The sequence below is a fragment of the Sardina pilchardus genome, chromosome 8, assembly GCF_963854185.1.
Source record: "Sardina pilchardus chromosome 8, fSarPil1.1, whole genome shotgun sequence".
In the NCBI taxonomy this organism is placed as follows: Eukaryota; Metazoa; Chordata; class Actinopteri; order Clupeiformes; family Clupeidae; genus Sardina; species Sardina pilchardus.
In genome coordinates, this window is record NC_085001.1 from 35345809 (window position 1) to 35417897 (window position 72089).

At 40.3% G+C, this 72089-nt stretch overlaps 4 protein-coding genes across 4 annotated transcripts; 1 reads left to right on the forward strand and 3 right to left on the reverse strand.

Annotated features, from left to right (window-relative positions):
• Positions 1–4912: 4912 nt before the first annotated feature.
• ppiaa (peptidylprolyl isomerase Aa (cyclophilin A)) lies at positions 4913–12708 on the reverse strand. Its single transcript, XM_062543773.1, has 5 exons — positions 12524–12708; positions 8834–8864; positions 7602–7690; positions 5569–5741; positions 4913–5332 (listed from the first exon to the last, which is right to left on the reverse strand). Exons 1-5 carry the CDS (start codon positions 12590–12592, stop codon positions 5200–5202), a joined length of 495 nt encoding a protein of 164 aa, XP_062399757.1. The 5' UTR covers positions 12593–12708; the 3' UTR covers positions 4913–5199.
• A 6050-nt stretch (positions 12709–18758) lies between these two features.
• Positions 18759–29050, forward strand: LOC134089333 (interleukin-6 receptor subunit beta). Its single transcript, XM_062543775.1, has 17 exons — positions 18759–19638; positions 19769–19804; positions 20131–20169; positions 20925–21038; positions 21279–21396; positions 21677–21810; positions 21937–22073; positions 22213–22375; positions 23551–23639; positions 23832–24048; positions 24441–24617; positions 24872–24973; positions 25962–26102; positions 26333–26485; positions 26641–26719; positions 26848–26926; positions 27152–29050. The coding sequence occupies exons 1-17, from the start codon at positions 19581–19583 to the stop codon at positions 28004–28006; spliced, it is 2691 nt and encodes an 896-aa protein (XP_062399759.1). The 5' UTR covers positions 18759–19580; the 3' UTR covers positions 28007–29050.
• nudt12 (nudix (nucleoside diphosphate linked moiety X)-type motif 12) lies at positions 28436–45835 on the reverse strand. The gene is made up of 7 exons (XM_062543776.1): positions 45679–45835; positions 44934–45148; positions 31449–32029; positions 31166–31333; positions 30640–30753; positions 30209–30408; positions 28436–29396 (listed from the first exon to the last, which is right to left on the reverse strand). The coding sequence occupies exons 2-7, from the start codon at positions 45131–45133 to the stop codon at positions 29286–29288; spliced, it is 1374 nt and encodes a 457-aa protein (XP_062399760.1). The 5' UTR covers positions 45134–45148; positions 45679–45835; the 3' UTR covers positions 28436–29285.
• Positions 45836–46019: 184 nt separating this feature from the next.
• Positions 46020–60026, reverse strand: LOC134089335 (solute carrier family 12 member 2-like). Its single transcript, XM_062543777.1, has 26 exons — positions 59383–60026; positions 57481–57603; positions 57113–57188; positions 56735–56830; positions 56455–56594; positions 56133–56243; positions 55920–56028; positions 55605–55732; positions 55411–55495; positions 55062–55213; positions 53767–53874; positions 52901–53024; positions 52708–52809; positions 51970–52125; positions 51340–51439; positions 51147–51258; positions 50877–51017; positions 50565–50671; positions 50339–50418; positions 50099–50242; positions 49856–49978; positions 49510–49621; positions 49277–49363; positions 49008–49143; positions 48475–48542; positions 46020–48356 (listed from the first exon to the last, which is right to left on the reverse strand). The coding sequence occupies exons 1-26, from the start codon at positions 59848–59850 to the stop codon at positions 48221–48223; spliced, it is 3324 nt and encodes a 1107-aa protein (XP_062399761.1). The 5' UTR covers positions 59851–60026; the 3' UTR covers positions 46020–48220.
• Between the last annotated feature and the right edge of the window lie 12063 nt (positions 60027–72089).

The window sequence follows — 72089 nt, forward strand, 5'->3', positions numbered from 1 at the left end:
GGCGTTGCTCCATTGAAAATAATGGAATTCTATTTTTTTTCGTGGCGTGGCGCGTACGCTTCTGGTGGGCGTTGCCCTTTAGAAGAATAACTAGAAATGCAATTTCAAGGAATTACCAGTGCATGAAAATGCAAAAATGTATAGATAGATAATGTACAGTAGATATGGTTACTAAGGTGTAGCATGGTGGTTGCATAGTTTAAAGAGAGTTGATAGTGTGAAGGTAGACAGTTTAAAGCTTAAACATTCCAGTTCCAGGTAGCCTACGTAGACATTGTGGGGTGGTACTTCGCCTACAAAGGGTGTGGTTAACCGCAAACCTCGGGTTAACTAAGAACATAACCTGCTCGGAGCAGGTTTGAGATGCAGCGTAAATTGCCATGGCAGCATACCTTGGTTAAAACCTATCCACCTTTCGTAGTACGGGTTAACCGGGAAGTTACACCACACGTGATCAACTTACTCTCGAAGTTACCCAGCTAAGCCAGTAACCCCGCTTCGTAGTAGCCTACAGGCCCCTGATGATTTCTAGAAGTTACGCTAAAAATAAATACAAATTTCTTGAATGTGTCCATGTTGCAACAGGGGCAAAAGCTGATGAAACTTATAGATGATACAGAGGTACAAACGGGATGTTTATTTCAGAGTGGGCCCAAAGTGATTGTATTTTTTTTTTTTTTTTTTAAAGCAGAAATAAACCACTTTATTGCTACCAGTAATATTAAACAGTCAATGACTGATCATTCACATCACTAGTGATCCTAAAAACAAACAACTCTATATAGAGTGTTTTGCAACCAACAGCATTCTTGAGCAAGTTTGGTTCAGAATTGTTTGAACCTTGGTGCTATCTAGACAAACAGCCCACATTTCCACCAGTTCTGACCAGAGCCAGCCAAGGACTCACAGATAGGCCTGCATCGACAGAGAACCGGCTCCATTCCTGTTCGCGAACCAATTCAGAGCTTTTCCACTACACAAAAGCCGTTTTCGGAACATGGCACCTTGGTTCGGAAGTCGAACCAAAAAATATTAGGTTTTTCCTGCGAACTGGAGTGGGTGTGTCATTGCGCCTTCAGAGGGGAGAAGGCTAGAAGCACGAGTTTAACGTCCACATTTGTTGCCATGAGTAAACAAAATTATTCAACTAGCATTACACAGCAGACGTTGACTGGCATTTAAAACAGCTAGTTTCTGCCATTTTTATGGGATAACTGGTCATATAATTCTCCCGTTCATGTATCTCATTAACTTTTGTTTTTGCATGCAACACCCATAGACATAGAATGCGTTCTATGTAGTTCTATGTCTATGGCAACACCCAAAGCCATCGATATCAAAGTTGCGACACCAACATTGACTCCCGTGTACAAACAATGGCGGCACATCCGGTATGTCATGGTTGTTGAAAGGAACTATTCCATAGAGAATGAATATCTCAGGTGTTATAAGACTTTTCGGTAACACTTTACGATAAGGGTACATGAATTCTCATGAATTCATGCATGAATTAATGCATGAATCATGCATTACTTCATCCCTGAACATATCATGAATCATTATGACTTAACATAATTCACTGATTGTCATGAATGATTTCATGCATAAACAACTCATCATCTTAAGCATTAAGTACGGTTGGCACATCATCATGAATCATGATTAATTAACTCATTGGCTGCCAGCGATTTTCAGTGCAGAGCGCTCCATACTGCCAGACGTTTTACAGCATTTTGACTGTTTTTCCAAGATCCACCGAACGGTGAGCTTTATGACTATGTAAACACTGAAGGTACCAAATGAAAGAGTAGACTCTCTTCTTTCACCAGGAAAAACGGTTTGTTTCTATCGTGTTCCATTCTTTAGTAATCGTCAGTAGAACATGGGTTAGTTTTGCTAAAAACACCTGTTTTTGACCAAAACATGGAGAAAACGATCTTTTTGTGAAAATCAACTTTTTAACGTTAGCGATTCAGGAGTATGTCTACCACGATTGCACTGTTATCTCGTCAAGGTTGCTAGGGACTCTGATGGTCGCTAAAGACTCTGAACAGGACGGTAGACTTAGCAAGCTAGCACAAACAAAGTTGTTGTTAGTCTATATAGCAATATCCAATGTAAATGGGTCATACCGTTCACGTGTTTTCCATCCTTGATGTAAGAAGTAAGCATATTTATTCCCTGCATCGCGTGCAAACTAGATCCACTGTGGTCGATCTTCAGTGTCTCTGCATGAGCACTATAGGCAGATACTAATCATCCAAATGGCACTGCTGTCATCTAGCGGTTGGGATCGCTAGTACAGTCTGTTTACAAGCCTGAAACTCTGCCAGATCGTTCCCAAGCCCACCCCTCCCCATTGAAAAAGGCAATTGACGTCTATAGACGTCAATGGCAGTCAACGTATGTGTCTACATTGACGTTTAAAGACGTCAATGGCAGTGAATGATTTAAGCATGGTCATGATGACTTTTTGTCGGACATCACTGTCATGGAGAAAAAAGAAAAGTAATACCACATGAATTCATGTAATAAATGTTATGAATTATCATGAGTTAATTAACTCATGCATTAATTACATGAAAATCTCGTTAATTAACATGAATTCATTGTCTGTCATTAATGACATCAGGTATGGACAAGAAATCATCTTGAGCATTAGGTATAGTGGGTAAATCATTAAGAATAATGATCAATTACACATGATCATGTTGATTTCTTGATTTTTGAAAAATGTGTCCCAAAGATCATTTTCAGAGAATATCGAAGAATCCACATTGTTTAAATATAGTCATGTCCTCATTAGCTAAGCATTATATTTTCATTAGTTAATCATGTCTGTGGCCCCTCAGGTAAAGTGATAAACAGGTTGTGCTTTAAATGTGTGAATGAAGTTTATAGTCATGCATAAATAGTACATTTCCATTAATTAACAGTGAATTGCTCATGAGTTCATCATGTTTGTGGCCCCTCAACTAAAGTGGTGAATAATGACATGCATTTAGAGAACTTTTATAAGTTGTATGTATGTTCAATCAATTACCACAGGGTATTAATAGGTGTACATACTTTAATAACAACCTGTTCATCACTTTACCTGAGGCAGACATGATTAAGGCGAGACACTACAGTTGAATAGGGTAACATTTTTAAATAATAGGTATCACCATGAAACTTCCTCAGTTGATTACTTACACAAGTATGAGAAAAAAATGTATTACACGTTTTTGAAATGTGTATGTTTAATTATGCAAATTAGGCACTCATTAAATATGCATGATTTTGCATATATTTCCGGTAGATAGATCTGAGCATATGATAAAGCCAGGTGCAAAATTATTATTTCATGTTGTTTACAAACAAGATTATAATAAAAGTACAGAGGGATTTCAGGATATCTGCTTTCATTGCCTAGGAAATCCAAATATACTGTCCATAGCAACGATTTTTGCCATGCTTTTTTGATTAACATGTCACATAAATCAGGCCAGGAATTATGTATTAACACATCCCTCTGTAAATGTCTTCAGAACACTGTTAAGTGTATAACTGGAAAGTTTGGTGTACATATGTGCTACAGAGGCTGAGAGTATCTACCGGAAAATATATAAGAATTGAATTAACTTAATTTCATTGCCTAGGGCAGAGACAAAACACACGAGAGGTGCAAGTCAGCAGATCGGCTACTATAATTTGAGGACATCAACTCAGAAGAGGATGGCAAGAAGCTACACAATGAAGAAAACGGCTGTTCCCCTGGTTCAATCCCATGGAGTTTCTCTTCAACAATACAACCCCTGGCATCCAGTTGTTTAATTTTTTAGAAAAAAGCCAGATCACAGACATAACACAAAACTAAGTTCATTTCAAATGGCAACTTTCTGGCTTTAGGAAACATTAAAGGAAATCAAGAAAAAAATTAATTAATCAGTAACAGTTGCTTGTTTTAGACCAACCAGAGGGGAAAAAAATATGGAATCACTCAATTCCAAGGAAAAAAAATATGGAATCATGAAAAACAAATTGACAAAAGAACACTTCAACGCACCACTAGTGCTTTGTTGCACCACCTCTATTTTTTTCTTGATTTCCTTTAATGTTTCCTAAAGCCAGAAAGTTGCCATTTGAAATGAACTTAGTTTTGTGTCATGTCTGTGATCTGGCTTTTTTCTAAAAAATTAAACAACTGCATAATTTATGTCAGGGGTTGTACAACTTTATTCATTTTGTGGGGGCCGTATGTGCATTGTACACCTACGGGAGCAGTCCAGCTTACTTTCCCCTCTTGCAAATCACAGGCTGCTCAATGTTAAATGTTTTTTTTAGCTTAATTTGCCTTAACTAATCAGCTTCGGCGTTGTTGGAATGGTTATTTGACTTATTTTGGGTTGAATGACCGCTGCCTCGCTTCCCCCTAGCGCCTCGGAGCGGAAACACTGTAGGTGGCTCTCATTCAGCGTTTATACATCCTCCCTCGCTCCTCGGGCCTCGATCCTCTCTGATCTACATAAAGAAAGATAGAAGAAGGGATAGACTATCCCATTGTTGCCGCACCATCATTCGTTATGTACATCAGTGAGGATCGAGGCCCCAGGAGCGAGGGAGAACGTATAGACGCTGAATGAGGTACCCCATGCATGCACGTTTTGTGCCACCGGGATCATGCTCATGAAAAGGCAGACTGACCGCTTGAGTGTTGTAAAATATACACGCTAAAGCTGTAGGGGAAGCTGCAAGCGTAAAAGGAGCAAAAGAGAGCGAAAGCGGCAATGAAATTGCCAAAACTGCATAGTTTCCTCTTAAACTGAGAACTCCTTGGATACGCATCTATTCACACTAAGGTTTCATAAGTCATTGCAGCACATGGCAGCAAGTAAGACCTGTGCGAAAGAAATATTCACCTTCAGATTGCTTTGGGAATATTGTTCTACTTTATTTCAGTAACCCTTTGAATAGATAAGATGACCCAAAAACATTTGAGTAAAACCCTTTGAATAGATCAGATGACACATAAAAAAAGGTAAATTCTGAACACAGAAAGGCTGTAGATAGGTATTTACTATTTAACACATTTAATATTGGGGGAAAAAAAGGACAAAGAAGCACAACCCACACACACCCTAAATGCTTGGAATGTAACACTTTACAGGGGATATTGAAGGGAGAATATCAAGAATAGACTTAAGACCATGTACAGCTCTACAGCTGGCCACAGTTTGCAACAACTATCTTGGCACTGGTCTTGCCACTGTTTGAGCCATAAGTCTCCACTTTCTTGATAACATCCATGCCTTCCACAACACTTCCAAACACAACGTGCTTTCCATCAAGCCTGTGAAGTAAAAACACAAGACAATGTTAAGGCTAAGGAAGACAGCAACTACATTTTAGATTATATAAAAGGTTTGGAGTAATTTCACCATAGGGTCCTTTGTTCCTCATCGGTCAAGGGCTAGGAAACAACCCAACAAGTCAGTTTTGGCAGTTTTTTGATATCGATGTCATGGTGCGAAGGACCCAAGGGTGAAATGACTCTGAACCATCCCTTTAAACGAGGGGCATACTCACCAGGAGGTTTTCTCAGTACAGATGAAGAACTGAGAGCCATTTGTGTTGGGCCCAGCATTGGCCATGGACAAGATTCCAGGACAAGTGTGCTTCAGGGTGAAGTTCTCATCTGCAAATTCGTTACCATAGATAGACTTCCCACCTGTTCCATTGTGTTTTGTGAAGTCACCACCCTGGAGAAAATAATTAACAAATTGTAAAACAAAAACCTAACTAAACTCAAGTGTGATTTAGTGACCATGTGCCATCTGCAACATCTTACTACATCCATCCTTCCCACTAGCCATCTGGACTATGGATCAAGTAGCTCTCTGTGGGGTATACTAAGAATCTCGATTAGTGGGTTAGCGAGGTATGTTGCGCTCAAAGCCAGGGTATGCCGTCATACGAAAGTGGATTTGTTTTAGCGTCGCTGTATCACCATGGTATCTTATGCTTGTAACCAAACCTGGTCGGGAGCAGGTTATGTGCCTAGTTATAGCTCAAATCGTGAAAAATCACCGCCCTCTGACCAATCCATTATCTTGAAAAACGAAGCTCTCACGTGAGCTAATCTGTCATACTTCGAACAGGTTCAGCCCCGCCTCTGCAAACATTTTGAATTTCGAAGGCGCTTTTAACTATGTTGCGCATGCAAATATGTCACTACTATGGACGTGCACACCATGCAATATTTGATGACCATCGATTTTTTGATGTTATGGGTTAGACACTAAAAAAGACCACCCTAGATTTTTTTGCCACTCATAAATGCGGAAGTAATCGTTGGTTAACCGAGGCGGTCTTGTGCGTCTCCACGTTTCCCGATTGGTCAAAGTCACCCCAACCACGACAACGCGCACAGATATGAGCTGAAAGCCTAGTTTGATAAATTCATCCGTGAGTGAGTTTCGTAGTACCACTCAACTCTGATTGCGACTTTCGTTTTTAGCGATCCAGGTTATCCTAAGAAAGCTTGGTTATGTTCAGCGAGATTCGTAGTATACCCCATTGGTCCTAGACACCTCGAAGTCCCAATGCAAACAGAGTGAATAACTAAAATATTGTTTCGGTGGTCATAAAAGAAATTAGTATGAATGTAATATAGCCTATTGTGTCCCATAAGCATAAGCCTAGTTCTGCCAAAGTGTTTGTGAAATGTAATTATCTGAAATGCAATACTGGCTTTCAATTTGTCATTTAATATTTAATTTGTGTAGCACAGAATTAGATTTAGCAAAACTAGATACTTTGGCTTGCATCAGATATAATGTAGCCCACTGACATAGCCTACGGTCACTGAACAGGCTACTAAATGTGCATGACCCTTTACAACCATGGTATTAATGTGTTAACATATGTAAAATCATCGCATGAGAAACAAACCCGAGAAGGCGCAAAGCATGATTCGTTTACCATCCCGTCCCGCTGCGCATGACACCATGAAAGATGAAAATACTGCAGAGCAGCAAGATTCCTTGAACCACACACTTGAAGTTCAAACATTTTAAGTTGCAGAATTTTCATAAATGCTTTGAATCTAGTGAATAGGTCAATCAATGCTTGGTGACAGTCGGAAAAGTGTCTACTTCCATTTCTGAAGTTGTAGGCTACAGGTGGTAAAAGCGCGGAACCATCTTTTTGGACTCGTTTTCCAACTGATGGGCTTTTTTCCCCCAAACACAGCTTGATTTAGCTCGGAAGTAAGCCTGCCACGGACCAGGCTAGTTCTATGGCATACATTCGCGAGGTTTATCGAAATAAGCCAGTTTAGCCTTTAGCAAGGTTGATTGCTTTCCTCAGTGCCAGCTGGGCTATTGCTGGGTATAGCATGTTGCTTTTGCAATTGGCCCACTGATTTTGCTCCAAAACCAGAATTGGATAAATTCTTGGTGTACATGGCTTCATTGTACAAGACACATCTCTACCAATTGCATATTCCAAAAAGTGGTTTATGGGTAATATCCTTCAAATGACTTCACTGCTGCTGGAGTGAAACTGTCCAATGCAAGCAACCATGTAATTTCGCAAGTAATAAATACAATGCAGCTCACCTGACACATGAAGTTAGGGATGACACGATGGAATGTTGATCCCTTGTAGCCAAATCCAGGGGCTCCTGTGCACAGTTGCTTGAAGTTCTCTATACGTTTGGCCAAAACAGCAGGTTATTAGTAACAACATATACTCAAACTTAACAGATGACATTTGAATCATTGTAAATTAGAAATTCATTTCCTGAAAGAATTAACACTGCACCCAAAGTGGTCGCTAAAGTAATTCAGGCATTTGCTATGGTGTATAAGACTAATATTCCTAGTTCAAGTAGACAAGATGGGACACTTAAAAGGAACCGAATGCAAGAAATGCATTTCAATTAATCATAAAATGGCCCTGATATGTCACTAGACATTGAGAAATCATGCTCATTTCAAATACGTTTATCACTGACAGCAGTAGTCTGGCCAGGATACAGTGCCCTCCAAAAGTATTAGAACACATGCTTAAAGTTAAATATAAAATCATCTTTTGGAAATGTATCTTAATGCCTTAAATGAAACAATGAGGGACTATTCAACCTTTAAGGACATTAATTTTCTTTGTGAATGAATAATGTATTGTAAATAAATAAATGTTTTCCTTAAAATACAGGGGGTCATAAGTAATGGAACGCCCATGTTAAATTCCCATAGGAGATTTTTATTTTTATTTTTAAAGGCCAGTTATTTCATGGATCCAGGACACTATGCACCCTGATAAAACCCCCTTGGCCTTTGGAATTCAAATAACCCCATGTCAACACTATACCCTTAACATACTAAGAGTTTGGCCTACATACGGTTCCTTTAAAAAGGTACACTTTGCAAGGTTTTCACCTTATTATAACCGTTACAAAGCCGATTTGATGGTAAACAAACTTGTAATAGAGGTATAACCCACAAGTGGGCTATTTGCAAGAGCAGAGCTCTACAATCGGCAAAAGTACTTGAAAAAGTATAGTTTTTCATTTAATTAGAATTGAATAGAATAATGACTTAATCAGAACAAAAGTGACAAACACCCTGATTGGAGTACAGTTGATCAGATTTTAATGAGAATGAAATGACAGTCAATCGGTCCCACTGGAGCTTCTCAAGCAAAAAGCAGCAATGGAAATTTTAAAGCTGCAGTAAAGGCAAAATATTTTTGAATAATGTTCACGGAAACTGACAGTATGCTCAGACAGAACATAAATCAATTATACATAACAGAAAGGTGCATGCACTGTAATGAAGAGCAAACATACCTGCTGTTCTAGGGACAACATCTGCTCTTAACTATGGAGATTGAGAAAAAAAAAAAAAGTTAAACTTGTTTAAACACATTCTTACACACAATAAAATCCATCAAAATGGACCAGCATATCTTGAAAGTGCTTTAATTCTTGGCTTGATTACCATTAACAAATAGACCTCTGAAGTTCGCCTACAAAAAGGAGCCAAAGCTGCCATCTTTGCCCATATAAGGAGATCCGGGAGTTAATTGAAGCTAACTGCCTATGGCAAGTTGCATTGTAAGTTAGCTCTGGGGTAGCAAATATTAAAGTGTGCCGTCTTCACCTACCGAAGATCACAGTATCCACTAGACGGCAGTGGACAAAACTGTGTAGCGAAAAACGTCTGCATTTCCAATGTCATCATCCCCGCGAGAGTTTAACAGGTGTGATAATTGGAAATCTCCATGTTATTTTCCCATAGGAAAAATCTCAAGATACCGGATCTCCTTATTTGGGCAAAGATGGTAGCTTTTTTGTAGGCGAACTTCAGAGGTCTATATGTCACAGTCGCCATGCACTCGTTTATGATGATACGGCGCCCCCTCAAGGACTAGCATTGCATGCACGGACAAAAGACCGCGTGGTATGAATTTAATGCTGCGTTCCAGACCGCATCCAAAAGAGTGGGAGGTGGGACGTACCCTACCTGAAACGTCCTACCTCCCACTTCAAAGCATTACAAACATTTTGGAGTGGGAGGTTGTTTTATTTTTATTTTGTTTTGTTTGGTTATGTTTGATTTGTTTTTTTTAATCAACATCCTATACTAGTCATAATATGAAAGCCTAGTATGATCACACCTCAGTCCTGTAGATGGCGGTAATGCACCAAGCCTGCAAACTGCCAATAAAAATCACAGAAGAAGAAGGAGTGGGAGGTTTAACAGTGCAGTCACACGCTTGCATCCGCCAACGTTCGTCCGTTATTTTCCCATTCACTTTACATTGGCTGGACTTCATTTCATGCCGCACTGAATTGTGGGTCCAATGCGTTGCCTGGGATACGTTGCCTCCGCTAAAAAGTTGAGAAATGTTCAACTTTTGACGGATTGCGCAAGCGCCAGCCAATGAAATTCCGTGTATGCAAATTTTCGAACACTGACAAACCAATCAGTTCGCGTTTATGGATACGTGACGAAATGAGGCATACGTTGGCGGACGCAAGCGTCTGACTGCACCGTAAGGCTCTTGCATGGTCCTGCGTCTGCGTCACGCGTACGTGGCACTGGACTTTTCACGTGCGTAATTTTAGACGCGTATACGAGGCATACTCCAATGTCCGTTGCACCAGCCGATCAAGGTTAGCGCCTGCGCACTACGAATTAACTGTGATACTCTGGGATGTGCGACCACTGAACGAAGGAAGAGCCAGGGAAGGAGTGTTCCACACTTACATACAAAAGATGCGGCTGTTAGATGAGGAGAAGCACCACGAGTACTTTCGCATGTCTGCTGAATTGTTTGATGAGTTGGTTCGTCACATCTCAGTGTTTCATTTCAGTTATTTCCTTCAATATTTTGTTACAGAGCAATCACGTAGGCTTGCATTCCAAGTTACAGAATAGAAACTAACGCGTTAGCTTATGGCTAATGTCTATGAGAAATCCCATAGAGATGTTAACGGTTAGCATAATCGATAAAGGTATATATTTAGAGCGAACTTCAGTCCGTTTACACAACTTGGATTACGTAGGAAGAATTGTTTACAACTGACTTAACGTTACCGTGTAGGAAAAAAAACCCAGTTTTGTTCTTCTGTCTCTGTTTGCTTCGTTTTAAGCATTGTTTCTGTACGTGCTCCACCTACTGGAGGGGCGTGTTTACAGCAGTTCCGTTCCACACATGCGCAGTCTACGCGTGAAAGACGCGAAATATGACGCAATTCTCGCCAGACGCTCACCAGTGCCGCGTGCGCGTGACGCAGGAGCATGTTAAGGCCTTTAGAAAACATGGGCGACCGCTGTAACGTTAGCATATTAGACTAGGCTAACTGTATAACTTAGGCTAGGCTAACTTATAAATTACTTTCACAATAAGTTGTATTCTTTGTTGACACAATTTGAAGTCATAATATGAAGAACAAGTTAATTATCATGTCTAAAACAGCCCTACCCTAAAGTTTATAGCATATTCCTTGAATGTTTCCATGGGCGCCGTAATCCTCCGACTTAATTTTATTGAGATCGGGGCAGGTCGAACTCCTACGAGTTCGCGAGTAGGAGGTCCCACTTCGACAGGCGTTCCAGTGCACCTTTCGTAGTAGGATACATCCCACGTCCCACTAGTAAATGCTGTCTGGAATGCACCATAAATCCCAACGTCGTCTTCCGAGTTCACGCTTTTGAATATTACCCTGCGATCCATTTGTATCGTAAGTCACCCGCCCGAGTTGTAAAGTGTAAATTACCCAGCTTTCTTGCGGCATTTTACGGAGGAACGCCCCCTTTACCTCGGAGTACTTGCGAGTACCCCGAGTTGGGCTTACGACCTGTAAACAAACATGGCTGCGTCCATAGTCGAGATGAGATGACATGTGTTTTCTTTGTATTTGTACCGTGTTGGTCGTTTTAATGACAATGGAATGCTTTAACACACTAGATTGCATTGCTGCTTCAATCCAGTCACCAATTCATACATTTAACGGTCTTGCTGTGCGTGCAATACAATGTAATGATTTGTTTTCCAGCTGGTTTGCTAAAGAGGCTAGCACACAACAATAACAATGACTAGCTAGCCTGCTAAATGCCCATCTAGCTCATTAGAAATGCGACAGCACTTGTTGAAATTGCCCAAAAATGTTTTTATTATTCATTCCCATTGACCATACCCAAAAAGGGAGAATGAGGGACATCTGCTTGTGTTCTAGACAAATGTCCAGCACTAAGAGACAGTTGCTGCCCTGGTGGCATCCATGTTCTTTCCCAAAAGACTACAAACTCCAGCGTTCACGCTAGCCACTAATTCTCACATGTCGGGCGGGTAAACGTACGAGACTACCAACCCTGCCAACACTAAATGGAATGCACCATTAGTATACCTCTGTTAGGCTTCCCATAAAGTCATAGATTGCCAGCTTAATTGATCTGTAGTACGTGAGTGGTGGGAAGTCAATTCCCAATACGAGAAAAACAGAACACGATAGCTTACATTAACCGAGCAGTTTCATTCATAGTGGGGCGGGAATAAGGAAGTCCAACCGATGCATCGGGCTACATCCAACGTTACAGTAAGCTAAAGTCACATTAGCAGTAATGATAATTAAGAGACAATCTGGAACTATCCCTTTCAGATTATCAATTTAGGAAGCCCTCCAATTACTATCAAAGTTACCCAATACCACAAAGCCCTGTTATATGGCAAGCTAATCCAACCAACCACGTTCCTGTTGCCAGAGCCGATTTAGCCGTTTCTGCGGCAAGAGCTAATTTGCCAAACCAAGATAGCTGCAACATTAACAATGTTGCATAACAAACTTACGGTAAGGCTGCGCCGAAACAAAGCCATATTCAAATCAGTTTTGAGCAGATAAGTTTACAGATAACGATAAATGGTCTGAAGAGCTAAACTTCATTAGAAATTATAAGATGAGTCTCCAGCCAGCATCGTTTCCAAAGTCACACGATTGCAAGGCTAGTCATCTTAAAGCCGTAAAGTGACTTACCTCCATGACAACTCTACCAACTGCCTGGCCATTGGCAGTAAGGTCGAAAAAAACCTTTGGGTTAGCCATTTTCCAAGACAAATTGAAATTGAAAAATTGAGACTCTAGCACATAGACAGAAAAAGATAGCTCTAGCACCGCGTGGGCCTTCCTTTTCTACTTCTTCTTCCTCTTCTTCTTCTTCTGGTTTAATGGCGGTGGGCAGCCATTTTTATCGAGCATTACCGCCACCATCTGGACTGGAGTGTGAATCAGGAGTTTACAGTCCCTACAGGGAGTAGTACTTAACTAGGTTTAAGACAAACAAACAAACAAACAAACAAACAAAAAAGAGAAATAACAATGATTAAAAAAAGAAATTAGATTATTGATCAGCCCAGTGCTTTTCAGAAAACTACACAGATAGCTAAAGCAGGTTCCGCCAGTGCTTAGCTGCATACAGTAGCCTATGTTCTGGAGATTGAATTCAACTTCTTTCTCCTCTAGTTGACTAGCCAAGCTCTGTCTGTCTGTGTGGAATTTGGGACATTGCATAAGTAGGCTACATCAGAGCCATATAGATGGGCTACATGTTCGGTCTCCTGGCTGTCACTACACTCAAAGGTTCCATCATCTTTATGATGTTCAGAGTGCAGTTGAGTGCTGTATGACCTAGTCGCATTCTTGAGAACACATCTTCCTCCTGTTTACTACTGCATGTATTTCTACCCTTTCCAATTTGACTCTGGATACTGTAATACTGTCGTCCTGTACTCTCAGTGTCCCACATGTGTTGCCACTTGCCTGCGACTCTTGACTTGGCTATACTTTTAATTTCTGCTTTGCTGTGTTTTATGTCAATGTCTATGATGGACCTCTGTGTTGCTTGCTTGGCAAACTTGTCTGCCATCTAAATTCCCCTCACCCCTCTATGGGCTGGTACCCAAATAAAAGAAATGCTGACTCCAGATTTGGTCAGGTTATTTCCTACCTGCATTAGCCCTATTTCAGACAATATATCTTGCCAGGACTCAGACTGCCTATTAAAAATGCTTAATAATGCTGAGCTTGAGTCAGATGCAATCACCACCTTGCTTGATTTGTTGTCGTCAATCCAGTGTAATGCCATGCATATTGCTGCCAGTTCCCCTGTATACACTGCCAAGTTATCTCTTACCCTTTTTGCCACTACCTTTAGATCTGGAATGGCACACGCTACTCCAACCTTTTCATTTATTTTAGATGCGTCTGTGTAAATCATAAGGTATCCTGCATACTTTTCTCTTATGTAGGCCATGACTTTCATACTATCCAGATCATCATCTTCTTGTTTTTCCTCCAATAGTCCTAGGTCAATAACTAGGTCTTTAAGTGACCATGGTGGTACTACTGGTAGCACAACAGTAGGGGGATATCTTGACTGTGTCCAGCCCCATCTCTCTGTGGAGACATAGCAGCTACCGGTCTGTACAACTGATGATTGCGCCTCTGCTTGGGTCTTTCCTTCATTTTTTTTTTACAATGGTAAATAAATCTGTTTAAAATGGAAAATAATTATAGTGATAGTCTGATTATTTTCCACTTATCTTGATAGCCATTTTAAGAGTCTATGGGTCGTCCCTGGTCCTCCAGTAGAGGGAAGCATAACCTTCTCGCGGGCGGCATAGCAGAAAGGATGAGAAGAAGACGCAAAGAGACAGGCAGCAACAATAACAACAGCAGCGCAACGGGTAAATCTCTCAGGTAAATATGCAAACATCTGCCCCTTTTAAGTACGATTTTGTGAAAGCTGAATTCTTTACAGCAGAGACCCGAGTCCCGTACCAATCATACCACTGACTGAACTAACGTTCGGAGATTGCAAACACTTTATTAGCCTGCCAGACAATGTTACTCAATGAACTAGCCTACTTCTAAATCTTGACATTATGTTACAGGAAGCTTACCTCAGATGGCTAACTGAATCAACACCGCTCCCGACCGTCAGTCGCCACAAATCAAATCACAAATCAAAAGTTGAATGGATGTAGTGTTGCACTACAAGAAAAATGGTCCAAACGACATGGTCACATTTGCTGATGAGGCACTAGAGGATTTTCCTCGCCGTGTGCTACCCGTCTATAGGCCATGGTTTCCAACGCATGAGGACCAATACCTGCCCATCAGACCTCTGAAGAGAGCACCAATTGTTCTGGCGGAGGACTTGAAGAGGTTGCTCTCACACCAACCGTCCTCGGAGCCATCGTTGTCGTTTACTGAACGACATGTGCAGCCCATTTCTCTGTGTAGAGGGAACAAAGGTCTTAGCGAGAAGCCTCAGGTGACACTTTTGGAATGTGCCGAGGCTTGCGACTATGTAAAGACATCAGAGGAGATTGAAAATGCACCTAAGATGTTTAGGCGGTCATGGAGTGTCTTCGCCTCAGGTACAAAATTCAGCGAGAACACTCAGACACTTTCGAAACCGTTCCAAATGATCATTGAAAGATACGGTCTTGAACTACGCCAAAGAGCCAAATGGATAATTGGTGAAGTGAACTGACCCGCGCAACATAGAGTCTGGGCAAAACTAACTCGAGCTGTGCGCCACTCCAAACTCCCAACATGCAATGCAAATTTTCAGAGAAATATATCGCAGATATGGGTGTTCTGCGATGTAATATATGGAGAATATATTGGGAACTTTCTCAAAACAGAGTTCCATCTCAACGGAGCGCTGAAGCCTCGCCTCCCTCGTCCTCCGCGACCGTCAGCCCAGGATAGCTCCGACTGAATAGGCCACTCCACAGGCCCACATACATTTCACCATAAACATCATTAGGCATGGGGTTCTTCTTCATTCTTCTATTTATGCTAAATCCACCTAGTGTTTCTTGCCTAAGATAGCAATTTTCATTTAATCTGATAATATATCATGATCAGGGCTGGACTGGGACCAAAAAACGGCCCGGGCATTTTTGGCCATAGTGGCCCACCATGATAATTTAGGCCTACACGATAAAACATATGTGCACACTGTTTTGTTTGTAACAAATATTTAAGTAAACCGCAGTAGCCTGCATGGAAGCGAGTAGGCTAGCCTTGCTAAAAAAATATTAATTATTATACTCTCTCACTCACTCACTCACTCACTCACTCACTCACACTCACACTCACACTCACACTCACACTCACACACTCACTCACTCACTCACACACACACACACACACACACACACACACACACACACACACACACACACACACACACACACTAGAGTGACCTTTAAACCAGCAAGGATGAGGTTGTGCACAAAACTCATGCTATTAAATGCTTCACTAAATAAAACCTGCTATAATTTATGTTGAGGATTTGCAGTTTTAGCCAACAATTCACCTTGATGATTCCAAACAAAGTTAACATTCAGTAACTCCTCCCATTTACATTTGTGATTAAATGACACTGAAGGCTTTTACCTGGCATGCCCTCTAAATAATATTTTAGTGCTGAGGTCACTTTTGAAGTTTCTTTTGAAGACTTGGTGACCCCAAGACGATTTTCTGGTTTTCTCTCCCATAGTGATTCTTATGGATGCATGGTTCCCACGGGTCATGGATTTTCTGGAATATTATGGAATTTTGCAGTCTATTCCAGACATGGAAAGTCAGGGAATTTTAAGGACAAAGTTCAGTTTATTTTTTTTTCAATATTAACCAAAATACATGAATACAAATATTTCCACGCATAACTATATCTGGTTCTTAGCTTTACTGCTTGCTTCAGTAGCCCAAATTCATTTATTCAATGTCCATTTATTACAGTTTTTCTCGATTGTTTACACACGTTTTCTGAAAGCATGCCTCATACTCTCAGAACTATACACACAAATCCAAAAAGCACACACACAATGGGCAAAACCTATCAATTCTCCTGCAAAATGACACTTTACCTTCAAAACAATGTAGTTTCTCCTCAAAATGGTCTTTTGTTCTCAAAAGCCACACACAAACCATCATATGACTAGACATTTATAAGAACCAGTTGAACACTGATGTGCTCAATGTAAAACACTATGATGAATTAAAAACACTTCTTCTCCATTCATCATAATGACTTTGGCCTTTTTTTTTCAGTGTTACACTACAAACAGTACTACAAACAATAGATACTATAAGCTGATACATTGATACATTTGCCCTATCAATATTTTGAAATATCTCATTGTTTTCTATTATTTTTCTTTGTATTTGCCCTACTATTATGGTGATATTTTCTAGGACCATCTTTATGATTTCAGTTTCCTGTTCAGGAGACAGAAGACCTTATGTTGGTAATCTTTCAGCTGCCAAACAAATAGTAGCCTAGAACACTGTAAATACTATGTAGGAATACAAAGTCGGAATACTTGAATTTCCCCGTGGGGATCAATAAAGTATCTATCTATCTGTCTATCTATCATCTACTTTTCCCAAATACTTGAAACGTAGGCCTACTTTATTTTCACAGTCCTACAGAACAGTCCACAGACAATACTGTAGGCTACTACTACTCATTGAGTACTGTATAGATATGCAGCACTGCAATGTTTTAGTGGCTCAGATCTCATCAGAGATTATGGTTCTTGGCCTTCCTCATCCTCCCCGCCCTCTAACCTGACCATAGATATACAGTGTGGAGCACATGTATTTGATACCAAGCTAAAACAGGAATATAAAATCATCATTTGACAATTGATCTTAATGCCTTAATAAAAAAAAATGAGTAAAAATCAAACCGCCAAGGACACCAATTTTCTTTGTGATTGAAGAATGTATCGTAAATAAATAAATGTTTTCCTTAAATTCTAAGGGAAGGAAGTATTTGACCCCCTATGTAACCCCATGGGAATTTAACACATAGGGTTAACATAGGGGCAGGCAGATTTTTTATTTTTAAAGGCCAGCTATTTCATGGATCCAGGATATTATGCATCCTGATAAAGTTCCCTTGGCCTTTGGAATTAAAATAGCCTCACATCATCACATACCCTTCACCATAGCTAGAGATTGGCATGGTGCTTTTTCCAGTAGGCCTATTAGCCTGTTTGATTTGCATTGAGCTCAATGAGCATCAAACAGGCTAATAGGCCTACTGAAAAAAAATATTTCTGAAGGCGGGGCCTTGTAAAAAAAAACCCTTGCATGTGATTTGATAAACCACTTGTCCGTTATCTTGAATGACGTGCTAGGCTACTTCAAGCTCTTGCCAAACCCGGTCGGAAGAAGAGTGAAAACATCCTTGCCACCAATAAATGCCTTCAAAACCTTTCTCTGTTCATCTTTTTTAAGAATGACTACTCGATAGATTCGACTAAACGGTTGAAATAGCAGAATCAATGTCAGCACAAGACTCCTCACTGCGTGCCGCCATTGTTGTTTGAATCAGACAGTCACTTAGGCGCTACCTACGTCACATCTATGAAATCCCCTTCGGCGCTCCTTATTGGTTCATTATTTTTTGCTCCCTGGAATGAGTTTGCATTGCCCTCGAGCCCAGACCCTTGTGTGGAGCTCAGCGAAACGCCTCTGGTGGAGCATGGCGGAACTACAAGGGTCTGGCGAGAGTCAGGCTACCCGTCCTCCTCCTTTTTACCCTCACTTCTCTGACTCTGCCTCTGCCTGTACTACTACTGTATACTATAGCTCTGATTGCTAATTGTAAAACTGTGTGACAGGTGTTTGCCCATGTGATGAGTCAGTGTGCATGGTAGGGCAGTTAGCTTTAGAATTTGAATGGCAGTGTGTTCTTTGTGAAAAGTGAATTGTGTGTATTGTTTTGAAAACAGTGTGTTTTAGAACTGCAATTTGAGTGTAAAGCAGAAATTGTGCTTATAGTTCAGCAGAATTGGTTCAGGAGGTTGGTTCATGAGTTGCATATTATGGCCATTGTGTGTCAAGTACCAGAAATTGTGTGTAAACAATTGAGAAAAACTGTAATCTCCCTCTTTAAAAAGTAAATGATTCTTGAATGCCACACGGCTGCTCTGAACTCATTGGTTGGTATATTGTACCATTCATTATATTTTACATTTGACTTGGAACCCTGTGGATGTTTTGCCTCTTTTACCATCCTCCTCACTGTACATGGGGGCAGGATAAACACATTTTTTTGTCCAAGCAAGTTAGTCACATTTACAGTGTAGATAATTTGTGTTCACTGTAAATAGCCATTTCCTGACTTACAAAGGTCAACTCTCAATATTTTCGAGGGGTGCCTTGTTAAATTGTTTGTTAAAAAATATTTATTTATCATATTTATGTAACTATTTATTTATTCCTCATTGTTTTAATTGAGATTGAGATTGTTTTAATTTAATTGTTGTTTTATACCTGTTTTTAGTTTAGTAGTTTAACTAGGTGTGCCAATAATTCTGAGGGGCACTGTAAATGGCAAACTCTAAAGTCTGACTAAAGCTAATTTAATAATGAGGCAAAACCTATTTGAATCCACAGTAAATCTAATTACCATGACCAAGATCTGAGACAGAAACATTGGTTGGTCAGCTCGATGCTCCCACATGGCATGGCTTTAGTTCATGCACAAGACACTTTTCACATCGAGTGGCTTTGTACGTTGCCTGTCATTTGAATTGCAGCCCCTTATGTCTAGCTTTGTGAATGTGGCTTGAGTGATAATGCTGAACTCATAAATTCTCTACACTTTGTGTGATTTAAGGTGCTCTGTTAAATCATAGAAGTAAGAGTGTTGTCAAAAATCATCTGATAATTAGTGACATGAGGTGGACGTGGACTGAAAGGTCTTGATCATTTCCCTTCTACAGAAAGATGCTATCATGGGTTGTTGAGCAATGCTGTGTAACCACAGATGAGTCACTAACGTGAAATTAGTCACTTCCATTTCACGATATAGTTGGGAGCTACATGCCTTATGGCAGCAATGGTTGGATGTTACAATTGTGGTAAGAATACTTTTGTCTTAAGAAGTGTTTTTATATTTTGATGGAAATTCAACAAACCTCAAGTTTCAAGTTCAATAACAGATCATTAGATCACAGAAACTATAAAGAATCTATGCAGTGCTGTGTTTGCAAGGAACAGAATGGACATACGCAGCCCATTTGTGCTACAGCTCATGTCTGTGGTGTTCACACGGTATTGTAAGTAAGCTTGATATTAAGTATTGACAAATATTGACTCAAATGCAATACATTATTTTTCCTAATTTCATTCTTTTGCTCTTCTCTCTTTCTTTGTCAAAAACACATCAATGACTCGACTGAAATGGAGGTGAAACATCTTTTGCCAAAAGTTGCAGTGAACAAGGTAAACACTCCACTCCACATTGTTATGCGTATCAAGGCCGTAGCCATGATGTCAACATTAGGGGCGACCAAATTTGTGGCAGACAAAATGTCGACACATTTCTCCCCATGCAAATTTGAATATATTATAAAATATATTTTAAATAATTGTATTCCTCCTGTCCCCCTCCTTCACCTTCCCCTTCGCTTGCTACTCTCTGTCTCTTTGTCTGTGATTGTTCACTCTCCCTGTGTGTCTATTATCCGAAATGCATAGCCATACTTAGGTTCTTTACTTTGGAGTTAGGGTTACTATATGATATAATACTTCTTCTCACTCACCTCCAGGTCACCACTCTCTGCCTGAGGTGCATTTCAACTATGAAGGTTAGTGTTTCACTAACAGTGTATCGATCATCTAACTAACATAATACTGTTTCCCAAAACCGTCGTACTTAGATAGGCTAGTACTTTGTTAGTTTGAACCAAGTTGGTTTCTACCAACATAGTTCGGACTACAATGGTTGCAGATTTTTTTCGGAGCATGTCGGGAGCCGAACGCCTGAAGTCTAAAGGCTAATGCAATTTGACATTGCCTGACATGATTTATTTAGCTTACACTCTTGGGCCCATCATTGTTATTATTGCAATGTCATATATGGTGTAAGTGCAATGTCATATAGTGTAAATGGTGCATAGTTGTCATGTTTTTCAATGGTCGTGCATCATTCCCTCAGTTTGCCTTGAGATGGGAGAAAAGGATTTCAATGTTGGACTTTCTGCTTTCAATGATGTAAAAATGTGACGCTGAATACTGCTACCACACACAAATATTGCATACTATTTTAAATGAACAGATACAATGTTTTTCATTAATCATTATTATTCATTCATTGTTATGAAAGTGTTTGTTGAATCACAACCACAAAATGACTGTTATAGGCTATCACAAATAATGAGCATAATACAGGGCTGTGAAAAAGTATTTGCCCCCTTGCTAAAGTTGATTAAAAAGATAAAATAATATTTTGGAAATTGATCTTAATGCATTAATTTAACAAATTGTCTATGGTGTCTATGGTGACTACGACTCTGTGTATGTTTTGCAATAGATTTGTCTGATTTCTTCTTTTTCCATACAGAGTTGACAATTACAGGCAGCAACTTGACAAATTGTGAGCATTCAAGAGATTACTGTGTTATAGACAAGAGTGACTGCATGTCAACTCACGCAATGCATAGTGGATTCATTTCTGGTCAGTTGAAACTTTTTTTTAGCCATTTCAGCTTGATTCAGTAAACACAGTAAAATAGTTTTGTGTTTTGATATTTCAGCATAATACTTACAGTATATTCCCCTTGGACCTCTTAATAAGTATACACAATGACCTTTGCATCATTGCATGGAGTATCACACGTTTGCCTTCAATTGAAATTGGACAATATACAATCACGTTACAATCCTTAACCTTGTTATCTGTTTCATCTGCTTTCAGACCCAGTTGAAAACTTTACATGTTTTTTTATGGAAACACCTGAGTCTCTAAGCTGCAGTTGGAAGACAGAGAGGAATGAGCATCCTGGAAAAACAAAGAGCTCTCTCATATTCAGCAGGTAAGAGCACAGGGACTGCTGGAGCACCATGGAGCACTGTGGCTCTCCCTATATTACTCTGAAAGTGTCTAATATGTGTGTGTGTGTGTGTGTGTGTGTGTGTGTGTGTGTGTGTGTGTGTGTGTGTGTGTGTGTGTGTGTGTGTGTGTGTGTGTGTGTGTGTGTGTGTGTGTGTGTGTGTGTGTGTGTGTGTGTGTGTGTGTGTGTGTGTGTGTGTGTGTGTGTGTGTGTGTGTGCGTGCGTGTCTGTGTCTGTGTGTGTGTGTGTGTGTTTTATACAGCATAATTGGATTTGCATACTGTCAGCATGTCTTATTCATTGGCGCCAAGTTCAACATCACCCTAAAGTTGCAGAACACCGAGAACAGAGAGGAAAGGCTATCTGGTCCCTACTATGCTCACTTACTGAAATTAGGTATCAACTCAGAATAAAAATGTCACTGCCAAATAGCACCACAATAGCAACAATATATCAGTATATCTATTTGTGATTATTGTCATTATGTAAGTGTGATGATCTGTTTCCTGTTGTTTATACAAGTCAAACCACCTCGTCCAGTTGTCACAGAAATTGTGACATCGCATAACTCCCTCAATATGACCTGGACAACTGAAGACACTTCCTCAGGGAGTTGCCAAATACGTCACAAACCCAACAACACTGACGTGTGGACTAAAGTAAGTACAACATAGTGAGAGTCCTTTTCAGTTGAAACAAATTAGCATAATAGATTCATAGAGGGGTGGGGACACATACTATATGTCAGTTTGAGACCAATCATGTTCTGTGCCAAGACTACCAATGCTGCTCCCTCAGATACCTGAACTGGCACCGGTACACCATGGGAACAAGATTATGTATATGATTGACTGCCTTCAGCCAGATATGCTTTATACAGTCAGTGTGTCCTGTCTTGGCCAATATGGTGAAATATGGAGTGACTGGAGTGAGGAACATTCTAGAATGACATCAGAGTCTGGTAAGTCAGTGGAAATGATATCAACCAGTGGACATTATGAGTCTAACTGCAATTTTGCAGGAAGTCATGTTTGTTTGTATTTATGTTTATATTAAATTGTATTAGCAGATACTTTTGTCCAAAACAACATGCATTATATTTGAATCAAGCACCAAACAAAACTCGCCAGAGAGTTACCTTCAGTATTCCCAGAGAAACTCCAGGCAAGGTTTCCTTTTTGCTAAAGGAACAGGCTGCCCAATTGGTTTGTTTCCAATTTTCAGAGCCTGCATGGGCTGCTTACAGAGACCAGTTTGTTTTTTACTCAATGGGCTTGAAATTGCATAAAATTGCGGACTGCACCTTTAACGTATGATAGCTACCATGATAATTAGTAGGGCTGTCAAAATAACTGATTCATTTAGATGAATTAATTTGAGATAAAATAACTGATAAAAAAAATTAACGCAGATTAATCGATGACCTTTGACCTGGAGCCATGCTAGTCAGTAACCATTAGACCGTAAAATGGGGAGACGAGAATGTGCTGCCTGGATCATTGATTAGAACATTTACTTTAAAAAAACGGCCTGACGGTGTTAAAAAGAAAGTGTTGATTAAAACAAAGTCCTCTGCAATGTCTGCAGCACAGAATTTGCATATCACGGGAGTTCGTCAACTCTTAAGTACCACATTACTGCAAAGAAATAGTGTTGACATTGCGATTTTGCGATTACATTTTATATGCGATTAATTTAGATTAATTAATCACAGAGTATGTAATTAATTAGATTAAAAAAGGTACCAATAAACCTGGTCTGCCCTTGCACACATAATTTCTATCCGGATACACACACATTTATTAGGGCTCTGCCCAAGCCACTATTTGTTTCCCACTTACAGAGCCATGACTGTATGACCACCAGGGCAGGTGAGAAGCAATTCCCTGAAATGTCTCACAAAAAAAGTGTATGAGATTAGAATCATGAACTGCACTGTTAACCAATCATTTGGAATTTAAGCTTCTGCTGTCAGTATTACGGGGAAGATTTCAGAAATAAAATCTGAGATAGCTGAGATATTAGAGGATTTGTCATTGTTACAACAGTAACAAAATTAGAATGGTCGAGCACATACGGGTTAACTTCCCCAAAGAGAGTCAGCAGAGCTGAAAGATGTCTGCTGTTATCCTATAGCTCCAAGCTATCCTCCCCGAGTCTGCTATCACACTGAGGATTTCAGCTCTCATGGAACCCAGAGGATCTTACTACTGGCAGCAGACACAGTAAACAGACTTTTATTAATTCATCTAACAATCATTCTTATTGTAAATCTGCTCTTATCATGTCATATGTGATCCGTATCTGAAAGTAAAAGTTAAATTTTTTTATGGATAGAATTGGCTGCCAGCTAGCTAAAGCTACAGGAGGAAAGGAATAGAAGATGTTGACTATCATGTCCCGTTGTGTCCTATTAGGCTGAACCTCCTGCCAACGGCCATAGCACTGTTCTTGGATACAGCATCTCCCACATGCCCAGTTCTCAACCCCATCTGAAGAGGACTGTAACCAGCAGCAGCCCCAGAGTCAGCCTTGTGGTAGTGAGAGGGGCGTACAACATTAATGTGACAGCATACAACAGGGCTGGAGACTCCCCAGTGCACCATCTCAGGGTTGCTGCAGGGCCCGCGCACAGTGAGTTGGGCTTTCTGCTCTTTTAGATATTCACAAGATACACTATTTAGATAAGATATTCCAATCTCACTTCTGCCTATCCAACAGCTTAGAGGTGTAAGATTGTGCAATGTCCTTGAAATTGTGCAATATCCCTTTCACATGCTGCTCTGCATTTTACATGTTAGTTGCAACATAACAAACTTTTCTATGCATATGTTGTATGGCCAAAAGCTTTTTGACACATTTCAGTGAACCCAAGTTGTGTAACAGCTTCATGTATGACAGTTTCACCACAAAACACACCCTGTGCTATTTATACAGGGTGTGATATTACACAATCACTTGCTGTGGTGTAGGGGGGCAGTGGCTCTGAGCTGCATGAGTGCAGATGTTTGTTTCATGTTTGCCAGATGTGGCAGCAGTGCAGGGCTTGTGGATGCACTCCAAAGATGGCAAACTGTTTGTGCAGTGGGAGGCGGACCCGGCCGTGTCTGAGTTTGCCATGGAGAGGGTGGCCGAAGCAAATCCCAACGACACACACTGGACACGGATAGCAGGTTCTGGCCATGTGCTCACTGCTCTGACAGGTGTGTGTGTGTGTGTGTGTGTGTGTGTGTGTGTGTGTGTGTGTGTGTGTGTGTGTGTGTGAGTGTGTGCATGCAGAGAGGCACAAAACCAATTCATCTTCAAAGCTTTCCTATTGTGTATGTTTTCTTTAAAAAATTAAAAATGCTGTAAAAACATCTGACATCCAAACTGTAGTTAACAACTGTGTTTTAAGGCTGGGTTGTTGAAGTCTGTTGTCATTAAAGATGCAGATTTTCTGTTGTTTTCATTCCAGGAGACATCACACCCAAGCAGACGTACAACATCAGTGTCTACCCTATCTCTGGAGAACACTGTGGCCCACCCAGGTCACTGCAGGCCAACCTGGAGAGTGGCGGTGGGTTGAGTCTACTGGTCACACAGACAGTGACAGCAGATTAGGGCTGGGCAATATAACTCACCAAACCTCTGATCTTAATATGGTGGTGGGAAATGGCAATTTACCTTTCACACATTGTACTATGATACTATAAAACAAATGGTGCTCACAGCTCTGTAAAACATGCCCATAAGCAGCTTTTTGCACTGAGAAACATGCAAATTGTGCACAATGCTATGCTAAACATGACCATATTGTCAATATTGCAATGTAGAAGAATGAATTGAATATGCAATGTGCAATATAACATCATAGGCTTACTGCCCTGTAGTGGATTGTAGTAAAAGATTAATGTTCACTAATATTCTTTGAAATGACATGACTAAACAGATGGCATAGAACACAAAGCATACATACTGTTCTTAGTGAGATTTCTTTCTTTCTTCCAGAGTCATTTCTAAAGTTAGATGCCTTCTCTCTCAACTTGACTCAGAAAAATTAGTGCATGCTTTTATCTCAAGTCGATTAGACTATTGTAATGCTCTTTTAGCTGGACTTCCAAAGCAAACATTATACAAACTCTAGTTAATTCAAAACGCAGCTGCCCGAGTACTCACCAGAACAAGAAAATATGATCATATATCTCCTGTATTAAAATCACTACACTGGCTCCCAGTAAAACAAATAATTGATTTTATACTTCTCATTGTTTTTAAATCATTGAATGGCTTAGCTCCATCTTATATCTCTGACATGATCAATGTGTATACCCCAGTCAGATGCCTACTAAAATTTTAGGCTTTTCCAAGAAGATGATGTGACAACTTTTTATTTTCACTATACATTTATTATTTTAACTTGAATGTTTTACTTTCATTTTATTTTACTTTTAATGTGTTTTACTGTCTATTTTAAAAGCGCATTGAGTCTGTGTGTACCACATGAAATGTGCTATATAAATGAATTTGAATAGAATTGAATTCTTTCCCCTTCCCCTGTGCATTAGTTTTGGTGGATGTGGTGGATTTGAGAGTTGCCATGGTGACCAAACACAAAGCTATCATCCAGTGGGCATGGCAAAGGAAGCAGCACCAGACCAGCATTCTCCTGTACAAGCTGACGCTCAGGAGTGAGACAGGAACTCAGTGTGAGACTTCCAGTGCACTTCACACCCAGTTCCCAACCAGATCCCAACTGGTTAAGCCTCCTCTTGCAATCACTAGGCAATGAAAAAGTGAATGCTGATTAAGCTGATAATGATCCGCAATCCCATGTTAGTCTCAAGCGTTCGATGCGTTGTAAGTCTGCATTGTATGTTCAGGTTTCTTTAGACCCTCTTTAACTATAATGTCTCTTCTGTTCTTCTCTGATCCCCAGCCATTATGGTTACTCCAGACATGAGCCAGTACTCATTCACCTCACTGAAGGCCAACACTCAGTACTCAGTCCTCTTATTTGTCAAGACCCATGAGAGTAACACTTCCAAATACAAAGAAGACTTCACCACACCACGCCTGGATCAGCAGGAAGGTTGGAACATTTGCTTATGACATATTTCGATTTACACACATATTTCAATGCTGACTGCTTACTGTTACTGAGAGTGTCTGGTTACACACAGCGTTCCCATATCAAGTGATTTTCAATCTAACTATCTTGTTGTGGTTGTGATTGTATTTTTCCAGAGACAGCTAAGACTCTAAGAGTACTTGTCCCTCTATTCGTTCTCATCATTGCAGCTGGTGTTTTCACATCTCAAATTGTGTGAGTAGGACATATATGCTTTTGCTACTTACCTTCATTGATGAATTAAACAATAATAACAATAATAATACATTTAAGTTATTGTAATGAGTATTTAACATGATCTGGGGTCATATTGTCCTTAACAGCTACAGAAAATACATCATCCTGCAGGTTGCAGACCCAAAGCAAAGTGCTGCTGTTCGCTGGCTCATGAGCTCTCAAGTGGTAAGGAAAAGGTCTTGTGTTGTTTGTCGTAAGGCTAATATGCAGTACATTTCCTACCGAAGAGTAGAGATAGTTTACTACTAGCTCCAACGACGCCACCTGTCATCAACTGTAGGAACTACAAGGTAAATTAACACCATAATGCTCATCGTTGAATTGCTGTTTACCTGCTGCTGTTTACACACTTGATGCTTGATAGCTAAAGTAGAGCTCTGTTCTGAACAGACAGGTGATAACCAGAAGGTGCTGCAGGTGGTGGACCTCTGTCTGAATGAGACTCATGAAATACTGGTGGACGAGAAGACCTGCATAATGCCTGAAGACAACACGAGAACAAGTCAAGATTTTGTGAAGTCAAAGAATGGTGAATGTATGGAATATGTTGGGAGTAATGATTTGTTGGCCTTTAAAGATCTTGCTGAAAGCCCTCCTACCCACAGCAATGCTGAATATGTTCACAGTGTCCATTTTCTCGAAAACGGATATCGTGATGAAAATGTTTGTGCTATGGCTAAACTTGATGTCAATAGAATTTCAAGACCACCGAATACAGGTGATGAAGAAAACAATGCTTTTAAAGGCAGCATAGAGTATGTTGAAAGCGTTTTGGCTCAAGACTGTTTTGTAGACAGTGCCCATACCATGAGTAACATCTCCGCAGAAAGCATTCCTATAAAAACTATTACTGATACAGATAGCATTCCTCTACATTTTAAAAGTTATGTTAGCAACATTCCACCAAACAGCCTTTTCAGAGGAATCATATCCCTCCAACCAAACAAAGGCAACCCTCTCAGTGATCCACCTCAGGCTAGTGCACATGATGCAGAAGCTGCTCCAACCTGGAGCATTCCGCCCTCAGCAGGCGCTTATGTGGGTAGCAGCTCTAATGGCTCAGCTTCAGACAACATGAATCCCCACATGGCAGAGAGCATGGAGAGCAAGTGTCCTGTGATGAAAGATGGTTATGTCTGCACAGCTCCTGTCTCTACTGATGATAGAGATGCGACTGGAAGCAGTTCCTTCCTGGACGGAGCAGGCAGTGTTGCTCCCTTCACTAATGCTGACTTGCTCTCCTGACCCAACACACATTACTGAAAGTCACCCTCTACCGGTAAACACTTGTTACGTTTACCCTGCTAATGTAGATTACACTGATGGGATTCCTGATAACTCCGAGCATGTACAGACAGGCCCTTCTTGTCATACAAAATCTATAGCTTCCATGTTCTCTGGCTATTTAGATTATGTAACCAACTGTCCAGGGAATCTCAGCTCATGGCATCCTTTCCCCATACCTTTCAATAGGAATGCTTTTGTATGTTATAATGGCACAAATGAGAAATTATATATAATAATGCATTACATCACTCAATGCTACATTGAGTGAAACATTAAAATGCTTTACAGGTGATGTTGATGATTATGGTTGATGGTTGATGGTTATGGACAGGCTTCAAACGGAAGAGATTGTTATGAAGTCCTAAATGACAAAAATGAAACACTGGATTCAATCACTGCATCAGTTACCATAAACTGATGTAAACACCTTTATTCCATCATTAACATTCAAATGTTGATCAATCACAAGGTAACTTTCATGTCAATTCAACAGCATTAATATTCAGTTGCGTATCTGAATGTCACTGAATGGCTGTCAGCACAACTTGCTGAAAGTCCCTTGGTGGTATAATCATGAAGATGAATTCATGGCTATGTAACACACTTGGACAGAGTGGAGAACACCATAGCACATTAGGGCTTCAAGATCAATTGATCTGTTCATTAAAAGTGATTTCCGTGACAGTCTCTTGGCGGTATAACACAAAGTTCTGAAAATGCATTCCTGGTTTCAATCGCTCTTTGGGGTTGAAACTTCACCCATTTGTACCACAATCTCTCATATGTCTCTCTGTATAAAGCTCCAAGTGAAACCAACACCTGCATTTCCTCACAAAATAGTTCTGTGTGGTTCCAGTGGCCTGTAAGGCTTATGGTTGTGTGTGGTTTTGGTAGCTTGTAAGGCTTCTATGGTTGATTTTTGAAGTGCCACCTGTAGCCACATTGTGACTTCAATACCTCCTTAATATTTGTTTTCTTTAAATAAATATATTTTCAAATTTATATTTTGAGTTTTTGTGTTTTATACAATCACTGTTTTTCAAATTTACTGTAGGACAAATTACCTGAATATATGAAAAGTGTACAATGAAGTGGATCTGTAAGTCTTGTAGCTGAAAGACTATACAGTATGTGTTTGTGATTACTGTAACGGAAGAAAAAAAAAGATCCAGTATATTTTTCTGCAGAACTGCAGGAATCTCTTGGGAATCTTACTCAATGTTTCCCCTTCTGGTCATCATAGATTGGCATTCATCCCAATCCAGTGCTTGATGAGGTAGTGTGCAACAGCTTGTCTTGGTGGCAGAGAGAAAACTGCATGCTTAGCTCTCACAGTAGCATCGATCACCTGGAAACAAGACAGTCGATTAAGGTTTATAATACGCTACATGCAGGAAAGGCTCGCTCGTTTGTTTCCGGTGGAACCAGGTGTGTTTGAGCCTGCCGCTATTGGTAATGCAATTAGTGTCTACACGGACCCAGTTGGATGCTGCACCTGGGAATCAGCACGTTACGACAAAGAAAGATTTATGTGTTGAAATTGTTATTATTAGTTGAATAAGATATTCCGTGTCAGAGCGGAAGATTTAACGAGCATAATATAACAGAAGATGCCGTTACAACAGTTTAATTTCCACCGGAAATAAATGAGTGTACAGGAAGAGCCTTTTGTGCACCTAGGCTATAGTAGAAGTACAATTTGGTTGTGTTTGAGTTGTGGTTATTGTTATTAAGTTTGTTGTTTTACCTTAAAGTAATGAAAGTCTTTCACTTTAAAGTATTCTGAACATGACAGAGTGGGTTTCCATCTAACTCACTTGCATATTTTAAGCAGTCATGAAGATTTTGCTACAGCTGGTGTGCGTTTTCATTAGCTGTATTATACAATGCATTAGAGGGAGGAGTTGTGAGTATACCTTGAATGCTAGTTAATCCACCCTCTGACATATTCATTTAGACATGTCTGGATATAGACAGTTTGCACCCATTCCATGCTTATTACTTATTCAAAGAAATGTCAGTTAACTGCAGTACCTTATGACGCCTGAATTTATACAAAAAATGACTGCTGTCTGTTATGTTGTTGTCAGACATGTGGCTTTTCAGCATATAACCTTTTCACATAACTTTTGCAATGGCCTTTTGTCTTGCCAACCTCACCTGTTGCCGTGTGAACCACCGAGCCTCCTCAATCTCATTCTTGTCCACATTAATGGTGGTTGTCAAGGCGACGGCATGGCAACCAATCATGAGCGAGGATGGCATGGGCCACGGCTGGCTGGTGACATAGCGCACCTGCCCAACGCGAACACCACTTTCCTCCCAAACCTCTCTCCGAACCCCCTCCTCCACAGTCTCACCTGTCAGCCAGAGCACACAGCACATCACACCAATGTCCAAACACCGACCCACCATCTCAAAGCAACATCAGTAGGACATGCTGATACATTTCAGCATATTTTATTAGGATTTTGTAAAATGACCACGACACTGTAACACTGTTGAATGTCTTGAAGTCTTATTACCGGATCTTGTATGCCAAATAAAAGATACAGATGGCCATAACTACTTAAACATTGGTAAAACTGTACCTGGCTCTATGAAGCCAGCAAGACATGAGAACATCCCAGGAGGGAAGATTTTTTTCCTTCCAAGCAGACACTGGTTACCGTCAGGGTGGATGACCAGCATGATGCCTACTGGATCTACAATAAAGAATAAATAAACATATAAATACTTGAGACAGTTTACAACAACCAGTGCAGTGCTACTAGAATTACAACACAAAAACAAACAGAGCCAACCAACAAAAATATGACAGAACACATCAGTTAAGCACATAATTTCAAAGGCAATTTCTCTTTTGCCTAGACCCTTTAAATAAAACCTTACAAATGTATTGAGAGTGCAGTTTTGGGATGATTGGTTCAACATGAAGAGCAATGACCATGCAGACTGACTCTCTCATGTAATATATCAAGCCTAAAGTAAGCATAAAAATTCCACAAGCAATGCTACAGTTAATGAAAATGAAAGAGTCTGGACATATTTGCTGATGCACTTCATTTCATTTCAGAGCTCAGAGGCCTATAACATGCTTGTAAGCGTGTTCCTCACCCACGCGAGGGTAGCAGGTGTTGTGGATGCCCTTGAGACTTCTACAGCCCTCTCTCAGGCACGTCCTCTTATGGCCTCCTTCATCCACACGCGTCTCACTGCCACATGTGGGGCAGAAGCTGTACCTGCTGTGCCACGCCAGCACTGCCCTGGCTTGGGCAACAACACCTGCACGGAGGCAAAGCAGCGCCATTGTAACACAAGTGATTGCCAATTGATGCCATACCCACCATTCATTTTTTATATACAAAAAAACCTAAACTGTCTTCCAAAATGTAACTACCTGCCTCGATGTCACTGAGCTTTAAGAGACCTGGCATGGGTGCATGGAGGAAGAAGCATTTGGGGTCTGGGAACTTAAGGAATTCTGAGGGGTCCTTCTCGGTGTTGAGAGCAAACCATGCGGTCAGTCCATCGTCCTCTCCCTCCGGTGTGGTGGTGGGGACACACCTCGTCTGCTTCTCCACTCCCAGGAAGATGACCGTGGTGCCCGGCCGCCCCACAATTGGCTCTACCATAGCCGCCCGCAGCCGGCTCATCAGGAAGGAGGAGTCAGCTCTGCTCTCTTCTTCCATGGCCTCTGATATCACCAGCGGGTTCAGGTTGTGGAAGAGCAGGAACACGGTGTCTGGAGACGTCTGCTTAGCAGCAAGCCACTTGCTGTCAGTCCTCTTCTCACTCAACCTGTCTAGGAACTCCTGGTTGAAGTAAAGGTCCTCCCCGTTGGCATGCATGTCTGGCAGAGCAGGAGGAGGGTGTCCGTCCTGTCCACCACACAGCAGCATGGCAATGTGCTTGTGGCCCCAGAAACGGGCAATGTCATACGCAGTCTGCCCAGATCTGTTCACAGGTGATGTGTCACACCTTTACAAAGGAGGAAGAGAACAATTCTAGATATTCAAATGGTGTCTTTAAAACAAGTTTAATACAAGTGCCTGAGAAAACATAGTATTTTCTGAGATAATATAGTATTTTCATGTATTATTTTGGCTATATACCTATTTGTATATAACAAAGTAAGGTAACACTTGAAGGGGTGTGAATAAAGCTGACGTGACACCATGAGTGTTTGTGACTGTTGTCATTCAGAATCATTTATGAGTTTATAATGTATTTTTTATTTGATTTATTTTGGATTGGACAGACAACACAATTCATAGGATAACATATGAAAGTGTGAACAACACTTATTTCCAACATGGTCCTTGAAGTTCGAGTTAACATTGTTTGGGATGTCTTCATTATGGCAACTAGACATTAGCCATTATATTCACATCTGCATTTATTCATTCGGCAGACGCATTAATCCAAAGCAATTAACAGAAAGAGAATAACATTTAAGTTACAGTGCAGAGGAAACTCTAGCTAGGAATTACCACTGCATCTGTCAATACTAGTACTGGAGGAGAGGAGTGGCTACATACTAGTCTAAGTTGTCTATTGAAGATAAAGAGGGACGCCCCGCTCTGATGGGACTTAAAGAAGTCTGGACTGCCGCGGGTGTGGAGACGGTAGTGCCAGACAACGTTCCTTGGAGGAGCGCAGCGGCCGAGGGGTAACATAGCCCCATGAACATGCCCCCAGAGTGGCCAAGGGGTAACAGTCCCATGAACATGCCCCCAGAGTGTAGGACTGTTGCTGCCTGGCAGATCCAGCTGTTGGCTGCAGCGACTCAAGCAAGGTAGAACACATTTTTTCTCCATACTGACAATACTCAATGACCTTGAGTAACAGAGATCTGTGTGAAAAATCTCCAGAATTCACCCATCAATCATTACATTGCATGTAAATGCAATGTACTGTTATCCCTGTTCTTTTTATTATAGTGCATGAAAATGCACTATACTGTTATTCCAAGTCTTCTTATTATTACAGTGCATGAAAATGCACTGTACTGTTCTTCCTAGGCTTCTTCTTCTTATTATTACAGTGCATGAAAATGCACTGTACTGTTCTTCCTATTCTTCTTATTATTACAGTGCATGAAAATGCACTGTACTGTTATTCCAAGTCTTCTTCCGCAACTTCTTCTTATTATTCTTCTTCTAACGCACGCAATTCAGCTTGAACCGTTTAACGTAGAAACTTCATTCAAACTTTGTTGCGTAGGTCTTGCTTATGCCATGTGTGCTTTGTATTTTTCAACTTTGTAACTTTTATACTTTTTAAACCATTAGTTAAAAACTATTACAATTTCCCCCATAGACTTAACATTGCTCATTATGACATCACGGCAGCAATTAGAATGTTACGCCAGGTGGCCAGTCCAGGTGCAGCAGCTCTCTCTCTCTCTCAGGCTTAAATTGATTACACCTGTATCAACTGTCAGTTTCTCTGGCTTTAAGCATACAATCTCTCTGAAGACTACATATCCTGTTAACTGTTTCCTCTGTCCACAACTGTTTCAAAATAAAAGTCCTCACTGCAATAATACACTATTAAATCATTTAACCATTGAAACTACTCAACTATTTAACTGTTAAACCATTCCAACTGTCAGTTATCATCAACTATGCCTCCAGTCAACTACATGAAACCTCCATGTACCTAGCAACCAACATAGCAACCATCAAAATTAAGCGTTTATGACCGTTTCCATAGCAACCAACATGATTATACTGCAGTAACTTCTTGTTTCCTGATAGTGGCCACCATGGATACCCTAGCAACAAATGTTTCAAAATAAAAGTCCTCACTAGCAAGTTAGCTAGTTAGCATGGTTAGCATAGTTAGCATTGTTAGTATAGTTAGCATTTTTAGCATAACTGCAAAAAATCATCAACTAAGTAAGCTAATCAACCTGGTTAGCATTGTTAGCAAATTTAGCATTGTCAGCATAGTTAGCATTTTTAGCATTACTGCTAGAAATCATCGGTTAAGTTAGCTAATCAACCTGGTTAGCATTGTTAGTAAAGTGAGCATTGCTAGCATAATTAGCATTTTTAGCGTAACTGCTAGAAATCATTAGCTAAGTTAGCTAATCAACATTTTAACATGAATAGAAATCATTAGTTAAGTTAGAACTGGAATGTTTCATCTTTAAACTGTCTACCTTCACACTATCAACTCTCTGTAAACTATGCAACCACCATGTTTACCCTAGCTACATACACTATTAAATCATTTTACCACTGAAACTACTCAACTATTTAACTGTTCATTCCAACCATTCCAACTGTCAGTTATCATCAACTATGCCTCCAGTCAACTAAATGAAACCTCCATGTACCTAGCAACCAACATAGCAACCATTAAAATTAAGCGTTTTTGACAGTTTCCATAGCAACCAACATGATTATACTACAGTAACTTCTTTATTCCTGATAGTGGGCACCATGGATACCCTAGCAACTACTGTTTCAAAATAAAAGTCCTCACTAGCAAGTTAGCATTGTTAGCATAGTTAGCATTGTTAGCATAGTTAGCATTTTTAGCATAACTGCTAAAAATGATTAGCTAAGTTAGCTAATCAACCTGGTTAGCGTTGTTAGCATAGTTAGCATTGTTAGCATTTTTAGCACAACTGCTAAAATGATTAGCTAAGTTAGCTAATCAACGTGGTTAGCATTGTTAACATAGTTAGCAATGTTATCATAGTTAGCATTTTTAGCGTTACTGCTAGAAATCATCAGCTAAGTTAACTTATCAACCTGGTTAGCATTGTTAGCATAGTTAACATTTTAGAATACCTGTTAGAAATCATTAGTTAAGTTAGAACAGGAATATTTAAGCTTTTAAATGTCTACCTTAACACTATCAACTCTCTTTAAACTATGCAACCACCATGTTTACCCTAGCTACACCTTAGTAGCCATATCTACATTTTTTTGCATTTTCATGCACTGGTAATTCCTTGGAATTGCATTTCTAGTTATTACAGTGCATGAAAATGCACTGTACTGTTCTTCCTAGGCTTCTTATTCTTCTTCTTCTAACGCTCGCAATTCAGCTTCAACCGTTTAACGTAGAAACTTCATTCAAACGTTGTTGCGTAGGTCTTGCTTATGCCATGTGTGCTTTGTATTTTTCAACTTTGTAACTTTTATACTTTTTGAACTATTAAATAAAAACTATTAACAATTTCCCCATAGACTTAACATTGCTCATTATGACATCACGGCAGCAATTAGAATGTTACCCCAGCTGGTCAGCCACCTGGGCACCAACTGTCAGTTTCTTTCAGGCTCCTCTCTGAAGACTACATATTCTGTTCCCCTGTATCCTCTGCGCACAACAGTATCAAAATAAGTCCTCCTAATTCCATCCAACTTTATATCCATTCATCTTCTTCAAACCATTCACTCATCCACCCATTCTAAACAGTCTGCCTATCAACAACATCAATTAGACGCTCTACATTGAACTTTTAAACAATCTACTCTGTCTCAGGCTGGCTCTCTTAAGGCTAGCCAGTTAAATTGATTACACCTGTATCTGTATCCACTACTCTCAGATACATTCTCTGTGTCTCTCCATTCTACAAGAATATAAGGCACATTCCATCCAACATTCTATCCATTCATCTTCTTCAGACCATTCACTCATCCACCCATTAAACTGTCTATCAACATCTATTAAACAATCTGTCTATCAACATCCATTAAACTCTCTGTCTATCAACATTAATTAGACTATCTACATTCAACTTTTAAATTATTTACTCTGTCTCAGGCTTTAAGAGTACTCTGGCTCTCTTAAGACTAGCCAGTTAAATTGATTACACCTGTGTCAACTACTCTCAGAGAGCTGTATCAGTGTCTCTCTTAACAAGAATATAAGGCACATTCCATCCAACCTTCTATCCACTCATCTTCTTCAGACCATTCACTCATCCACCCATTAAACTGTCAATCAATATCTATTAAACAATCTGCCTATCAATATCCATTAAACATTCTGTCTATCAACATTAATTAGACTATCTACATACAACTTTTAAAGTATTTACTGTGGGTCCCTCTCAAGCAGCGTTTATATGTCCTCCCTCGCTCCTCAATGATCTACATAAAGAAAGATAGAAGAAGGGCTAGACTATCCCATTGTTGCCACTCCATCATTCTTTATGTAGATCAGTGAGGAGCGAGAGAGGACGCGTAAACGCTATGAGAGGCACCTTCTGTCTCAGGCTTTAAGCATACAATCTCATTAAGACTACAGATCCTGTTTCACTACTTCCTCTGTCCACAACTGTTTCAAAATAAAGGTCCTCACTGCAATAATACACTATTAAATCATTTAACCATTGAAACTACTCAACTATTGAACTGTTCAACCATTCCAACTGTCAGTTATCATCCACTATGCCTCCAGTCAACTACATGAAACCTCCATGTACCTAGCAACCAACATAGCAACCATTAAAATTAAGTGTTTATAACCGTTTCCATAGCAACCAACATGATTATACTGCAGTAACTTCTTGTTTCCTGATAGTGGCCACCATGGATACCCTAGCAACAAATGTTTCAAAATAAAAGTCCTCACTAGCAAGTTAGCTAGTTAGCATGGTTAGCATAGTTAACATTGTTAACATAGTTAGCATTTTTAGCATAACTGCAAAAAATCATCAACTAAGTTAGCTAATCAACCTGGTTAGCATTGTCAGCAAATTTAGCATTGTTAGCATAGTTAGCATTTTTAACATTACTGCTAGAAATCATCGGTTAAGTTAGCTAATCAACCTGGTTAGCATTGTAAGTAAAGTTAGCATTGCTAGCATAATTAGCATTTTTAGCTTAACTGATAGAAATCATTAGCTAAGTTAGCTAATCAACATTTTAACATGAATAGAAATCATTAGTTAAGTTAGAACTGGAATGTTTCATCTTTAAACTGTCTACCTTCACACTATCAACTCTCTGTAAACTATGCAACCACCATGTTTACCCTAGCTACACCTCAGTAACCATATCTACATTATCTATCTATTTTTGCATTTTCATGCACTGGTAATTCCTTGGAATTGCATTTCTAGTTATTAAACTTCTTCTTCTAACGCTCGCAATTCAGCTTCAACCGTTTAACGTAGAAACTTCATTCAAACTTTGTTGCGTAGGTCTTGCTTATGCCATATGTGCTTTGTATTTTTCAACTTTGTAACTTTTATACTTTTTAAACTATTAGTTAAAAACTATCACCATTTCCCCCATAGACTTAACATTGCTCATTATGACATCACGGCAGCAATTAGAATGTTACCCCAGCTGGTCAGCCACCTGGGCACCAACTGTCAGTTTCTCTCAGGCTCCTCTCTGAAGACTACATATTCTGTTCCCCTGTATCCTCTGCGCACAACAGTATCAAAATAAGTCCTCCTAATTCCATCCAACTTTATATCCATTCATCTTCTTCAAACCATTCACTCATCCACCCATTCTAAACAGTCTGCCTATCAACAACATCAATTAGACGCTCTACATTGAACTTTTAAACAATCTACTCTGTCTCAGGCTGGCTCTCTTAAGACTAGCCAGTTAAATTGATTACACCTGTATCTGTATCCACTACTCTCAGTAGAGAGCTGTGTCTCTCCATTCTACAAGAATATAAGGCACATTCCATCCAACATTCTATCCATTCATCTTCTTCAGACCATTCACTCATCCACCCATTAAACTGTCTATCAACATCTATTAAACAATCTGTCTATCAACATCCATTAAACTCTCTGTCTATCAACATTAATTAGACTATCTACATTCAACTTTTAAATTATTTACTGTCTCAGGCTTTAAGAGTACACGCTGGCTCTCTTAAGACTAGCCAGTTAAATTGATTACACCTGTGTCAACTACTCTCAGAGAGCTGTATCAGTGTCTCTCTTAACAAGAATATAAGGCACATTCCATCCAACCTTCTATCCATTCATCTTCTTCAGACCATTCACTCATCCACCCATTAAACTGTCAATCAATATCTATTAAACAATCTGCCAATCAACATCCATTAAACATTCTGTCTATCAACATTAATTAGACTATATACAACTTTTAAAGTATTTACTGTGGGTCCCTCTCAAGCAGTGTTTATATGTCCTCCCTCGCTCCTCGATCCTCAATGATCTACATAAAGAAAGATAGAAGAAGGGCTAGACTATCCCATTGTTGCCGCTCCATCATTCTTTATGTAGATCAGTGAGGAGCGAGAGAGGACGCGTAAACGCTATATATGAGAGGCACCTTCTGTCTCAGGCTTTAAGCATACAATCTCATTAAGACTACAGATCCTGTTTCACTACTTCCTCTGTCCACAACTGTTTCAAAATAAAGGTCCTCACTGCAATAATACACTATTAAATCATTTAACCACTGAAACTACTCAACTATTGAACTGTTCAACCATTCCAACTGTCAGTTATCATCCACTATGCCTCCAGTCAACTACATGAAACCTCCATGTACCTAGCAACCAACATAGCAACCATTAAAATTAAGTGTTTATGACCGTTTCCATAGCAACCAACATGATTATACTGCAGTAACTTCTTGTTTCCTGATAGTGGCCACCATGGATACCCTAGCAACAAATGTTTCAAAATAAAAGTCCTCACTAGCAAGTTAGCTAGTTAGCATGGTTAGCATTGTTAGCATTTTTAGCATAACTGCAAAAAATCATAAACTAAGTAAGCTAATCAACCTGGTTAGCATTGTTAGCAAATTTAGCATTGTTAGCATAGTTAGCATTTTTAACATTACTGCTAGGAATCATCGGTTAAGTTAGCTAATCAACCTGGTTAGCATTTTTAGTAAAGTTAGCATTGCTAGCATAATAAGCATTTTTAGCGTAACTGCTAGAAATCATTAGCTAAGTTAGCTAATCAACATTTTAACATGAATAGAAATCATTAGTTAAGTTAGAACTGGAACGTTTCATCTTTAAACTGTCTACCTTCACACTATCAACTCTCTGTAAACTATGCAACCACCATGTCTACCCTAGCTACACCTTAGTAACCATATCTACATTATCTATCTATTTTTGCATTTTCATGCACTGGTAATTCCTTGGAATTGCATTTCTAGTTCTTCTTCTAACGCACGCAAATCAGCTAGAACCGTTTAACGTAGAAACTTCATTCAAACTGCGTTACGTAGGTCTTACTTAGGACATGTGTGCTATGACTTTTCAACTTTGTAACTTTTATACTTTTTAAACTATTAGTTAAAAACTATTACAATTTCCCCCATAGACTTAACATTGCTCATTATGACATCACGGCAGCAATTAGAATCTTACTCCAGCTGGTCAGCCACCTGGGCACCAACTGTCAGCTTCTCTCTGGCAATCTCTCTGAAGACTACATATTCTGTTCCCCTGTATCCTCTGTGCACAACAGTATCAAAATAAGTCCTCCTAATTCCATCCAACTTTATATCCATTCATCTTCTTCAAACCATTCACTCATCCACCCATTCTAAACAGTCTGCCTATCAACATCAATTAGACGTTCTACATTCAACTTTTAAACAATCTACTCTGTCTTAGGCTGGCTCTCTTAAGACTAGCCAGTTAAATTGATTACACCTGTATCTGTATCCACTACTCTCAGTAGAGAGCTGTGTCTCTCCATTCTACAAGAATATAAGGCACATTCCATCCAACATTCTATCCATTCATCTTCTTCAGACCATTCACTCATCCACCCATTAAACTGTCTATCAACATCTATTAAACAATCTGTCTATCAACATCCATTAAACTCTCTGTCTATCAACATTAATTAGACTGTCTACATTCAACTTTTTAATTATTTACTCTGTCTCAGGCTTTAAGAGTACACTCTGGCTCTCTTAAGACTAGCCAGTTAAATTGATTACACCTGTGTCAACTACTCTCAGAGAGCTGTATCAGTGTCTCTCTTAACAAGAATATAAGGCACATTCCATCCAACCTTCTATCCATTCATCTTCTTCAGACCATTCACTCATCCACCATTAAACTGTCAATCAATATATTAAACAATCTGCCTATCAACATCCATTAAACATTCTGTCTATCAACATTAATTAGACTATCTACATACAACTTTTAAAGTATTTACTGTGGGTCCCTCTCAAGCAGCGTTTATATGTCCTCCCTCGCTCCTCGATCCTCAATGATCTACATAAAGAAAGATAGAAGAAGGGCTAGACTATCCCATTGTTGCCGCTCCATCATTCTTTATGTAGATCAGTGAGGAGCGAGAGAGGACGCGTAAACGCTATATGAGAGGCACCTTCTGTCTCAGGCTTTAAGCATACAATCTCATTAAGACTACAGATCCTGTTAACTGTTTCCTCTGTCCACAACTGTTTCAAAATAAAAGTCCTCACTGCAATAATACACTATTAAATCATTTAACCATTGAAACTACTCAACTATTTAACTCTTCAACCATTCCAACTGTCAGTTATCATCAACTATGCCTCCAGTCAACTACATGAAACCTCCATGTACCTAGCAACCAACATAGCAACCATTAAAATTAAGCGTTTATGACCGTTTCCATAGCAACCAACATGATTATACTGCAGTAACTTCTTGTTTCCTGATAGTTCCCACCATGGATACCCTAGCAACAAATGTTTCAAAATAAAAGTCCTCACTAGCAAGTTATCTAGTTAGCATGGTTAGCATTGTTAGCATAGCTAGCATTTTTAGCATAACTGCAAAAAATCATCAACTAAGTTAGATAATCAACCTGGTTAGCATTGTTAGCAAATCTAGCATTGTTAGCATAGTTAGCATTTTTAGCATTACTGCTAGAAATCATCGGTTAAGTTAGCTAATCAACCTGGTTAGCATTGTTAGTAAAGTTAGCATTGCTAGCATAATTAGCATTTTTAGCACAACTGCTAGAAATCATTAGCTAAGTTAGCTAATCAACATTTTAACATGAATAGAAATCATTACTTAAGTTAGAACTGGAATGTTTCATCTTTAAACAGTCTACCTGCACACTATCAACTCTCTGTAAACTACGCAACCACCATGTTTACCCTAGATACACCTTAGTAACCATATCTACATTATCTATCTATTTCTGCATTTTCATGCACTAGTAATTCCTTGGAATTGCATTTCTAGTTATTATCGGGATAATTATTCTTCCTCCGACCAAAATCAACGATTTATAACGCTAAAACCACTTAACCGTTTGACGTCATTCAAGCACTCCTACAAAGATCTTGTAACGGAGATTTGACGATTGTATTTTTGACATTTGTCAACTTCATACTTTTTGAGATATTTACGATAAAAGAGTTTAAAATTCCCATAGAGTTTACATTGAGATCCTTTGGCGGCAAAGACTAATTGTTACGTCAGGGCTCAGCTGTCAGTAATCAAGGATCTTTGATCCAAACTAAAGCCATGCCACCGCTGCAACCTGAATGTTTTGTCTACTCATTAAACTGTAGCTGCGTGCTGAGTAGCCTACTAACAGCTATGAAAACATTCTACCATGCCATAGCTGCTGTAAACGACGTTATCGTCTTGTCTCCTGTTAGGCTACTCCTAACTTGATTTGTTTATATCGTTACAGTAACCGGTTTGCTCTCGGTAACGTTATCAACAGCTAAAGACAATCTAACCTAACGTCAACGTAAATCTAACACTGTATAGCTAACGACAACCAAACTTGCTCCAGGCTAGGTTTTTCGGTATCATTCACAAATTAAAAACCTTTGTTAACAGCTTGTACATTCCTATTAGGACAATCACACACCTGGAGACACTTCGAAGAACATACTAGCTCATCCTGTACAAATATCCTACTTTATCTCCCTCAACAATGGAATTCTCTTCTCTGATTGGCTGATGGGGTGGCCATTAAGTAAGGGATAATGTATAGAACGCCGGTCATTATCGGAAAATAATTCCCGACAGGATGAACAGAACCCCGACGCGCAGCGGAGGGGTTTTGCTTCGTCCTGAAGGGAATTATTTTCCGATAATGACCGGCGTTCTATACATTATCCCGCTTATTATATGGCTACTTGCCAAAAAGAGAAATGAAACTTAACTCAATGTGTCTTTAGCAATGACTTGGCTACCGTTTGGTGGCTTTCGCTAACTTCTAGAAAATAAATAGTTCGCCACAGTTGACAGTTGTTAGGTGTTGCCTGGCAACATACTTGGTAACTTTCAATGAAATTCCATTGCAACCAGCGAACGGCTTTGTTGCGGATTGATATGAAAGACGTGAATTAGAAGCACAAAACCCGTTGCCATTGACAGCGGTCATTATATACTTTCACCGGTGATTATACATATTAATCACCGGTAGAACGTTGGGGAGGCCCATTCAAAGTGAATGGGAGCTCTCTCAACATTCTAGAGAGCCATATAATAACTTCGTATAACCTGCTACCTCTGAAGTAGTTCCCGTATCACACTTGAATATTAATTCGCCAAACTCGTTGCGAAGTTTAAATGAACTGCCACGGTGCATCCAAGCTGAAATACAGACGTGCAGAACCATAGTAACATTGTAGCATATGACGGAGGTGGATTGTAGCTAGTTGGATGCCATACGGCTATAAAAGTAGCGATCTTTCAAAGTTAAAGCTAATCAGAATCCTGGGATATGCCCACTTGCCTACTGTAAGCTAACGTTACATTTGCTAGATATCCTACCTGTTGCTGCATCATAGTTGATTGGCGTTGTTTGAAATTGTATTCCGTATTCCAATGGTGTCTATGGCCTAGGCTACTTTTAACCTGCATTAGTGTAGATATGAAGGCTATATAAGCTATCCTACCAGTCGTTTCACTGCAGGCTACTAAAGTGTCAGTTCAAGATTGCAACTCGTTTGAAGTTGCCAACTTCATTTCCAATAAATGAAGAGTTATTTTCCATAATAGCCTATATCCACAATTTTGATGCATTTTCATAAATCACTTTTTAAATGTGACTTTCCAAGTAATTTCAGTGGAAATGTAATTGGGTTATTGTTATTTATCTATTCTTCTGTGTAGCCTAGTTGTCTTTTTAACTATAGACCTAATAGGAATGTTTTACACAGTCAGCAACCTTTTTGCATTTACATGCAATGGTAATTCCTTCCATGGAATTACATTTTCTAGTTTTGTATGTTAGCATTAGTGACTTGTGAATTTGCGGTGGCTGCCCTTTTTGGTTGGCTGAAGAGCAGACGGGCCGCAGCATTCAAGACCATCTGTAACGTTATTACTGTACAAGCTAGAAACTTTACTGGTGTAGCTGGTTAAGAAACCAGGTGGACATGCTGGCGTGACCATCTGAGGAAGCTGGTCCTGCTGATGTGACCAGCCTGCCATGCTTGACACTGCTGATGTAAGATGGTCATCCTGGTTTGTTATAGGGTCATTCCACGTCAAATAAACCAGAGCACACGCACTTGCGTCTCAAAAAAATCTGAAAAAAATACCATGTGCACCTATGTTACCCAGGAGACACTCTGTGAAGTGGCTTTGTGATAAGATCAATACTTTTCAAGTAACAGCCAGTTTTACAGGGGGAGGGGGGTATCAAATTTGTTCTGCCTCTTTTTTTTGTCAAAGTTCACAAGCTCATTGCTCAAGAACTAGAATTTGTAGGAGGCTCACATTTTGCAGGCTGGTGCATAAATAGGAATAGTATGCAGTAAAATCACCACAAGTAGTCTGGATGATCCTGCTTGGTCATAGCAGTCCCTCAAAGTTGATCAACATTTTATTGGGAGTTCTTGGCTGGGCTCTGTTTAGGCCTTCAGAAGACACATTTTTACTCAACATAGGCTCTTGGTTTTTTTCCCTTATAGAGATAAGTAGAAACACTCTCCGAAAAAGCAATGAAGAGAAAATAAATTCCATCAGGGACTGAACAGCAGACCTCACAAGTTTGAAAAATAAATGTGGATCTCATATTCAGAGCATCCTTACACCTTGTGGGAATATACAAAAAAAATGTAAATATTTTTTTCTTCAGTCCCTGATGGATTTTCTTTTGTCTTCATTGCTTTTTCGGAGAGTGTTTTTACTGATCTCAATAAGGGGGAAAACATCAAGAGCCTATGTTGAGTTAAAAGATGTTAGCCTAAACAGAGCCCAGCCAAGAACCCCAATACAATTTTGATCAACTTTGAGGGACAGCTATGACCATGCAGGATCATCCAGACTACTCATGGTGATTTTACTGCATACTCTTCCTATTTATGCACCAGCCTGCAACATTTGAGCTACAGATTCTAGTTCTTGAGCAATGAGCTTGTGAACTTTGACAAAAAAAAGAGGCAGAACAAATTTGACACCCCCTCCCCCCGTAAAACTGGCTGTTACTTGAAAAGTATTGATCTAAGCACAAACACATTTCACAGAGTGTCTCCTGGGTAACATGGCACGCATGGTATTTTTTTTCAGATTTTTTTGAGACGCAAGTGCGTGCGCTCTGGTTGATTTGACGTGGAATGACCCTATAATGATCAACATAAGCTGGCATGGTCAGTTTACAAGCTATGTAAAAAGCAACCAGTTTGAGGTGGCAGGCCTATGGCAAGCAAAACCAGCTGAATTAACCATCGCAAGCTGGGTAAAGAGTTTTACTGGTCTAGCCCAAAGTATACTGGTCCCACAAAGTATTTGACATACAAAATAAACCCAATGACACTTAATGACAACATTCATACTCATACTGCAGGCTCCATAATGTTCTTTGCAGGTGTCACGTCATGGTTATAACAGTGTCATGTGTCTTCTGCACACCCCTTGAAATTAAGTGTTAGTCTACCCAAAGTAACACATAGCCAGCCTCCATGAACCATAAACCTACCCTTTTGCTAGAAGAGCTTTCACAACTTCATAGTGTCCGTTCCGTGCAGCGAACATTAACGCCGTCCATCCGTTCTCACCGCTCTTGTTGATCAAAAAGTTGGAGTTGGAGATCATAGAAGTCACCTTCTCTAAATCTCCTCGGCCCGCAGAATCCAGAAAGCGTTCCACCATCTCCGTTTTGGGATTTATAATTGCCATGTCTCAATGGTAGTCCTTTAGGATTAAAAAGCAAACAAAAACAAAAAACGTCTGTCAAAATGTGCTGTTTTAAATTAAGCTGAAGTTTTAACATAACTCCAACAAAAACATCAGCTATAGCCTACTTGGCAGATCTAGAAGGCTACAGGCTGTTACATCATGTTCACATAGCCTATGGTGTGTTCAAACATGGAGGCAGTAGCCTATACATAATCCCACATAGATTTAAGAGCCGAATATTTTAACAGCCATTTCTGCGTAGAAAACAATCCCAAAGAATGTTTAGCGTTAAGTAATGTGGGCTATTAATGCATTTCACAAATTGACAAATAATCTTTCCTGCTAGTTGACCTGGCAGTGCAAGTTATTTTTCAAAGCTTATGACGATGACGTTAAATGGTTGAATAGCATTAAGGAATTATAAAGAGGTTTATGTGGCCTAAACGACAACACTTCGGCTGTGTGACATAATATCTACACTAGGCTACCACACTATAATTCATTGTTGTAAGGAAGGACACTGGATACGTAACCCTGTAACTCACACGGGGTTTAATCTTGGTAGAAGGCTGATGCCAGGTGGGTTGTTTTTTTTTTTCATTTAGACAACTTGCACTCAACCATCGCGCAAACTATAACCATGATTATATTCCGAACTCTGGCATGTGTAGAGGACTTCGGAGTAGAGTAGCCCAATCATATAACAACTGCAGCAGGAACTAAACAGAAGATTTTGGGTCATGTGATGTGTGATACATAGCCTACTTCCGTGCGTGTTTCTCTCAAAGTTATTATGTAACGCCATCCTCTGGACAATACGTTGAACTGCATAGGCTTGCACTACATGTCATTTTGTACAAAATGATGTGAATAGACAAATTACATGTCTGGTTAAGCAATTTATTTCAACTTTTTACAAGTTTCTTGCACATTTCACTCTTGTAGTTGTTTTAATAGTCCCAACAAACGAATATTGCAATATATGAGGTTTGTTTATCTTGAAAGAATGCAGCAACAATGTCGTACAAAATGCATTTCCAATCTACACAAAATATTTGCCGATATGACATATCACCCCCTCTCAAAACATGCCTGACAAATATATTTACTATCAAATCCACTTTTACATTTAACATAATGCTAATTATGGAACAGAGATAAATAAGTATAGCTTAATCAGCGACTGCCAATATGGGTTTGTAATAGTGCATGGACAACATATTTACCTTAAAGTCTGTATTATGCATTGGCAAAATAATATTTAAAATATTGTATTGGAAGTAATCTTTGCGGTATTAGTATTAAAGCAATGATTATGATTGCATATGTAAAGCTTTAAACCTGTACTTCAAATATCCAGAATATCTCATAATTTACAGAAACTTTAAGAAAGATACCTAATGAAACTATAGTGGTAAAAACAATGTAAGCAGACTTTTCTGACTTACAGGAACAGAAAAACCTAAGTGGTCATGTTCCAATTACCTATTCATGGGTGATCATCACATCCCCCACAGGTGTATAAAATCAAGCACCTAGATTATGAATGCAGACTGCATGGTGCTTGATTGGCACCTGTGGAAAGGGACCTGATGAAACCCATGAATTGCATCACTGAAAACATGATTCTGATGGTTCTCAATTAGAGACATTTTAGGTTTCATTTTGAATCAAACACTTTGTATAATATTGATAATACAAATTCTTCAAATTATCCCTTTTTATTTGTCTTTTCTTTCGTAATGTTTATTTCAATATTCTGATTAGTTTCAATCACCCAATTCCCTTTAATCAACACAGCAGATCTACAATTGAATAAAAAATATAATGTTTTGATGGCTATAACTCTGTTTGTCTATCTAATTGATGGGACCGTGATTAATTACTTAGTGTTGACTGCAGACTTCAGCTAAAGGCACTCATGTGGTAAGGCTGGAACCATTACAGCAACATAAATACTTGAGGCAGTGTATAACAAGAAAGTGTCTAACCACAGAGCAATTGTTTCTTATGTCCCAAATAATCATTTTGTTGCAAGATTTGTTACAAATTCATTCATTTAGTGTTTAGTAATGGTACATAGCGCAGAAACATGCTATGCTTTAAGTTCAGAACGAATATTAATGGCATAAAATAAACGTTGGCACTGGCATGCTGTGTGGTGGTTCCAAGACACTTGTTCTCCCAAAAGATACGTACTGTACCATCAAATATTACAAATTAAACAACATGGACCAAACATGTGAGTTAATTATTACACAAACAACAATCTCAACAAAACTATTTCCAGCGTAGTCTGATCTGTATGTTCTTTCAATGCACTTTTTCAGTTAAAGTGTAACTGCACCCCATAACTCCACCCACTTCACATTTCTGAAAAAGGCTTTCAAAATGGGCGGGACGTTCTGAAATTTGGAAGGGAGTGCAGCACTGCTGCAGCCAATCAACCATGTTGATTTCGTGTCATTCTGGGAATGAGTGCTACAGACATGGCTTATCACAGGTAGGCTAATCAGGGCAGCAGGTGTTGGGGCGTTTCATTCCTAATTTGTAACGACCCGGTGACGTAGACTCTACAGAGAAGTGCAGGACTACGTCAGCATTCCAATAGCATTTTGGACCAAAATGCCATGGCATGTTTCAACCTGTAGAGGGCGCAGAGAGCTATATCTCCAATACAAAATCATACGAAATGTTACTTTTCTCGGGAAACACGATTTTTGTCAATGTTAACCCTGGTAATAGTGCAGTTCACCACTTATGAGTAATTTCAATCAATCAACAGCTCAAAAAACATATTTTAGGGTGCAGTTACACTTTAATATTACCATTGCGTCGCCCTCAAGCTAATAGGATTCTCTGGTGAAGCCATTTCAGAAACATCATCATCATCCAGTGATGGAAGTGCAGAGTAATTAACTCATCAAAATCCCTAGCACTGGATCAATGAGATCTTTAATGTCCTCTGCAACCCTACAGGTATCATGACCTTTATTTATGAATGGTGAGTTTGGTATGACCAGACAAAAATCCTGTTAAGTGTTTTTGATTGCAACCATGTAGGCATATTGTGGGTGCCGGGACACATTAAGAGTAGAAGGTGAGGACACTCTGGTGGTTGCCTCGCACCAGGAGAATGGGAGGCAGGTCTTTAGACAATGTGTCCAGCCAGCACATGTAGAGGGCACTGGACACTGTCCCTTTCCTGGCCAGGGGCATGCTCCTGCGGGGAGAGAGAGGAAGGGGGATGGGACACCACCATGAGAATGGTTGTTCTGTAGGTATGAGTGACAGTGCCGTGAGATTGGGAGACGTAACACATGGTGTCCTATCATACTTACATCACAATGAGGTTTGCTGTGCTAGAGTGCTCTTTCAACAACTCATTCAGCCTGATTTGCCGATTCGTCTGGAGGAGAAAAAACATATTTCACAGGCTATATTGTGAAGATGTACTTCTGTTTACCAAATGAATAATTATCTTTGGCCTCCTTTACAGGGAACAATACATAACATAAGCAAAAGAGAAAAGCTTTGATAAGCCCTGGAATGAAGGACAAATTTCTAACTTTGTGGTTTTAATTGTTTTTAAACACATTCATCACGATGCAGTCATGATTTTGTGAACAGCTGTTAATTGACTTGAACAGCTGTTAATTGACTACTTTCCATGTTATGCACTTTGTTTTACAATTTAAATGTGTATCAAGAGAACGGGTGTGAAATGTATTTGAATCACATAAATGGGATTTGGGTGCTCTTAAACATATCTAATGTTTATACATTGTCTGTAATGTTTACACTGTCCATCAACATCCATTCCCACTAATGTCTCTGTGTCCCTGCATGTGAGGGTGGAGATGCTGGGCCAGACCTTGGCCCTGTAGAGCTCCAGCTCATTGTCCGTGATCCTCCAGGGCTCCTGGGCCTTCAGCCGCTCTGCAGCCTCCTGCTCCATGTCATCCTCCCGCAGGCGGTACGGCTCTATCATCTGCTGAAACGCCTCCTTACTGCGGGGACACACACAGGCACAACACTTCACTACACAGGACAGGAGCTGCTACAAACACTGGAGTACACAGTCATTCAGACAGACAGACAGACAGAGAGCAGACAGGCAGACAGATGGATAGACAAATTTACTTTGATTTCTTTGGCTTGGTGTTGATATCTCCAATGACCATGATATCAGAGAAATCGATTCTGAATTTGCTGAGGAGGGCTGCCATCCTAGTGGAGAGGAGGAAGGGAAGTGGAGAGTTAGAGAAATAAACCTGAACATGACAGCACTTCATCCGAGAACTATGTATTCTGAAGCATTAAAAGACAATTTGAATAAGCATTTTGCAAGCGCAGACTGAAAAAACTAAACTCACGCTCTGCGGTCATGGTCAATCCTGTTGATTTTACCACCAATGAAGACACGGATCTTGCAGTCATTCCATTTCTTCTTGTTGGTGAGTAAATATGGAATAAGTAGAGTGAGCCCTGGAAAAGAAATGCATTGTGTAAACTGTTCCTATGCTCCTGAGCAGCTCTACACAGGATTTTGTCACTAATTCAGCATTGTGGGATAGAAAGACCAAATCCTGCTGTAGTACTGACAGCAACGCTGTTACTTTAGTTTTTACTACATGCCATATGTCCACATTACAACTGTTTTGCAATATGAAGTGACTTTAAAATCAACATTATTTTACAGGAAAAGTATGATTAGGATACCTCCATCATCAAATAGCCACCACACGTCAATTGTGCCCTTGCCCTGTTTCTTCCGGAACTGTTGACTGGCCTCCAGAAGCTTCTGATCAGCCACACTCAGTGGCACACTGGGGTGCTTAGCATCTAAACATCAACACCACAGGCAGTCACGTCATTTGGAACCTTTGCATATTCACAACATAACATGTCATACTGAGCCATGTTAGCTATGTTTCTTTTAAGATGATTTTCATATGCTCCTACCCCTATGGATTAGGGGGCTGCTCTGTGTGCTGGTGACTTTTGATGAGGGTTTGGAGACATCACTGTCCGAGTCTCTGCTCTGGCTGATGGACACCACAAACTCTTTCATCCCCGGGCCCTTCTCTTGGGACGACATCAGCTCATCTGGGAACAGCAGAACGACATGGATGTCAGGTACACATACTGTATCATTGTATATTGTAAGTATGGTAGGGTTTGCCTGTACTGCATGCTGCTTACCTTGTCCATGGATGTGTGAGATATCCAGGCCCTCTTTCAGCCTGAAGAGCACCACGCCATACTGCAGGTCAAAAGCATCACTAAAACAAATACACACAGTCACACACCACAATATGCATACATGGAAATAACAATGAAATAATTGAAGCTCTTGTCTACAGCATTCCTTTTTTTAACAAACATTTAGACTAGCAGGTTTGATTGTAGGGGGTGGTTGTGACCTTACTGAATTGTATTGACGTAAATCTCCACGTCTTTCATTTCACCTTCCCTCCAGTTATTCTTATACCCTAACACCAATGTGTTGGTCTTCAGCCGACCCAACCCTGTAGCCTGAAAATACAAGGACACACACACACACACACACACACACACACACACACACGCACACACACACACACGCACCACACACACATGAACGAATGCATGCATACATGCACACTATGTCATAAAAGTTCTCTGTAGAAACTTCATCATGTACGATAATAACTCGACAGATTTGCCAGTGCTTTGGTCAGCTCTGGGAATCTCTAGTTACCTGCAGCAGGTAATGTGCTCCGTCCCGCAGGTCTTTAGCAAAGACAGGTGAGTAAAAGGCTTTGGTGTGGTTCTTCAAGAGCCAGCGCTGATACCGAAGCTGGTCACCTAGTATCTCCTTATAGACTGGTCTCCGTGTTCCCTACATATATTGAGTCAAGAGTCATATGTCAGTCATTTGATGTCAACTGTTTAAAGTAGTATGTCCTCATGAATCTGTCATACAATTCTGTAACAGGTAAGACATAGTTATATATGGTGGTGGTCTTACCATGCGGACATGTCCACAGACCATGAGGCCCACATTTTTGGTGAATGAATGCACCAGGTTGAGTAGTGCTGGGCGGGAGTTGGGATAGCCCGTCATCACAAGGCACTGTGGTCTGGACATAGCAGTGATATATCAGCATTAAACAGTATTCATTGAAATACTCCATGGTGAATATGAAACATCAGTAGCCTACCGGAAGTTCTTGATGTGGTCCTCCACTCCAGTGAGGTGCAGGCAGTGGGACAGAGCCTGGTTGTACATCAGTGCTTGTGTGGAAGAGCCCCAGTTCACATCTGTCATATTACAAAATAGCCACCATCCATGTCAATCAATTGCATTTTAATAACCTTTAACAACAGATCCATTGTCATATCATAGGGAGAATGGGGTAGGAGGAGCCATTTTGTACACTCTCCATCATTCTGTCAAATCAAATCGTGTCAAAGGTGAGGTAACCTCACACCAAACAAAAATTCAAAGTTTTCTACAACTTCTGTAACCAGCTCTTTGATAACTTATAAGGGCAAAGACATATACTCTCTACAAAAAGGTTGGTCTCAGAGAGCCTAGGTGTGGGCCACAACAAATGATTTCAGATTTAATATTTTTACACATATAGCCTATTTTTTTTACCACATTTGCCATGTGCTGTACCTTTCCACAGATTGTAAAGTGGGGTGGCGGCTCATCTTATCCCAATACTCAACTAACCCTATTGTCCCCTACCAGTGAATAGGCCTATAATAGGCCTAAGTACAGTACAGTTACCGTAGCTTCACTAAAACGCATAAAGCACAGTTGATTCAGTTACAGGTCTGGTTACCTGGTTTCTTGTAGCTGACATAAATGTAGAGAGCCATGACGATGACATTGGTTACAAGAGCGGCCCACCAATTGATGACAAACATTACCACACAGCACAGGATGGCTCCAGCCAGGGACACCCACTTATTGAAGTATTTAAAACTGGGGCGCCAACCTGCATTTAGAGGGGACAAAATCAGTCAGAAGTCAAACTTCTGCCTCTTCAATATATCTACCTCTAATCAATGATACTGGATCTTTACATTAAATCATTTTGTATATGATATAATATAATATATTATTATAAGCATCTGCTAAATTCCATAACCGTAACCATTTACCAGAAATCTAACACTTCAGTAGAATGCTTTGATAGTAGAATTCCAACTTCCTCAACTAAATTCCCCTTAGGCCTCTTACAATGAAATTCATTACTGTAAACAACATAAAACCCTCTCATGTCAGTGATAATTATTTTGCCTATTTAACAGTGAGATGAAGCATTTGTCATGTTTATTTGGAATAGCTCAAGGCATGCCAAGATCTCTTCTTTTGTTGTTCTCATTGGCCTTTTCATCATCTGTATGTGACCCATGCAACCTACAAAGGAGTAATGCTGGACAGCCATGGAGTGAGTCATATGGACCTAATCCACACCAGAGACCAGAACAACAGGGAGAGGTAAGAGTAGGACTATGTGGCCTCCATCCCTGATATCCTGTAGATCCATAGCATAAACAACCAGTGACCGTCATACCTGGGGAGTTGGCCAAGGAGGCATGGAAGACGGAGAAGTTGATGAGGGCATAAGAGGCCAGGAAGAAGTTTGAGATGATGGGAGCGATGATGTTCAGCTCAGCTATTGGGATGACAGAATAAGACAAGTCATACTATTACCTTGTTGATCTTCTACATGGCCTGCCCAATAGCAATATCAAACTCAAACGCACCAATCAGAATGAAGGCCAGTCCTATGAAGAAAGTCAGCAGGTATCCCCTCAGAGGCTCATTGTTTTTCCCATAACCCTTTGCGAACACCCCGAGGCCTGGGTAAATATTATCCTTGCACAATGCCTACAAAACACAGAGAAACAGAGAGCAATGGCAAGACCAATTATTTCCTACATCCCAACATCAGCATATAACCTCATAGACTACGCCAGAATTAAAATGAACATATTGGAAAACCTTGAATAATTGATACTGCTCAGGAAATAGTCATGGGAACTTATACTCTTCAAACAGATCAATCCTGTTTTGTCCTCTTTGGACAGCTGAGGTAGCCTGGCTCCGCCTGACTACTGTACGTACAGTACTTCCACTCAATTTAATTTCTCTTCATACTCCGTCTGGTATAGCTTGATTGATTCAGCTTTGTTTACTCCGGCAAGTGCATCTCCGCCCAATCAGCGAACAGAGGGCGTTCCCAAGAGCGATTACATTTCAGTTTCAAGCCTATCGTTATCGTTATGTTCCCCGTGGTTATCATATGTTATTACCAAATGTTAGTGATTGAACTCAAATGAATTCAAACTTCAGATAAGCGTCCACAAATCAGGAAATAAACATTTGCCAATGGAGCTAGGCCGGACTCTCTGCAAAGAAGGCTCCAGGTTACAGCGGAGGAGGCATATTGAATGATTTCCTAGAATATTATTTCATTGCTTAGGAGTGAGCCTGTGCAAACCTCAGATAGGCAAGTGTAAATCTCTGAGCAGATGTTTAACTGAGTAATGTTTAGAGCGATCTGAGAGAAGAGCATAGAAAATATTGTGTTCATGAATAATCATAAAAGTTGTTCCTTTGAGGAACTCACCTGAAAGACTTTTGGAGCGCTGACGAGAGAGGCCAGAGCTGAGGACAGAGTGGCTGAGAAGATCCCAGCAGTGATCAGAGGCCCAAAGGCAGACACCGTGCTCATCACCTAGCAACAAAGTGCCATTCCTTCACATTAGACATCTATTCAGTTTCAATGCGTTTCTAACATCATGAAAAAAAAATCAAAACAAGTGCAAATGCAAAATACAGTATCTTAAAATATCAGCTTATAGTGATCATAAGGTTCATTCCAGAGTATCCCTAACAGACTCCATTTCATTATCAACCCAACACTTGTGCAATTTCACTTGAATGTCCCCCATGTCCTGACTGTAACCTTAATCTCTCCTCTAACCCCATGAATAAGGGTCTGTTGTGACACCACATGGGTCAAACTTCTGTCATAACTGTGTGAAATGCAAGCCATCCGGAGGTGTGGTGTTCCAAGGCGTGACTGGAAGAATGGCTCTATTTACAACGCCACTCTGAGGGTGACCATATGACAACAACAACAACAGCATGCGCGCACACACACACACACACACATCTGTCCTACAGCAAAAACAAAGGGGCCATTCTCTGCACAACACCATTCCGGGACACCACTTATGATTAAGGTATCAATTGGAGTGAAATTATCCAACAGAACATACACAAACCCACATAAACACAAACACACACACACACACACACACACACACACACACACACACATTTTAAGTCAGTATTTTGTATTGTGCTGACACACTGTGCAGTCCATTTGGAAGTCGATATGGTAAATCTGACTGATTTCAGTGCCTTTGTTGACATTATCAACAGGTGAGTTCCTGACTGCCCTACCATCGCCTGCTGTGGTTCCCTGCCCGAATCTTTGGCCCGCGCATCCTAGCGACCCATCACTTTCCGAAATATCTAATGGATTACTAATGGACAATTTATTCTCTACACTGGACTATTTGAACTTTCATTGTCATTGTAACTTTCAAACTACAAATGACTTTACTGTAACTGACCCCAGGCAGATGGGTTGGGCCCTTGAGTCGTGGATCTGTCTGAGGTTTCTTCCTATATGTATCATATATGTACCTATAGTAGGAGTTTTTCCTTGCCCCTGTTACTCATGGGCTCTCTTTGAATGTTTAACACTCTGTAAAGCGCCATGAGACATGTGTAATGTTTTGGCGCTCTGTAAGTGAAATTAAATTGAAATTGAAAAATTATCGTTTCAAAGAGCTTGTGAGGATAGTCAGTGACACATAGAGGAACGTCTGGACACAACAGTCCTTTACATACCTGAAAGTCATTTTGAAGGCCAAACTTACAGCCTCCTTCCTTACAGATGGAAAAGTCATAGCCAAGTGTGCAGGCAGCGTCGGTACAGTTAACGTTGGGCATTGGGATGGTGTCATTATGGTCACCCGTGGCATCTCGGACTATACAGGATCCTTTTGAGGCAATCGAGTCAGAAGAAATCAACACCCAGGATGCACAGACAGGATGACATGAGAACCCCACTGATACATAAGATTTCAGGTGAAATGTCTAAATTAATGTCATTCTTAAATATAGTTTGTTTAAATATATGTTGTTGAGAGAGAGAGAGAGAGAGAGAGAGAGAGAGAGAGAGAGAGAATGTATCTACCTGCTGAAACGGCTACAGCAAGATAAACCACTCCAGTTATGAGGATGGCCAAAAGAGTTCCCTTTGGAATGGCCACCTGTGGATCCTGTGAGAACAAACAACAGTAATTCATCACAGAAAATAAGTAATTAATCACATTAAATGGCAAATTCAGCATAAGGCCTCTTTGATCACTGCATATACTCAAGACTCACTGAAAGATCTCCAGATATGTTTGCTCCTGCAAGGATGCCAGTGGCAGCAGGAAAGAAAATGGCGAACACAGAGAAGAAGGTCTCTTCATCTCTGAAGTCTGGGCCCATGTTCTCCATCATAATTGCAGCTTTAGAGAAGGAACAACACTGTTTAGAACACCTTTCAGAATAAGGTTGCTTCATATATTGAATGTCTTTTGGTAAGTATTTTGTAAGAATTTATCTCTACTAGATTCCTTGACTAAGATGTGGAGCAATTTCCCTCAGTGGCCTCATCATGTGTAACAGGTAAAGTAGAATATAACCATTTCATACCATTATAACCAAAGATACCCAAGGGCTCCTTTGATTCATAAGGAATAAATGTTCCAATGAAGTAGTTGAAAATGGCTAACACCAGAATCACCATGAGAACAATTTGAGCCTGAGGAAGCAAGAGTCCATTATAGTGTGTTACATTAGGTGTGTGTAAAAGGGAATGTCATGTTGTACAGCACACATCAATCATCCAACTCTGACTCTGGGTACCTTGGCCTCCCACTCCATTCCAGCCACAGAGATGCCCAGGAGAAGAATGACGGTGAGGGTGCCCACGATGCGGATGTCATTCAGTTCATCAGTCATGAGAGCATCCACACTCTGCCATGCAAGACCACAGACTCATTACTGTAGGTGAACAAAAACCTAGAGAGCTAGCTGTCATTTGATTCATCCATTTGATCTTTTCAACCACATCTGTCATATGAGTCTATGCTGCATGTGTCAGCGAAACACTGAAATGACTGGGCTGGTTACTGCTGCTCATACTTGTGCTTTTGTTATTCCTTTGTAGAGGAGAAGAGTTACTTACATCGAGAAGCTCTACAACAGTTTCAGCAAAGCCTACAACATACATAGCCACAGCAACGGCATTAGCAAAGGCGAAGATGAGCCCAATAGATCCACCAAACTCAGGGCCCAAGCTTCGGGATATCAAGTAGTATGCTCCACCTTAAAAAAGGTAATTGATGTTCAAAATCAAAAATAGTTAAGTGAAACACAGAAATTGTGATGTATTGCAGCTTTCCCCCCCAATATGTTTGACTGAATGCGCTGCTTTGAAGCTGGAAAACATTGGGAAGAATGGTTACCTCCTTTCACAAAGCCATTGGTTGCTATGGCAGAGGTAGAAAGGCCAGTGATGGTGGTTACCACTACAGCCATCATAACAATTGCACAAGAGAGAGCTGAGAGAGAAAGTAAAATAAAATCGATATCATAAAAATACCAAGACAAAGACAAAGAAGACAATTTCTCAACCATAACAAAATACACTAAATTATTCACACACTCACATCAATCAATCAATCAGTCACTCAACTAATTAATCAATCAATAAATAAGCAAATCAATCAATCCATCAATCAATCAATTGGTCAATCAATCAATCAATCAATCACTCAAAATAATGTAGGATATATGAGATACAGTATATAATTGGTTATGATCAAATGAATGGCTTGACATACCAATCCCTGCCTGGCCCACTATCCATGACATGCGAATGAAGAGCATGACCCCCCAAATGTTCAGCATGCATCGTATCTGTAAAGATGACAGAGAAATACCCGGAATGTTTTTGTCTATCCACAACTTTAGACTGAACAGATTTATGCCTAGATTAACTGGATAAATAGATTACTATGCATGATGTATTTAAACTGTATCAAGTCATTACTATCTTAATAATAATAATCATGACAATTTGTGGGCAATGTCATAACTGATGTAATTAGCTATTCTATTTAAGATTTGTGATGTGATGCTTTGATCCCTGAACAAATGTGTACATCAAATGTGTGCATTTTGGCCTGAGAGTGTGTGCACCAGCACTGACCAGGACTCCTTTAATCCAGCCAAACTTGACAGCCGTTCCCTTGGACTCGGGCTTCTCCTTCGCTGGCACCCCTTCCATGGCACTGAACTCCTCTCCACTGGCAAAAATGTCCTCAAAGGGTTCCTGAGGAGCGTTCCAAACCCAAACATTAAAGGGTCCTTTATCCAGGATTAAAACAAGTTCACATCTCTCTTTTCTTTTCTGCTGAATATTAGACATGCTCATGTCTCATGGCTCAGCTCATACTTAATATGCATGGTGTTCTATTGGGAGCTAGAATAGGGTTTATCTATAAAAGTTCATTTGGACCTAGGAACTTTAAAATGGGTGTGAAGAACAATTTCATGATCAAGGAACTCTACTTGTGCATAATCATGAGTGTTGTACCATCTATGAAATAATGAGCTGGATGGATTTACAGTTGAGCTTTTTCCTTAAACATTAACTGTAACAGAAATTCATTCATGAGCTCCTTACAAGTGATTGCCATGCTGAATGTAGCATTGAGGCATGTGCGTGCTGTGGTGCATATTCAGGTCCACGTGCCCATGGGGACACAGGTTCGAGTCCAGTCCATGTCATATCCCGATCCCACCCCATTTCTCTCTCCCACTCACCTCCTGTCGCTCTCTCAACTGTCATGTCATATTGAAGCCATAAAAGCCCCAAAAAAGAATTGGGAAAAAAAAATTGAGGCACACATAATTTACCTCCACATACACATTACAGAAGTACATCAACGTGCATTATGTTATTGAAACATAAAATGCATCAACATTTATGTTGTATTATAAGGGCATAAAACTAGACACATATGTTTATACTGTTGGAAATTAATACACAGCCATTTTATTTATTGTCTATTTGTCAAGTGCAAAAATTGCAGCGTAAAATAGAGTTGACAAGTCTTGAAGAAAAGTTTTGTTATTCCATGGGAAAGGTTCACTTTTGACCACATACTGGGAGCACAAAACAAATGCAATGCAAATGTCTTTTTCCCTGACACTCAGATTTCACTTGCACTGTCTCTTAAGTTTCTCTGAGAAGCTTTTTGGGCAAGGAGACCTTCTCCACTATATTTACCTATGTCGTACACAACAGCAATACTTCTAACTCTGTGTACATATCGATCTTTTAAAGAGTACACACTTTTGAACCCCTTAAGGAATCCTTTGATAAAATATTCAAAATGGTTTAAAGAACCATTTAGGAGTGCCTGATATAAAGCAAAAAATATAGTCATTTTTGGTTCTATATAGCATCTTTTTATCTAAGAGTGTATGTTAATGAGTAATGACTATCCATTGACTTTACAAGTTGCTTATTGTTATCATTGTTTTCCTAAGTGGCGTTTAAGATCCTGCTTTTTGTGCGGACATACTCAAAGGTTATAATTGCGCCCTTATTGTGCGCTGCACAAGCACATCTCTACACAAGATCCCGTGGCAGGGCAGAGGTCTGTCCGTGACGGGGCACACTGGAGCTCTCTGCGCCGGGCGCAGGGAACACAGCGCCATTGTTGTAGCGGTGGCCGTGCACCAGTGCCTAGCGTGTGGGCAGTCAGAGAGCCTGCATTGTCCCCTGGACAGTCGTGTGGGTGAGGCCCCTGACATCACACAGTCCATTCAAAGCCGTACAAAGAATGGTGATTCGGTCTCAGGTGGGAGGGAATGCCTCACATGACAGTTACTTAGATCTGTGGCGCAAAATTGCAAGGCCCTAATGATGTAAGGGAATGTCTATTAAGATATTGCCGTTGGCCATCTTAGTTTTAAAAAGGCAGACATACAAATACATGTCAACACTCTCTCTACAAAAAAGTTTGATGTCAAGCAGGTGCAGTTATTCAATACCCAGTCGTTATGCGTAACAATGCGTAAAAGTCTATTAGATTCAATTTACCTTATCAAGCTCATCGTGTAGTTCTGAGAGCGACGGTCGGATTAACTTTTCTCCAAGAGTTGCTTCTGTCTGCCGGTAGAAGTCGATGTTGGGGACAGCGTCAATGGTGTTGTGGCCAAATGTCCGCATGTAGTAAGTGTTGGAATGGGTGTCGGAAAAGTGCGTTTGGCCCGAGGAATACAGGCTGGCCTCACTCTTGACAGTGTCTCCATTTTGAGCAAAGTCAGTGGCTTCGGGGGGATTCGTAGATCCACCTGGATCTAGAAAGCCAACCACCCGAAACCTGCCCTTTGCCTCCTCAGTTCCCGCCGGCTTAGGTCCACTGGAAGCTGCAACTCCGGCGGCTTTGGAGGCGGCTGCTGCCTCAGCCACTACATCCACCTGGAACCGACTCTGACCTTGTCCGGTATCCATTGACTTCAGTACAGGTTTGTGCCCTGTGGACGGTGATGAGGGTGGTTCAGACATATCACCAACTTTGAATTAGGCCTCAAATATGTAATGCTTCTCCAGTTAATGTATTAAACCGGCAACACATTCGCCTAACGTCCCGATAGAAACTCCAAGTCTTGTGCGCTTCTCATTCTTGACGTATAGCCTACTAACGCACAGGCTGCCTTGTGTCAGCGATCAAATAACACAGACATGACTTGAACTCAGCCTGTGTCATTGAGATGCGGCTGCAGGGAGGGTCTGTGGGAGCATGTGAGAGTGAACCTTGCGTCATTCCAAAGATGCTCCGCCAATCCCCAATGTAAATGTTGACGGGCTTTCTAAGAAGCATTTGAAATTACACGGTAAATGGATTGTGCGCAACTGGTTATCATCTAGACCTCGCCAAAGTTTACGCAAAGAAATGCGCAAAACGGACATTTGAAACAGTTTTATCCCTGTGATTTACCCCCTACTTTTCTGCAGGGTCATCAAATCATAACAAATTGCAAGACAGAGAGAGGTGATATTGACGACATACATGATTTTAAGGTCCGATGCTCATCGATGTGCACTATTTTATACCGTCGTGGGTAGGCTTTGGCAACGGCTACTTTTGAAGAAGTCAGTAGCTTTAGAGCATCAACATGTTTTTTATTTAATGACGGAGGGAATTACAACGCCAGCTTTTAAAAACCCTCAAAGAAAACACTCGATCGTTTGTGTTTCGCGTCCCCTAAAGAGATAAGCAATTGTTTTGTGTCAAGGGGAATGTCATGCAGCTGAATTACCATAACTCACAACGCTCTCTTTATTCTCCAAGCTAACGCAGGGTACATGAAAGGGATTGTGAAAATGTTTCTACGACACAAGCTGTAATAAAAATCCTTCATAGCCTAAAACAACCTAGGCTTTGCATACACCGTAACTGTGCGTACAGAAGCGCAGTTATTCTATAGAATTGTTGTTATCAACTCACAACATCAAAAAGTAATGCTTAGTTGTTCTTGTGTTCTATATTATGACATCAACGATTACACTCAAACAGCATGAGGCATTGATATAATATGTCTATGGCATGAGGTCTCAACAAAAAGAGTGGCGAGCCAGGCCAAAAGCCAATGCCATAAAGGTTCTATTTTCCATGCGCTCTTTACCCCTTTGGATTCTCAGAAATCGCAGCTCTCATGCAGTTGTTTCCGTTGTCATTGAGGTAGGCCTATCTGTGAAATCACCTACTGAACCACGATGGAGACAGTTACACGGTTATCAGCGTTGCATTTATAACATTTCACTTGAAATAGCAATTCATGATGTAAAACAGCAGGTCAAGTAGGCTACATTAGTGCTATTCAATAGCCTAAATAATGTAGACTATAAAATAACGCTATGCTTCAGCATTTCAAAGTATTCAAGTCAAAATTGAAGAATTTATCAAGGAGGTTAATGATAATGGTATGACAGATAACAGCTAAGCAAGTGCAGTGAATTAGTTACCTAACGGCAGATCCCATCTTCTACCCTATGTGTAGTCGGCGATCCAATATAAAGAGATCAACATTCTACTAAGGCTAACAATTGGATGCGTCACGACCATCAAAGGGCGCAACAAGATATTAAGACGACTGGATTGTAAAAAAATAGCCTACTGGACTCGGTAATGAGAACTATCTCGAGGTAACGTTAATGTGAGTGTATGTGTGTGTCTGTGTGCGACATCCCTCTGGCTCTTAACTGCTGCGTTATCTGTCTTGTGCCTGTGTGCGGCATGCGTTCATGCACATTCGGTGTGTGTGTGTGTTCGTGTGTGTGTGAGTGAGTATGAGTGCATTCGTGCACATTCGGTGTGTGTGTGTGTGTGTGTGTGTGTGTGAGAGAGAGAGAGAGAGAGAAGAACTATGTTTGAATTAGGCTTGAATTAGGCTACAACAATTCAGAGCTTTTTTTCTAACTATCTCGGGGTAACGTTAATGTGAGTGTAGGCCTATGTGTTTGTCTGTGTGCAACATCCCTCTGGCGCTTCTCTCCCCTTCCTACTTAGGCTAACGTTATCTGTCTTATGCCTGTGTGCGTGCGTGCGCGCGCGCGCGCGTTCATGCACATTCGGTGTTTGTGTGTGTGAGAGTGAGTGTGTGTGCGAGTGAGTGTGTGTGCGTGTGTGATAGAGAGAGAGAGAGAGAGAGAAGAACTATGTTTGAATTAGGCTTGAATTCGGCTACAACAATTAAGAGCTTTTTTATGTTACAGTTTTTTACAATCACTTTGCTACTATTTTCAGACCCTTGATGTCATTTTTCAAAACTCTAGACACAAAACTCAAGGGCACTTCAACTTGCTCAAGGGCACTTCAGCCGTGGACTGGTCGGGAATCAAACCGGCAACCCTTCGGTTACAAGCCCGAAGCCCTAACCAGTTGGGCACGGTTGCCCCAATAACAACAATATATTTAAACAAACTATATTTAAGAATGACATTAATTTAGACATTTCACCTGAAATCTTATGTATCAGTGGGGTTCTCATGTCATCCTGTCTGTGCATCCTGGGTGTTGATTTCTTCTGACTCGATTGCCTCAAAAGGATCCTGTATAGTCCGAGATGCCACGGGTGACCATAATGACACCATCCCAATGCCCAACGTTAACTGTACCGACGCTGCCTGCACACTTGGCTATGACTTTTCCATCTGTAAGGAAGGAGGCTGTAAGTTTGGCCTTCAAAATGACTTTCAGGTATGTAAAGGACTGTTGTGTCCAGACGTTCCTCTATGTGTCACTGACTATCCTCACAAGCTCACCTCAAAGTCTTTGAAACAATAATTTTTCAATTTCAATTTAATTTCACTTATAGAGCGCCAAAACATTACACATGTCTCATGGCGCTTTACAGAGTGTTAAACATTCAAAGAGAGCCCATGAGTAACAGGGGCAAGGAAAAACTCCCTAGAATTGGAGATACATATAGGAAGAAACCTCAGACAGATCCACGACTCAAGGGCCCAACCCATCTGCCTGGGGTCAGTTACAGTAAAGTCATTTGTAGTTTGAAAGTTACAATGACAATGAAAGTTCAAATAGTCCAGTGTAGGGAATAAATTGTCCATTAGTAATCCATTAGTTATTTCGGAAAGTGATGGGTCGCTAGGATGCGTGTAATAGAGATAATATACAGACACAGTGGAATCATCGAACAAAGTTTGTAATATATTGATGCAAAACGCTAGCCTGACGACGTCATACTCAATTCTTATCAGAATATGAGTCTGAAACTGCTCCATTCACCTGCGATTATGGGGCGTGATTCAACCGATACAGTGCAGGGGGGATAGCTCTGCACTCATTGGATAGACCAAACCAAACAGAACAAGTTATTGGCTGTCAGTATCTGCGAAATCTAAGACAGAAATATGTAGCAGGGTAGGCTATATGGAAAACATCCTCCGTTTTTAAAAATAATTCCTTCAAACTGTATGCAATGAACAGCTGGGGAAGTGTGTCGTTAACCCAACGAGCAAACAGACATTTTTAAACAAACGGGAACATCACCCAAACATGCTGTTTTAACTGGGTGAAAGTGAAACTGAAGTTTTCCCACATATCCTCGTTGGTCTAAGTGTTCAGAAATAGTTGTGCGAATCCGTGATAAAACCTCCGTTTCAATAGCTAAGATAAACGAAAGGCCAAACTGCATGAACAAATTATGCATTCATAGCCATAGAGTTTCTGTTGCAATCAAAATCAACCTAAGCGAACATGGTCTCACACCCAACTCGTTGAACGAGGACGCATGCAGCCGTGAACGTCACTGCCGTTCATATGTCAATCATCACGTAAAGCCCGCCCTGTGAAATGTGATTGGTCCGAGCAGAAGTGTATCTCGAATAGTAGCAGCTGAACGGAGCAGTGCCTGACCGAAGTTCCCTGCAGAAAAAGAATGGAGGCGGGGCTAAACTTCGGTCTGGCATCCAGGCTAGCAAAACGCTACAGTACAATCACAACATAGGTTTATTTGAATTAAAGTAAAAATAATTAGCTATGAAATAGAAAAGAAAAGACAGCCTGATGAAAATTTAAAATATAAAATATAGCCGCAAACGGCGATGGCGGGCCCGAGCACCTGCGGTGCGGACCCTTGACATTTCGGAATCTAACAAAGCAACAATTCAATTCAATTCAATTCAATTCAATGTTATTTGTAGAGCGCCAAAACATTACACATGTCTCATGGCGCTTTACAGAGTGTTAAAACCTTCAAAGAGAGCCCATGAGCAACAGGGGCAAGGAAAAACTCCCTAGAATTGGAGATACATATAGGAAGAAACCTCAGACAGATCCATGACTCAAGGGCCCAACCTATGCCTAGGGTCAGTTACAGTAGAGTAAAGTCATTTGTAGTATCAGAAGGTTCAAACAGTCCAGTATAGGGAATAAATAGTCCATCAGTAATCCATTAGTAATTTTGGAGGGTAATGGGTCGCTGGGATGCGTGGGCCGGGGATCCTGGCAGGGAACCACAGCAGGTAATGGTAGGGCAGTCATAGGGATGATGATGGCAATGGCACTCAGGGGGATGGGACTTCAAGTGTGATGAGGGCCAGATGGCTGATGACTGGTAATGGTTCACCTCACAGGTGAGGTATAGGGGAAAGGGAAGAGAAATAAAGTGTGTTAGTATTACTATAAGTCATGATGGTTGGTATTAATAAGTATATCAATGGGGATATAAATTATTATACTATAGAGGGGAAGGCAGAGGGGGAGAGGGAGTTGAATGACAGGACAGAGAGAGAGGGAGGAGGGAGAGTTGAGAGAGGGAGAGGGAGAGGGGAGAGAGTTGTACGGCATGACACATGAGAAGTCCATGACAGTGCTATGCTATAGCAGCATAACTAAGGCATGGAGAAGGGTAGTCAGCACCAGCACAAGTGTGGTCAGTAGCCACCATGGGAGGCATGACTGGAGCACCAGTCACACAAGCCCACAGCAGAGATGGTCCGTTCCAATGAAACCCTGAAGTGGTTGCAGTTCCACACTGCACCATACCTAACTATAGGAAGCACTAAAGAGATATGTTTTAAGTCTAGACTTAAAAATAGGGAGGGTGTCTGCTAAACGAATTGAGGGAGGAAGATGGGAAAGACAGGGGGACATATTGCAAACATTTTGAGCTTTGTTACTCATCATGCTCATGTAGACAGTATAACTATATATTTCCTATGGAATTACTTTTGCAATATGTTCCCCTGTCCTTCCTGTTCGTTTGTGCTCGTCAGTCAGCTTATCGCGACTTGATTACAAGATGGCGCCCAGCGGAGAGATTCTATGAAGGTACTGCTTGAATAAACAGTATTTTTAATAAACTCCCTGTGCACTTCCAAAGTTCTCAGTATCTCGTTTTAAATGTCAGGACCCTCAGAAGTCTACCAATACAGTGTGGAGTTACTTGGAACCGTTTTAATGGTTTAAAAATAGCGATTTAGCTGCATAGGCTACGTGATGCCCAATCTAATAGATTCAAGCCTACTGCAAGCTCGGCTGAAGACGACGGAGTTCGGAGTGCGGGGGGGTGAACGAAGGTGCGTCTTTAACCCTCTAACCGCCCAAAGCGCCGTACGGCGACAAGCAACATCACTGATTAAAACAGACGGTAGATCCGAGTAGGGTGACAAATCGCCTTTGTACTCTCCACCACTAGTTGGCAGACATCCAGAGCTTCGATTCAAGCCCAAATTCGAGTAAAAAAGTTTTCAGGAAGTGCCTGCATTACTCGCGAGAAACAAAAAAAAAAGACGCATTTCCTGTTTATAATGCGGAAGTGAAATGCGCGATCGCTATGCACAAATTGAAGCAGAAAAACGGCAAATGTTAAAAAACAAAGTCGTGTGTTATGAAGTCTTGAGTCTGCCATTCACCTACTCTGATTCTGAAGGAGAATATCTGCCTTTTGGAGATTATGATCGGTCGTTCATTGGCAGTGACAGTCAAGATGCGTCTGTGAATGGAGGTGGGTCTTTGCGTGTGTACGTCAATGTTTACCTGCAGCAATGTTGACCAAAGGGTTCAAATAAGCATGTTGTGCTTGGTGCCAGTGATAATCATGATGATAGTGTCTGTAATTGACATGGTACAGACAGCAGGTCTAGTAAAAATAGGGCTCTGAAGAACTACAAAGTCATCCGCGATAGGAACTGATTTGACCAGGCTACTTTATTATATAGTAACATAGGGATTGTGGTAATACTAATAGTTTACTATTGTTGGTTTACATGTGGCTGTGGTCCTGTTTGTTTGTTATGTCGGAGAAATTACAAAAATCAAAGTAAAACTGCTCAAATGTGTTCAACAATCAGTATTTACTGAAATGTGCATAATTTGACGCTATTGCCATCCTGTGACGTCATAATATGCAAATTAGATGAGTAAATGTACTCCCTTTATAAACTTTAGTTCATACTCAATGATTTTCACATTTACAGTAGGACTTTATCTCTGACCACTTTCAAGCCATGGCCTTTTGAATTTTTTATGCAAAAATCCAAAAAAACCCGGGCGGTTAGAGGGTTAACATGTGTGAGAACACCTTAACATGTTTCGGTACAGTTAAGCTCAATTTCACACCGGAATTCTCCTTTAATAAGACACCATAATGCAAACCTTCGCCATTTCAATATACTTAGAAAATTCAAAAATCTGTTCACAATTCCTCTTGAACAACCCCTCAAGATCATTTTAGTGTTGATATGACATGATTTCGATAAACCGTCTAGAAGAAGTGTTTCAAAATAGATGATGTGCAAAATTCATATTCATAATCATAATCATAATCATAATAATAACTCAAATTCCTCTAAGATTCACTATGTACTTTAGATGTAAAAGTTATTCATATTAATACAACACACATGCCTACCAAATTTGGTTCATTTCCATGCATGTATGTGTCAACCACAACAGACAACGCGCTAGGTGGCGCTATAGAGTCCCTGAGCCACGCCCTAGGCCAGAACTCTGTCGCTGAGTAGCGTTACCAATTCCACACATAGCTGCCAAATTTCAAGAGTTTTAGAGTATGCCAAGTTGGTGAAAAAAGGCAAAACGTGGCCCAGAAGAAATGTAATCTGAGCAAAAACAATAGGGCCTTGCACCTACGGTGCAGCCACTTCAGTGGCCGCACCTCGGTGCTCGGGCCCTAAAAAATATGTTTTATTTTATATAAAGATATAGATAAATATTAGGCTACATCCATGGATATTGTAGTCTAATTGGTTCATGCTCCACGCCGATTGGTGACAGTGAATCTCGTTACAGTATCTCGTTACAGTATCTCTAAACTTTCATGATTTGCAGTAAACATGGATGATTGTGTGTCTGTTTCCATGCAACTATGCATTAAGACTAAGAGTAATGCAACAGTTACAGTATTGCAGTATCTGAACTTCTAGGAGGAGAGATGTTTGTTTCTTGCTCAGTGGTGCTGCCAGCATTGTGTCATCAATAGCCTACTTATTGACAGTATTACTACAGACATGAATGGCTGTAACACTATACTGTGGTTTGCAATAAAAATATAAAAAACATTTGCACAAAGCAAGCCTATCCACTTTACTTTGATATGAGTATTAAAATGATAAATCAAGGGACATTTTTAACAGATAAAAACGTGTGATTAATATGCGATTAATCGCGAGTTAAAGGTTGGGTACGGAATTCGCAAAACGGCCGGCAGATTTTGAATACATACAACCTCAAGTCCCGCCCTCCATGCACCAACGAAAATTATGCGCGAGAGCGAGCCAGGCTAAATGAAATGCCAGCCTGGCGTCTACAGCACTATGAGCTCTAGTCTCCATACAATCGCCCACATCAACTTCCCCAATTACATTCTTTATTCACCTCCAAAGGGTTGTAGGTAATAGTTCCACAAATCAGACAAGGTAGATGATTTTATAGGCCTAGCCATTATGGTAAAAGCACCTTAGTCTACCAGCCCTTTCGTTCGGAAATTCTAAAACAACGATGCATTTTAATACACCAAAATAACATTTGATATAGGCTACCTTACATCTTTCAGTAGCCACAGGTGTGTATATTTGAATAGAATGGTTTGGTTCTTACCAGGGCGTTTATCTTCTGAAATATCCGAGTTTAGTGCTGGCCCGCTGGTTCGCCTATTCCACTGTAGCTCCAAGCGGTTAAGTTTCGATTTCATGTTTACAACACTCTTCGAGTCACGGTAAAATGTAATTTTTGCTACATAGCTTATTTATTGCGTGGGTGATTGAGTTTCCGTAGGTATCCGCTGCCTTACTATGTATAGAAATGAAGTGACACATACAATTTGAGGGGAACATTGTGGGACGTGTAGCAGGCCTAGTTAGTTTCGTTTCACTTTCAGCACTGACTCGCGGTCAGCTTTCGTGCTATGTGCACGAACGGGTCGCGCGTGCGGGGGGGAGGGGGAGGAGGAAGAGGAAGACCGTTAGATTGACAAATGAGCTGTGAAATGATGGTATGAGGTTTAGAATTCTATTGGCTGGAGTTTTTCGAGCCCTGCCCGTTCTGCAGATGATTGACATGTTTAATTCCCATTTCAGTACTTCCAACTCAGTGGCTGTAAGTGGGTTAGGAATAGGATTTCAAGTGATTTTGCAAAAATGACCAAAAAAGCTCATTCCATACCCTACCTTTAACTAGGACATTCATGGGATTAATCGCGATTAATTTTTTTAATCGATTGACAGCACTGAGGCTAATCTCCTGTTAGCGCAACTGCGTCTGCCCCAACGCCTGCCCCAACGCCTGCTCCACCTGTCTTCTAAGTTTCGTGCAAATTCTCAATGCGGCTAATAATAACTTTATGCTACGATGGTAACTAAGTTCACATCGACAGTACATGCAGATAACTTTGCTCTTATCAACTAACCCTGGCAATGTTTTATTAGTTTGTTAGCAGCCCATTTTAGTCTTCAGCTGGACATCTCAACAGTGAGCGTGCTTACTGTTTTGCTTCTGGTTTACAGCCGGGTCCTGTAGTTTTTCTAACGTGGCCACAGCAGTTTCTGAAAAAAACTTCTCACAGGTCAGGAAGAGCGTTAATCTCGCGCTAAAAAAAATAACGCGTTAAAATTGTTTTGCGTTAACGCGTTAATAACGCGATATTTTTGACAGCACTAGTTGGTTGCAAAACGAAATGGCTTGCTTTGTTTGCTAGTGTAGCACAGGCTGGTTTGGTTTGTTTTGTTTACTACTAGGCTAGTTGTCCGTGTTGGTTGCATTGGACACGTGTGAAATGTGTGTGCTTTATTTATGTGCTGCTCACGAGACTAGCCACCCTAGCGCCCCAGGTGCTATCCCAGCGAGTGTATGCGCAGGCGCACAAAGTTTAAGCGGTGGCGGGGTCAGTTGACGTCGCAGCGGTGTGTTTCGCAGTTTGTCGTTGGCTGATCTCATTGGAAATGCAGACGTTTTTCACTACACAGTTTTGTCCACTGCCGTCTAGTGGATACTGTGATCTTCGGTAGGTGAAGACGGCACACTTTGATCTTTGCTACCCCAGAGCTAACTTGCCATGGGCAGTTAGCTTCAATTAACTCCCGGATCTCCTTATATGGGCAAAGATGGCAGCTTTGGCTCCTTTTTGTAGGCGAACTTCAGAGGTCTATTAGACCCCCTTTGTTTGATCACTTGCTCGTGATCGCCCCTAGTGGAACTGCAACTGGAACTGCAGATAGCCTACAATGGAGTTAATAGCGAGTGGACCGGCTCTCCATTAATGGGCTGTGCCTCTGCCAAGTGCGTTTGACCTGAGAAACCTATTGAACGAGTCTGTGGTTTGGGTTGGTTGTTATCATTAGTAGGACAACGCGCAGAGTCTGGACACTCTTAAGACTCTGTTGATTGTAAAAGACTCTCTGGCCTCATTATTCACCGTGTGTGTCCTGCAGCGAAGAATTGTGTGTGCGTGCTAGTTTGATGGACTTTGATATTATTCGCGCACGGACTCTAAAAGACTTTCTTTGCACTCGTGTGACTGTTTGATGGACTTTGATATTATCTTGCTTTTGTAATTGCTGTGGCATCTATTCACCTGCATGTTTAATGGCCTATGAAGAGCCTTCCATTCAGAGCTATGTGTGACTAATTTAGCGCCTTGCACTCCCATTTGTCTCTCTCTCTCTCTCCCTCACCAGCGGATTCCTGTCATTGGCCTGGCTCGTCTCTATTGGTGTCTACCCGCCCCCTAGCTGTCAATCGCGGACCTATCTGGCTCTGACGTCCTGGACTGTGCGTGCAGCTGGATCGCTACCTCCTCTGTGTGCTACGGATGCCCGCCTATCTCCACGTTTATTAATCTGGATTATGGACACTTTATTCCCCATGGACTGAGTATTTTGGTAACACTCCATAATAAGGGTCCTTAATAAATAGCAAACTAGTCATTAACTAACCCTTTGTTAATATGTGTTAATTGTTAGTAAAATACCTATTTGCCACAAGTTAATGTTTTTTTTTTCAGCATTAATATTAGTAATATATAACTCAGTATGGGTCTCTCTCACTGGAAATGGATGATCACAAGGTTCACAAAGATCCTTGATAAAACAAAACAGGCAAAGCTGAAAGATGTAGCAAATTTATGCGAAAACTACACAAAAGGGGATGCTAAGAGTCAGACAAAAATAGATGACTAATTGATTAATTAATTATGAAAAAACATTAACTTGCAGCAAATAGATATTTGAGTAACAATTAACAAATATTACGGTAACACTTTATAATAACTACACACAATTCATCATCTATTAAGCATTTGTTAACTATTAGTTAATGGTTTGTTCATCATTAGTAATTAATTGTTCATGCATAATTTATCATCACTTAAGCATTTGTTCATAAAGTTATGATTGGTTTGTTCATAGTGAATAAGCTTATTTCTAAAATATGTATAAATTGTTGCTAATACTTAATATAACATGCAATAACATTTTGTTAATGAAATACTATTCATTATTTAACAGTTGTTACATATGCACTAATGATTAGTAAGGATGTGCATACATGTTTTATAAACCACTTCCTAATACTATAATTCATGATTAACTCAGGAGTTACAAGTGGTTAGTTAATGATTTTTGTGAGCTCATCTAAAGTGAGGACTTTTTATGCCTTGCTACACATTTGCAAATAAGTTGTAAATACTACATTCACATTCATTCATTAAGCTGACAATTTTATCCAGAGCGACATACACATGTCAATTAAATTAAACACAACAGCAGAAGGCGGGATTCGAACCCCCAACTGAGCAGGTGACAGAATGATAGCCCTGCTCCTTAACCACTACACTACCTCTACTACTTTTTAGAAAATGGATGGGATCTACTTTTAGTTGTTTTCAGAGGACTACTTTCCTGTTATGCGTATGACTACATTTGATGTAGCACTAAGCAGCGCATTGATACAATAGTTATACAATAGAGAGCTAAAGAATACAAGTAAATAATTTACTGACATATACTGAAGTGAAGTTAACCAAGTAAAAACTTTGTCACTTTACTCTGGTGTTTATCGATTGTTTGTTGTGAAGTGAAGAACATAACATCCGCTCAGTTAAAAAAACATACAACTATTTATAGCCACAACAGCCATGAGCAGGGGTAGTGTAGTGGATAAGGCATTGGGCTAGTATGCTGAATGCCTAAGAATTGGAGGTTTAATCCCCGGGTGCCACCATTGTGGCCTTCCTCTTTAATTTCATTGATTGTCTAAATCTCATTGGATGAAAGTGTCTGCTTAATGAATAAATGCAACTGTAACCTTTATAACTCATTTGTTAATATGTAGCAAGGCATATACAGTCCTCACTTTAGATGAGCTCACAAAAATCATTAACTAACCATTTGTAACTCCTGAGTTAATCATGAATTACAATATGAGAATTAACATAGGAGTAATACTTAACAAATGATGATCAAAGCATTTACTAATAGTTTGTAACTGGTTCATAATAGGGAGATGATTTCATTTATAAATGGTTGTTTCATTATTTATTAGGTATAAACCATGTATTTACAAACATTTGTTTTATTTACTATGAACAAACCATTCATAACTTTGTGAACAAATGCTTTACTGATGATGAATTATGCATGAACAATAAATTACTAATGATGAACAAACCATTATCTAATTAGTAGCAAATGCTTAATAAATGATGAATTGTATGTAGTTATTATAAAGTGTTACCTTGCTTGGTAATGAGAAGTTGGCGAACAAC

What these genes read in the sequence shown, in the direction of transcription:
- ppiaa (XM_062543773.1), bottom strand. Translation starts at nt 12,592, where the DNA reads ATGGCTAACCCAAAGGTTTTTTTCGACCTTACTGCCAATGGCCAGGCA. An exon ending in TTGGTAGAGTTGTCATGGAG is followed by an intron (nt 8,865 to 12,523) that starts GTAAGTCACTTT and finishes CAATCTCCATAG; the next exon opens with TTAAGAGCAGATGTTGTCCC. An exon ending in TGTACTGAGAAAACCTCCTG is followed by an intron (nt 5,333 to 5,568) that starts GTGAGTATGCCC and finishes TTTACTTCACAG; the next exon opens with GCTTGATGGAAAGCACGTTG.
- LOC134089335 (XM_062543777.1), bottom strand. Translation starts at nt 59,850, where the DNA reads ATGTCTGAACCACCCTCATCACCGTCCACAGGGCACAAACCTGTACTG. An exon ending in GAATGGAGTGGGAGGCCAAG is followed by an intron (nt 56,029 to 56,132) that starts GTACCCAGAGTC and finishes TTGCTTCCTCAG; the next exon opens with GCTCAAATTGTTCTCATGGT. An exon ending in CAGCCCCCTAATCCATAGGG is followed by an intron (nt 49,979 to 50,098) that starts GTAGGAGCATAT and finishes GTTGATGTTTAG; the next exon opens with ATGCTAAGCACCCCAGTGTG.
- nudt12 (XM_062543776.1), bottom strand. Translation starts at nt 45,133, where the DNA reads ATGGCAATTATAAATCCCAAAACGGAGATGGTGGAACGCTTTCTGGAT. An exon ending in TGCTGGCTTCATAGAGCCAG is followed by an intron (nt 30,409 to 30,639) that starts GTACAGTTTTAC and finishes TCTGGCTGACAG; the next exon opens with GTGAGACTGTGGAGGAGGGG. An exon ending in GGTGGTTCACACGGCAACAG is followed by an intron (nt 29,397 to 30,208) that starts GTGAGGTTGGCA and finishes TCTTGTTTCCAG; the next exon opens with GTGATCGATGCTACTGTGAG.
- LOC134089333 (XM_062543775.1), top strand. Translation starts at nt 19,581, where the DNA reads ATGGACATACGCAGCCCATTTGTGCTACAGCTCATGTCTGTGGTGTTC. An exon ending in TACTACTGGCAGCAGACACA is followed by an intron (nt 23,640 to 23,831) that starts GTAAACAGACTT and finishes GTGTCCTATTAG; the next exon opens with GCTGAACCTCCTGCCAACGG. An exon ending in TGTGCTCACTGCTCTGACAG is followed by an intron (nt 24,618 to 24,871) that starts GTGTGTGTGTGT and finishes TTTTCATTCCAG; the next exon opens with GAGACATCACACCCAAGCAG.